Source organism: Carcharodon carcharias, chromosome 19 (genome assembly GCF_017639515.1).
Source record: "Carcharodon carcharias isolate sCarCar2 chromosome 19, sCarCar2.pri, whole genome shotgun sequence".
NCBI classification, from domain to species: domain Eukaryota; kingdom Metazoa; phylum Chordata; class Chondrichthyes; order Lamniformes; family Lamnidae; genus Carcharodon; species Carcharodon carcharias.
In genome coordinates this window covers 23,472,680-23,544,768 of record NC_054485.1, presented here as the reverse complement: position 1 = coordinate 23,544,768, position 72,089 = coordinate 23,472,680, and the positions used below count along the sequence as shown (strand labels likewise).

The following is a 72,089-nucleotide window of genomic DNA, read 5'->3' as shown; positions in this document are numbered from 1 at the left end:
AGGGTGCTGGTTCCTCCAGGGAGTGCAGACAGAGCCAAGCTTCTGGCACCACAAGCAGCCTGTCTGTACAGGAGGGGAGGAAGAGAGGAAGACCAACAGTAATAAGGGATTCTATAGTCAGGGGAACAGATAGGCACTACTGGAGCTGTCAACGTGACTCCAGGATGGTGTGTTGCCTCCCTGGTGCCAGGGTCTGGGATGTCACTAAACGGCTGCAGGGCATTCTGAAGGGGGAGGGTGATAAAGCAGAGGTCATGGTACATGTTGGTACCAATGACATAGGTAGAAAGAGGGATGAGGTCTTGCATCAAGAATTCAGGGAATTAGGCAGTAGACTAAAAAGCAAGACCTCTTGTGTTGTAATATCTGGATTACTCCCAGTGCCACATGCTAGCGAGCTCATAAATACGAGAATAGCGCAGATGAATACATGGCTTAAGAGTTGGTGCAGGAGGGAGGGTTTTAGATTCCTGGATCACTGGGACCGTTTCTGGGGAAGGTGGGACCTGTACAAGCGGGAAGGTCTACATCTGAACCAGAGCGGGACTAACATCCTTGTGGGCGGGTTTGCTAGTGCTGTTGGGAGGAGTTTAAACTAATTCAGCAGGGGGAGGGGACACAGACTGTTAGCAGAATAGGGACACATCATAACACAGTAAAATGATCAAGTCAGAGGGAGTACAGCTGCATTAAGTTTCAAGGAAGTAAGGCAAGGCTGGATGGCCTCAACTTTAATGCCAGGAGTATTACAGATAAAACAGGTGAGTTAAGGGTGAGGATTGACACGTGGAATTGTGATATAGTAGCCATCACTGAGAAGTGGTTGAGGGAGGGGCAGGATTGGCAGCTCAACATTCTGGGATATAGAATCATCAGGCCAGACAGGGGAGGCAGTAAAAGAGAAGGAGGCGTTGCATTATTAGTTAAGGAGTCACTTACTGCAGTAAGGAGAGATGATGTCTTGGAGGGGGCATCGAATGAAGCTTTGTGGGTAGAGCTTAGGAATAAAAAAGGGGCAGCCACATTGTTAGGTGTTTATTATAGACCTCCAGATAGCCTGCGGGAAATTGAGGAGCAATACGTGCACAATTTGTGGAGGTGTGTAAAAACAATAACAATAGGGTAATTATATTAGGTGATTTCAACTTTTCCAACGTTAATTGGGATAGACATAGTGTTAAGGGCTTGGATGGAGTGGATTTCTTGAAATTTGTATAGGATTACTTTTTAGGTCAATATGTAGAGGGTCCAACAAGGGACGGCACAGTGCTGGACTTTTCTGGGGAGTGAAGCCAGCCAAGTGGCTGAGGTGGTGGTGATAGAGCATTTTAGTGATAGTGACCACAACTTGGTACAGTTTAAGCTTATTGTGGACAAAGAAATAGACAAGTTGCAAAAAAATGTTTTGGATTGGGGGAGAGTGGATTTTAGTAAAATAAGACAGGATCTGGCCAACGTAGACTGGGAACAGCTACTTGTGGGGAAATCTACAGAGGAACAGTGGAGGGCATTCAAAAAGGAAATAGGGAGGGTACAGGCTCAACATGTTCCCTCTAGGGTAATATGAAGGAGTAACAATCCCAGAGAACCATGGATGAGCAGAGATATTCAGGTTACGATGAGAAGGAAAAGAGAGGCTTTTAGCAGGTACAAGGGGAGCAAATCAGCGGAAGCATTAGTGGTGTACAGAAAGTGCAGGGTGGAGCTTAAGAAAGCAATTAGGAGAGCAAAAAGGGGATATGAGAAAGCTCTGGCTGGTAAAAGTAGGGAAAATCCTGAGATGTTCTATAAGTATATCATTGGGAAGAGGATAAACAGGGAAAGAGTAGGGTCCATTAGGGACCAAGGGTGCAATTTATGGGTGGAGCCAGAGGACATCGGTAGAGTGTTGAGTGAGTACTTCACATCCATCTTCATCCAAGAGAATGAGAATGAAGGTATGGAACCCGGGGAGACTGAGAGGTTCTTGAGCAAATTGATATAGGGAGTGACGAGGTATGGAGGTGCTGGCAGGCTTAAAAGTGGACAAATCTCCAGGTCTGGATGATTTATGTCCCAGACTGCTAAGGGAGGCAAGGGAGGGGATCGCAGGGGCTCTGCCCCAAAGTTTTAATTCCTCTCTGGCCATGGAGGAGGTGCCAGAGGACTGGAGAACAGCTAATGTGGTTCCGCTATTTAAGAAGGGTTGTAGAGGGAAGCCAGGGAACTACAGGCCAGTGAGTCTCATATCAGTGGTAGGGAAACTTGGAGAAAATTCTGAAGGAGAGAATCTATCTCCACTTGGAGAGGCAAGGTTTGATCAGGGATAGTCAGCATGGCTTTGTCAGAGGGAGGTCATGCCTAACAAATTTGATTGAATTTTTTGAGGAGGTGACCAGGTGTGTAGATGAGGGTAGTGCAGTTGATGCAGTTGATATGGATTTCAGCAAAGCCTTTGACAAGGTCCCACATGGGAGACTTATAAAGAAGGCAAATGCACATGGGACGCAGGGTAATTTGATAAGGTGGATTCAAAAATGGCTTAGTTGTAGGAGACAGAGGGTGATGACAGAAAGCTGCTTTAGTGACTGGAAGCCCGTGTCCAGTGGCGTACCACAGGGATCTGTGTTGGGTCCCCTATTATTCGTCAATCATATAAACATCATAGATGACTATGTAGGGGGTAGGATTAGTAAGTTTGCGGATGACACAAAGATTGGCCGGGTGGTTAACAATGAGGTTGAGTGTCATTGGCTATAGGAAGATATAGACGGGATGGTCAAATGGGCAGATAAGTGACAGATGGAATTTAACCCTGAAAAGTGTGAGGTGATACGCTTTGGAAGCAGTAATTTGACAAGGAAGTATTCAATGAGGAACCAAGGGACCTTGGCGTGTGTGTCCATAGATCTCTGAAGGTGGAGGGGCATGTTATGGGGTGTTGAAAATGGCATATGGGACACTTGCCTTTATCAATCGAGGCATGGATTACAAAAGTAGGGATGTCATGTTGGGTTGTATAGAACCTTGGTGAGGCCACAGCTGGTATACTGTATGTAGTTCTGGTCGCCACATTATAGGAAGGATGTGATTGCAGTGGAGGGGGTGCAGAGGAGATTCACCAGGATGTTGCCTGGGATGAAACATTTAAGTTATGAAGAAAGCTTGGATGGACTTGGGTTGTTTTCGTTGGAGCAGAGAAGACTGAAGGGTGACCTGATTGAGGTGTACAAGATTATGAGGGGCATGGATAGGGTGGATAGGGAGCAGCTGTTCCCTTTAGTTGAAGGGTCAGTCACAAGTTCAAGGTGAGGGGCAGGAGGTTTAGGGAGGATGTAATGAAAAACTTTTTTACTCAGAGGGCACTGACAGTCTGGAATGCACTGCCTGGGAGGGTGGTGGAGGCAGGTTGCCTCACATCCTTTAAAAAGTATCTGGATGGGCACTTGGCACATCATAACATTCATTACTGTATTCCTCTCCGCAGATGCTGTCAGACCTGCTGAGTTTTTCCAGATATTTTTATTTTTATTTTTGTTTTGGATTTCCAGCACCCACAGCTTTTTGCTTTTATAGCATTCAAGGCTATGGGCCAAGTGCTGGTAAATGGGATTATGTAGGTAGGTCAGGTGTTTCGCACGTGTCGGTGCAGACTCGATGGGCCGAACGGTCTCTTCTGCACTCTGTGATTGTAACTGACCTGTTAAATTATGTTACAGTGCATGATGATTCCAATTGTTCTTAAGTTCTAAGGTTTCTGATACACAAGTGGAAAACAGGGTCAACTTCTGCTCAGTCTGGTCAGGCCTGATCGTGGGAGTTAAACAGTGAGAGCATTGTTACAACTGTGTTCTGCAATTTGTGTTGCTTTAACTTGTCTTGTTTCATAGCTCTCTGGTCTTTCTTATTCGCTACGTTGTTTTTTTAATGGTTGAATTTTTAATAGTTCAAAGTACATCCCAAAAGTTAGGCTTACTTGTCGAAAAATCTGCTTTTTGAATCATATCCTGTATGGAATCGCCTATCTTCTCCTTGTCCTGTTGATTTCCAATGGCTCCGCCAAGCCTCAAAGCATTGAATTCAAAATATTGGCTCTTATTTAATACTCCACCCTTCCTACATTATAACCTCCTTAAGTGCCTTGCATACCGATGCTGCTCCTGCTTATTATTTTACACTGAGTTTCTTCCTTGCAAATGTTGATTTAGGTACACTTAAATGCTCTCAAATATACAAATAAATCACGTGCCTGATCCATGAGAAGCTGGATAAGAATAACATGAGTTACAAAGACTTGAAGATTTGTGCTATTCACCTTGAAAAGGAGGTGTTTGAGAAGTGATCTTATTGAGACATATAAAGTGGAGAAAATTAATCTGAAATACTGCTTTATATTAAACTGTGAGATTAGGACATAGGCACAAAGGTTTAAACGAGAATAAGGTAACTTTAGCATTGATATTTGGCAGTTCTTTAAACAGAGGGTGTTCTGAGTTGTATAGATAAGCCTGTATTCCCTTGAGTACAGAAGACCCATTGGCTATACCTCAATTCAAGGCTGCTGTCTACTTTGGGGTTACAGGTTTCTGGCATGGGTCTTCATGTGACTGAACAGGGCGGATTCTCGACCCACAGATCTTTGGGCACATGGGACAGGATATCCCACGAGTTAGTAGGATCCAGGGTGCAGGGTTTGCTTTCTTTTCTTTCCTTCTCTGCCACTGCTCTGCCTCATTGTTAAGATGTTGTGACTCAAAGTGTGATGCAGCTTGATGGACAGCTTCTGAACAATTGGTAGCGAGCTCTTCCCAGTCATTAATATCAATGCTGCTGTGCTTCAAGGAGAGCTTCAAAGTGTCCTTGAAGCATTTTCTTTTTCCTCCCCGGAATGTTGGCCATTTGAGAGCTCATAAAACAGAACCTGGCGAGGCAGATGGTTTACAGTCATACTGACACACAGCGTTCATTCAATTGAAGTTAATTTTGCAGAAGCTTTGCCTGAATGCTTGTGGAACTGGCTTCAAGGACAACAAAACTTGTTTGACGGACTGCCCATTGAATCCGAAGGATGCAGCGGAGGCGCTGCTGACGGAATTTCTTTAGCACTCTTATGTGTCACTGATATACAGTCCAGGTCACACTGCAGTACAGGACAACTGCTCTGTGCAACAGGACTTTTGTTGACTTACGGATGTCAAGAAGCACTTCTTCACATAAAGGGTAGTGGAAACCTGAATGCTCTACCCAAAAAGCTGTTGAGGCTGGAGGTAAATTGAAAATTTCAGATCTGGAATTGGTAGATTTTTTCAGGTAGGATGTTAAAGGATACAGAACTAAGGTGGGAAATAGAGTCAAGAGACAGATGAGCCATCATCCAACTGAATGGCAGAACAGGCCGGAGGGGATGAATGGCCTCCTCCCGTTTCTATGTTTATCACTTAAAATGAAGTTCAAGGCAGTGGTGGAGGCTGAAACCCTGCAACAATTGAAGAAGCAATTAGCTGCTGCAACGTGGGGAGGGAAATGTAGGATTTCTGAATGAATGAAATAAGAATTAAGTAGCTTCTGGTGTGTCCTGTACTATGGGCCTTACTTCACCAAGGTTATTCAATGACTAAATATGAACCAGACTTATTACTTGAATATTGCACCAGCACCAGATGGCAGTGTAATGCTAATAAAGACATGCAATATGCAAACAGAAATGTGGAGTCAAATCACTGTTTTCCATTCCAACTGCTTAATCAGAAATTTCACGGTCTAATCTGCAACATAGCTGCATTTTATTCCTCAGAGAAATATTTCAGAGTGATTTGGTTTGCTGTATAGTATTCACTCTCAATGCATGTCAGAGCAACACCATGGAAGAGAGGCATGAGCAAAATAGACACTGACCCAAAGAAGAGAATAATAAGGATGATCTAAAGCATCGTCAAAGAAATTGGCTTTAAGTAGATGTTTTAAAGGATGAGACGGAGGGAGCGGGTTTATGGAGGGGATGCCAATGATGCAGCTTAGTACTGATCCACAGATCAGAAAGCTGTTTTGATCCCCAGACTGTGCTGAGTTTTTTAATATTAGCTACATGAGAGATAGAGGGTGAGGGTAAAGTTTTTCACAGAATCCCAGGCTAGAGAGATGAATGATAAAAACAAAAAACTGCCAATGCTGGAAATCCAAAACAAAAACAGAATTACCTGGACAAACTCAGCAGGTCTGGCAGCATCGGCGGAGAAGAAAAGAGTTGACGTTTCCAGTCCTCAAGACCCTTCTGTTGAAGGGTCATGAGGACTCGAAATGTCAACTCTTTTCTTCTCCGCCGATGCTGCCAGACCTGCTGAGTTTGTCCAGGTAATTCTGTTTTTGTTTTAGAGAGATGAATGTCTGGTCCTATTGCTATCCAGTGATTTCAGCTGAGAAGTGTACGTGTTTGTATATAAAAGCGGGGAGAGGTGGGTCTCAGTTTATACTCTCACACCAGCAGAATGGCCGCTTGGGTGAGCTACTGTTACAACGAGAACTGGAAAGGAGGAAAGATGAAGGGGGAATATTGGAAAACTAGTAAGAGAAGATAAAAATATCACATGAAAGAAAACATATTTATATCGTGCATTTCAGATCTTCGGGATGCCCCAGAAAGATGGGCAATTAATTATTTTGAAGTAAAAGCAAAATACTGTGAATGCTGAAAATCTGAAATAAAAACAGAAAATGATGGGAAAACTCAGCAGGTCTGGCAGCATCTGTGGAGAGAGAAACAGAGTTAACGTTTCGAGCCCGTATGACTCTTCTTCAGAGCTAAAAAGACTTCTCTTTACTTTTTCTTCTATTTCTCTTTACTTATACTTCTCTTAAGCTCAAATGGACTCAAAACGTTAATTGTTTCTCTCTCCACGGTTGTTGTCAGCACTGCTGAGTTTTTCCAGCATTTTCTATAATTATTTTGAAGCGTGGTCACTGTTGTTCTCTAGAAAACACAGCGATCAATTTGCATGCAGCAAGCCACAAACAGCAACAGGTATGATTTGGTTCCTCTGCTGAGCAGTGAGATCCTGAATAATACATGAAAGACGAATTTATATTTATAGAGTGCCTTTCACAACTGCAAGACACCATAAAAGAGCTTTGCAGTCCAGAAAGTGCTTTTGGATTAAAAATCAGCTTCACCAATGATCTTGAAATACATCACTCAGTTTGTTATAGCTACTTGAGTATTTAATGTGATTTAAGACCAACAAATCCTCCAAGCCACATCTCTTATAGTTTTGGAGGAGCTTGGGAGGGGGAATTTATAGGCACTGGCCATTATCCAGGAAACATCATTGCGTAATGGTGAGATTTAGGACAATTACAAGCCTATCAGCCTATCGATAATGGGTGAGATAATGGAACCTGTTCTAAGGATTGGAATGGGAAGCCTCTATAATAACTTACAAAACATTCAGCACAATTTCAGTGGTAAAGATCCTGTCTGAAATACTTTCTTGATTTGAAAGGATTAAAGCTGAAATCCTTGTGGTAATTTGTTTGGATTTGCAGAAAACATGACAAAATTCTATATGAAAGTCTTCAATTAAATTAAAAGCAACAGCAATCTAGAAGAGGGGGTGTATTGTTAAGAAATTTGGTTCAAAAACAAAACAGTTATTGGAAAAACGCGATGTCAGACTAAAGTTGAATATCTTGAATGGGGTCCCACACAGGTCAGTGTTTGAACTCATTCGCAATTGATATGAATAATCTGGACATTAAAACCAAATGTAAGCTTGTCAAAGTTGCTGAAAATTAAAATTGAGAAAATAGAAAATAGATAGATAATATAGCAGAAGATTTACAAAAGGAATTACTTTGATTAAGCAAACCGAGAAGGCAAACGGTAACCAAAACTTAATGAATAAATGTAAAATACTGTGCTTGGTTAAATAAATGTCCATTATAAGTACATAATGAATGGGACTGGATTGGCAGAGGCAGAGCTAATAGGCTGGGTAGAATACACATCTTCAATATCTAGATAATATGAGAAGCAATTTAAAAGACTGAAAGAATACTGTGATGCAGAGCCAGAGTAAAGTACAAATGTCAAAATAACCAGGTATGCAAAGTAAAATTGTGCATATATTGAAAAGGCTAATCCCAAGTTGATAGGATGAGATATGAGAAATAATTAAAGAAGGTCCAATCCTACAGGAAAGGTGGCAGCATAAATAAACTATTGACAGGTATAAACCCAGAATATTGCTTCAAGTTAAGGAAACAGGAAAAGCAGGGGTTTGAATTTATGAAAATTTTAGAATTTTAAAGTAGGAAAAACGTCTTTACTGAAAAAGTAAGAATATCTCAAATTCGACAAAATTCTATATGAAAGACTTCAATTAAATCATTGAGGTAAAAACATTTGGGGCATTTAAAATGCAGCTGGATGCTATGATGGAAGAATTTAGGCACTAGAGGAAAAAAAGTTTGATGGGCCCAACAAACTTTGCTTGGCTTTCCCGCCTCTTATATTGGTACAGCTAAGCCCAACTCTACTGCCCAAGCAGACATATTGTGGATAAAAACAAAAAAACTGCGGATGCTGGAAATCCAAAACAAAAACAGAATTACCTGGAAAAACTCAGCAGGTCTGGCAGCATCGGCGGAGAAGAAAAGAGTTGACGTTTCGAGTCCTCATGACCAAATAAAAAAAAATAAAAAAAAAAAACCCACTAGAGCTATACCTTGAGTGCCCTACCATCCATTCTTAATTAGCACATTCGTTTAGATAATATCACCAACTTTATCTTTAACACCTATGTGTTCTATTGTACTATTGTTGTTGACATCTTTTGATATTCTGCTTCTATCACTGCTTGTTTGTTGCTACAACCACACCAACCCCCTCCACCTCTCTGTCTCTCTATCTCTCCGCCCCCCACACACACACCTTAAACCAGCTTATATTTCAGCTCTTTCCTGGACTCGAACTCAAGTTCTGTCGAAGGGTCATGAGGACTCGAAACGTCAACTCTTTTCTTCTCCGCCGATGCTGCCAGACCTGCTGAGTTTTTCCAGACATATTGTGGAGTCTGACAGGCAACCAATCATTTGGCTGGCAGGTACGAAACATAAAATGTTACTTTTAGATAGAAAAGCGAAAAGATAAAGCATAAAGCTACCATATGCTTGTCAAATTATGGATATACAGGTTGTTCACACGCATCATTTTTGTCATGTTTTGGTGAAAGTCAAACACAATGGCAATAAATCAATTTTCTTAAACGTGAATTAATAAGCTAAAGAGGAAAAATACAGTTTTGTTGTTGACAACATATTCTTGAAAGGCATGGAAATTCTCACCCACGCCGTTATAATGTCGCTTAATAAATTTTAGAATCGATCTTTGAAACATCAAAGAAATATTTAGTTTCAAAAATAAGAGATCCAAATGGCTTTAAAATTACTTTTCTTAGTGAAGTGGCTCCACCGTCTGTTCAAGCAGAAAATTACACCTCAAAAGGAATCTTAAAACAGGTAAAAACAAAAAACTGCGGACGTTGGAAATCCAAAACAAAAACAGAATTACCTGGAAAAACTCAGCAGGTCTGGCAGCATCGGCGGAGAAGAAAAGAGTTGACATTTCGAGTCCTCATGATCCTTCAGCAGTACCTTGTTGTTCCTATCCCCTCATTTTCTCCCTCTCCAAAAAAAAGGTGCCAACTTTTACATGGTTGCGTAACCTCCTGTACCTCATCCAAATTGTCATTCATCACATTGGAATTTCAATGGAAACAGTCTATTTAAATAGGGAGAACTTCACACCAGCAAGATGCTGTCCTTGTGTGATTTTCTGATACAAGTTCAAGCCAACCAAGCCTTTGTCGCAGTTTCAGAAAAATTGTCTTTTTCCCATCAGTCATTGTGAATAAACCTTGAGAAAAGATATCAATTCTGAGTAAATCATAGAATACACCTTTATGGGCCCTCTCCTGCACATAGTTGATGATAATAGACCCATTATAAATTTTGCCACTAAAAAATGGGCCTGGAAGTCAAGTCACTTGGTAAATTCACTATTGACTTGATTGCCAGTTTGCATGGAGGTAGCTGGAACAGCAGTAGGGATGCTGCAGTTGGCCATAGTGCCATCTGGGGCACAGGAATGTGGCATTCATAAAATCAAGAGACATTTCAGTCCATTGTGCCTGCTTTGTGAAAGAACTGTTCACTTCATTCATTTTGTTCACTTCGAAATCCTTTAACAATTTTTCTTTACCCAGTTGCCTTTTTTAAACTATAATGGATTCTGCTGTCATAATGGGTTCTGGGAGAGTATTCTACTTCCAAACGACTCTGCATAAAAAAAACTCCCGGTCTTAAACTTATGCCCTCTCATTATCAACCTGCGGAAATAACTTTCCTCCCTCTCAGATCCTCCAATTTGACAACTATCTCATCATCTCTTAAGCTTTGTTCTAATAAAAAGGGGCGTAGGCAGGGGTTTTCCACCCCTGTTCGTGGTGGGTGGTGGGTGTGTTCGGTGGCAAGATCGGATAATCTCGTGAGAAGGCCCTAGTTGCGTTACCCAACAACATAAATCCAGGGTGTGATTGTCTGCTCTCCCCAATGGCGAGCCACATTTCCCACCATCAAACGTTGGGAACTTACTGATAATAAATTTACATATAATTATTCTGGCCACACGCCGGAATCATTCCCCCCACGTCAAATTTAAGTCCCATCACACCGACGTGATTTACAACTGCCTTTAAAAGGTGTGAACCTGGCGACCTCAACTTAGAGGGGAACTTGGAGGTGAGTGCACACAACTTTGCGCATCGCTTGCGATGATCCCAGCGGCCCCATGGATTCAGGGGCAGCACAGGCAAGTCTCTGCCATGACTTCTTGTGGCTGGCTTGTGTGGCAAGAGCAACAGTATTGGGAAGAAGGGTGTAAAGGCAACCTCTGGGCAAGGGCGACAGTGCAAAGGGGGAAGGGGGAGAAAGCAACCTTGGAGCAAGGGCGACAGTTGTTATGATCCCAGCTGTGGTTACCCCTGGACAAACCCAGCTTGATAGATCCTGGCTTTTATTTGCTTGTTTAGATATGTGGAGAGTGGCTACTGAAGTCACCGAAGTCAGATGATGAACTTTTAACAAAAGAATAAAACACTTATGTAACAAGAAAATATGAACTATATTACAATACTCCTTTACCCACAAGTATACCTTTACAGATATATACAGATTTGTAAGGATAACACAAGTTACAAAAGCTATCTTTTCCAGGTTCCTGTCCTTCCTTTTGACTAGAAGGTCTGCTTTGTTCTTTCTCTTGTTCCACTCCCCTGGATTTTGGGGTCTTTTCTTCAGCTTGGGACTTGCTATCTATCCATTCTGGCTGCTTCTTCTTCACAGCTGTCTTCAAACCTGCTGAACCCCAATAGCTTCCAAATCAAACTGCAGTTTCTTTAGTTTTCTGTGTCTGTGGGAGGGACCTGCCTCTCTGGCCCCCTGTTGCTAGGCAACAGCCCAATTCTTCCAACTTTGTTTCTTTACCTTTTCTTTAGGAGTCATAAAACTCATTAGAATTGCAGGCACCTTTTTAAAGTGAAACTAAAACTCAACTTGACTTTTCTTAACACACAGATACAGAAGTACAAATCAAACTTAAATTTTAAAGTTAAAACTCATTCCTAACACCAACAAATACAAATATAACTTGCATAAACTGTCTCTAATTCCTAACATAGTGCAAAGGGGGTGAGGGGAGAAAACAAACTCAGGACAAAGACGACAGTACAAAGGGGGAAGGGCCTAAGGGCAAGGGCGACAGTGTCGGGATCAGAGGTGAGGTTCATGGTGGCACCGATTGATGTTTGAGCACAAACACATTTGGGGGGTGGGTGGGTGGAATGGGACGGCTGGGCTAATGGCAAAAAGTCAAAGATGAACACTCCGCCACATCTGAGTGTTTAGCTTGAGCTCATTTGACATGCTTGGAGTCAGCCTAGTCAAGCAGTAGTGCCCACTCAAACAGCGCCAATGGTTGCTCCTCTATTGTTAACCCCTCATGTGGACACTTCAAACTTGAATGAGTGCTATGGTACTAAGAACCATTGTGCGATTGGGTAAGCCTGAGGGTCCTGTTGGAAAATCGAACACTGATGCACTGCTAGTCCCTTGCATTATGTTTTAGTTCACATTGAAAAGTCATCCTCATGGTAGAAGCAAACTGTGAAGCCTTGGAGTGCAGGTTGAGACAATGTCTGTGCCTGAGATGAGAGTTCAGGATGCAGTTGAGGCCAAAGCTGCCGCCACTTGGTCATGTGGTGTGGACCGGTGCTGGATGTGGGAATGGTGAGCCATCATGGCAACTAAACACTGGGCATCCATATGGTGGCCTGGACTCTCCAACATGCATTAAGGGACCTTGAGAGGCAGCCACAGGCGATGACTTGACCAAGAGTGGTCCTTAGAAGACAATTGTTGACCCTTCGTCTCTCTGATACTGCAGTGAGGACACCATCAGGAAGATGAAGTCTGGTAATCTTGCTGTCTGCCTCATTGTTTATAGGCAGGAGAGAAGAATGCGACGGAGGTGCCTTGCTCGCCAAAGGGAGGAGCAGAACCCTGAAGACCAAGTGGCGGAACGGCCTCCTCTGCATGCAGGGGATGAGCTGTCGTTCATAGGTGCATCGCTAGACCCAGGGTCTACAGATGGTGCATGGCTACCTGCAGATGAGCAAGAACCAGTGTCGTTGATGCCTGCATATGTCACCTTCTGGAGGATTTGGCACCATGGGGGCTCGGAGGGCATCCACTGCCATTGGCAGTCAAAGTTACCACCGCGCTCAATTTCTATGGCAGTATCTCCTTCCAGAGTTCCACTGGAGAACTTTGCGGGATCTCACAAGCCTCCACCCACAAATGTATCCATTTGCTAAGGCCCACACCTTTGTCAATTTCAACAGCGATCAGGCAAGCCAAGAAGCAAGAGTGCTGGAATTTGTGCAGATTTCTGGATTCCTTCGGGTGCAGGGTGCCATGACTGCACCCATGTGGCTTTTAAATCTTCCTGGCAACAAGCAATGCAGAACGTGAACCGCAAAGGCTTCCACTCTCTCAAATGTTCAGCTGGTCTGCGATCATAACAAACAGATCATGGAGATGTGTGCAAGATACCTCAGAAGCATCTATGACTCGTACATCCTCAGCATGTCTCAGATCCCTGACATCTTCCAAGGACCATACAGGATGCAGGGTTGGCTCCTTGGGGACAAGGGCTACCCACAAAGGACGTGGCTGATGACACTGGTGCAGCAGCCTCAGACTCCTGGTGAGAGAAGGTACAAGGCTCATGCCACAACCCAAAGTTTGGTTGAGCACACCATTGGCATCCTGAAAATGAGGTTCCGGTGCTGGGACAGAGCTGGTGGAGCACTGCAGTACACTCCCCAGAGGGTGTCGCACATCATAGTGGTTTGCTGCACAGTACACAACCTGATGATGCAAAGGGGGAGGATCTGGATGATGAGGAGATGGAAGAGCTGCACATCTCCTCTGATGAGAAAGATGGTGAAGAGGATGAAGGTGATGAGGTCTAGGAAGGTGAGGGTGCAGACGATGAGGCCATTGCACTGGCCAGACGTGGGATGCATAGTCGTGAGGCCCTCATTGCCACGAGATTCCAGAAGGATGATGACGAGATGCAGTGAGGACACTCCTGAGATCTTCACATTGTATCTGGGAGCGTCTGGCACCTTCTTGCTGAAGGAAGTGCACAAACGCTCTGTGAAGAGGCTCATATCATCGAGACGCTGCTGAGAAATAGCGGCCACATGGACTTTAAGACAACTTGATCCTTTGACAGGTTTCATCACCTGTTCCCTTCAGCACCAAACCTTTACCTGTCAGGAATGGTATCGAGATTGGGGGTGGGGGCAGCCCCGCCTCAAAAGCTGCTGAGAGCACACAGAGAACATCATGAAACCCAGTGACATTTGGGTACGATATTCTTGCAGCAAACACAAGACACATGGAGGTGCATGCATTACTAATCTTGATAGTGACTTTGAAGCCAGCGAATCACTGTGCTCAAAAGGTTACTCTACAAAGGGGAGAGGCCCTGGACTTCGACAGTAGCCTTCATTTTGTGCAGGAAACAAGGTTTCACATCTGATTGATACGAACACTGCTTAACGTAACAAGGAGCCATAGAAAAGGAGACATTTTTGGGAGTGCATTTACAATGGTCAACATTAAGTATAAGTGATTAACATCCGTGCCCACGTTGTGCAATAAAATCTCAACCTTTCTAACCCTGCCGCTACATCTTGGTGCTCCCCCAACATCCACAGCGAAGGTGGAGGTAACCTACTGACAGCTACGCCCTATTGTTTGCGATGACATTGGCGGGCGCCCTCTGGCGGCTCGAGACCTGGAGGGCCCCGGCCTGCTTTCAGGGTCCTGCTGGATGGTAGTGGCACCCTCCTTAGCCTGTGCAGCTGGAGCTGCTGGGGTCACAGAAGAGGGGATTCGGATGGGCAGGACATTCCCAGAGTCACCTGGTGGATGGCCCTGGAGTGTGCACCTCCAGATCCTCCTCCCTATGTGTGCCTGAGGGCTCCTGGCTGACTCCTTAAGAGGAAGTGGCAGCTGGAGTGAGCTCGAGATGTCCTGCCTCGTTCTTGTGTTCACACTGATGGATGCCTGCAAGTGCTTCAGCGATGGAGTGCAGCTCCTGCAGCATTGCAGGACCAATGTCGTGGACCAAGGTCTCCATGGCGGCCACCATCCTACCAGTGTTGAACACAGCGCGTTGTCATGCCGGTGCTATCATTTCAGACTGAAGGTGACGGCCTCCTCCATTGTGCCTTCCAATCTGAGGAGCACAGTGGACATCCCTTCCTGATGTTCTCGTACTTGCCCTTCCAACAACTGAAGTATGACAAAGTCCAGAGGCCCCTCATCTGACTTGGACTCAGCAAATTTCTGGCTTCCAGCAGTCCTCCAAGTGCCGGGGACCTGGGAAGTCCCTGCCACCGCCTGCTGTGACTCAGATATTGTGATGTGTTCACCAGATTGTGATCCCAAGATGACTTTAGAGCTAGGTCCCGCCAAGGTGTGTCTCTCTGCACTGGTGGAGGGTGTGGGTGAGTGCTGTGATGGGTCATCAATTTCGGTGCCCGTGGATTCTTCTTCTGTGGTGTCCTCAGGGCTTGAGTTGACGACCTGGCTCATGGACCCCTACGGCTGCACCCCGGTTGTGCCTGCGAAAGCAAGGAGAGATAGTGCATGACAGAGGACTGCAGAACAGGACACATCACTCACAGCATGGTTGTTTGATGGACGTTGCACTGCTGGATCCTAACTTGGTTGAGTGCCACTGACCTCACCAGCAGCACAGGAACAGTCCAGATTGTTGTCAGCCAGCTGGATGGCTCTATTCTCAAAGAATCTGAGGTGTTTGATGTCAGGCATTCCTCCACCAGTCTGTGACCTCTCCCTTTTGTTGTGTGCCAGCTTGTCCTGCATGAACACAGATGGAGAGAGTGTAAGTCAGGCCAAATGTGAAGGTTGCCTGGCATGTATGGGTGCAGAGTGGTGCCATCAAAGGGATGAGGACACAATCTGCAGGGCAGATGAAGGTGTGTGCGAAAGAGTGAATGGTGATGTCCCCTGAACTGGCATTGAGTGAGATTGCTGTGGATGTGTGATGGATTTAAGTCTGTGTGAATTGAGAACAATGAGAAGGGTGACTTCCCCTTGCGGAATGGAGGAGTTCATTCATTCTCTTTTGGCACTGGGTGGCTGTCCTCTTTTGCAGGGCATTGGCACTGACCACCGCTGCCACTGCCTCCCATGTTGGATAAGTAACCTTGTTTGCTGGTCTTGGCCCACAGTGGGGGTAGCGGACTTCACAGCGTCCAGTAGGCTCTTGAGGGAGGCATCGCTAAATTTTGGCACAGCATGTTTCCTCACTTTGGCAGCAATGACCTTCCAGCAGCTTTTGACCCCTTAGAGAGTGCTAGCTCTGCGAAGGGGCATCCTTTAAATATGGCACCTGGATTACTGAAGGCTTGAGGTGATGGCCGGGTGGGCAAATCAGAGGCCATCCCGCCAGCAATCCGACATGAAATCTGTGCCTCTACATTTCTTAAACAAAACACCACACCGATACGGCTGAATAAGCCGTTGGCGGGTCAAACGCTGCTTTCCAAGCCCAATATTGGACTTTGCCAATTTCTGGGACGATTCCACCCATAGTTTTCTTCTAGCCTAGCCTCATAACTGAAGCCATTTAATTATCATAACATTGGCAAAGTATAAAAGTAGAGCCATTTATAAAAAGGTAGACTTTTTAAAAAATTGAACATTTTTAAATCTGTTCATCCTCCCACTTTTAAAAGTTTTTGTAAACTAATTCTTAATTTTTTTACTTTGTTACTCCTCTTAAAATTTTATCATTTAGTCTTGGGACAGAGTTTTCTGCCTGTTGGGCGGGCAGGCCCGACCCTATCACCGGCGGGTGGGGAGCCAATCCCCACCGGAGAAGCGGGCCGCACCACCATTTTACATGGGCGGGCCAATTAAGTCCCGCCCAGCGTGAAGTCTGGTGGGAAGCATTATGCGCTTCCTGTGTGGGCGGGGGAATTCCCCAAAAGTGAAAGTGCGCTCTTTTGCGCATATGCACGAAAGAGCCCACATCTCCCTCAGGCTAAGTGCTGCCTCAGGGAGATCGCTTGCATTTTGAAAAAGATTAAAAATAGAAAAAAAAAATTCCCTAACATGTCCCCCTCATGTGAGAATGTCACATGAGATGGGACATGTTCATAATTTACACTATAACTTTATTAAATCCTGCATGAAACCTCATCCCGCCGGTGGGGTTCCTGGCCTGCCTGCCAACCTTAAGGTTGGACGGGCAGGTCCTTTAATTGTTTAAATGATCCTGTCAATGGCCTCAATTGGCCATTGACAGGTCGGTGGGCCCGCAACTGATTTTGCTGCGCCCCTGCCTTCCTGAAAATTTAAATGAGGCGGGATGACGTCAAGGGTTCCGCCCGTCGTCCTGCATCACTTTACGCATCGGCGAGCGGGCCATGCCCCCTGCTCACCGACTGCAAAATTCTGCCCTTGATTTTGGTCCCCCCATCTTCCACCCAAAGATGCTGTAAATTGTGTGTATGTGGGAAGATGTTGGACAAGCTCAATTATGATATCTCCTCACAGCAAAATAACCCAATACATCATTAGAACTCTAAATTAGGAATGGCCATTTTGTTAGGACATTGGAGGGTTCTGCAAACCCATGGAGCAGCACCTGACAATCCAGTGGAAAGGCACAGGATAGTGGGTCAAGAAGGGAGAAAATTTTAAAAGACATCTAGGTTTGCCCATTTGGTTCCAATGACTAGGTTTACGTGATCTAATCCATAAAAGATCTGTTTGGAAAAGGAGACTATCTTCCAAAACAAAGCAAAGAAAGGGCATTTTTCTAATACACAACACTGGACCAGATTTAGCAGCGGTAACGATGATGAAACCTTTGGCATTGGCTGTCATTACTTTACCAAAACCAGCAGGAACTTCAGGAGTGTGCGCAGGTGCAGAATAACTTGGAAATCCAGAAGTTGCTGTTAGTGTTTCTACACTTCTCCAGAGGGGTGCCCTGTTGGGGACTCCCAGGGTGCAATCTCAACGCGAGCAGTGAAATGACAAAATCTTCCACATTTTGCTTAGTCTCCCTGTAAAAACCCTTGTTGAATAAGGCTTATAAGCATTGTACTAACTTCATAATTACTGCCAAACCCCAAACTCGTCTTGAAAAGGTAATTCTATATTTGTGGAATGTCAAATGTTTCCATGATTTAAAAAAAATCAGATTTTTGAAGTATCTGGAAAATTGAAATCAAAAGGGTTCAGGGATTTTAACTGCTGAGAATATTTCAATGTGATTGGCAGCTTACCTGCTTTTGACCGTATTGTTGTTGATGTTGGCAATCCCTCTGACTTGGCACCAAATTTAAACTGCTGCCAGGAAAGGGGAAAACCTGCACCACTGGATCACTAGGTCTTAATGGGTAGCTTTCTTAGAGATCAGCAGCAAGCATCATGTGCTCAGATTTTATGGTTAGCAGTGAGGCATTGAGTATATAGTATTACTGAGTGATATTACACAAATTGGAGAATAATACACAATGGGTGAAAAAAAACCAAAAAGAGTCCAATATTGGATTTGTAAATTTGCCGAGTGCTGGGGCCAGCTGGTTAGAAGGTCCATTTCAGTTCTCTGGGACTCTATCCCAGTTTTATAGTAAGAGTTTAGGCCAGTGCTTCCCAAACTGCTCCTGGTGTGACCCCATTTTAATGCCTCAGTCTTCATGTGACCCCAAAGTGAGAATCTGTGGTGGGGAGATGGAAAAACAGAAGTTGAGTATGATAAAAACGCAGGGATTTCTAAAGTAAAACAAAAACCTACAAATCCATAGGTTTTTTTGCAGCAGCAGCAATTGAGCCTCTTGAGAAACACAAACGTTTAAAGGAGCCTTGCAGCCATCAGAAATCAGTCCAAGTTCCATGACTGACATTGCTACCATGGAACTTGCTACCCCAAAATCTCATGAGCTCACAGGGGGTCACAACCCAGTTTGGGAAGCCTTGTTCTAGACCCTCTAGACCTCATAATCCCAAGGGCCCTTATACCCTAAATGCAACCACACACCTCCATTGCCTCTTACAGCCCCTGCACTAACTTATGCCCCCAATGGCCCCTTATACTCTCCATGCCGAATCACCCAGTATCCACCACGGACAGGCCATAAGGAGCCATGTCAAGATGAAATAAAATAAAAAGCTATAAAATTTAATACATATTTAACGATACAGACTTGATATTTTAAAAATCCCATTCATGACAGCCCAAAACTTTTACATTTCAAGAATTTAATTTTTTAATAAAAGAACTTCCTTTCATACCCATAGACAGCTAATCGTTTAATAGGTTCTTTAAGCTGTCAATCAAACTGTGAACATAGAACCCTGAGATAATAGTAGCATTTAGAAATCAGCCAAGCATTCATAAAAATGTCAGATCGTGACAGTTAAACAGACAATGCCCACCCTGCAAGAGCATTTACTTCTACTCCTTAAATTCATGACTCCCACAGTATGGTTCAGTCTCTGGTTAAGTGTATGGGTTGCTGTTGCCTTAATGGAGATTAGTTTGGGAATTTGTTAAAAGTTATGATAGTAGTAATGTGAAGCCATGTGTATATATATTTTAACCTGTGTAAATTAATGACATGTTTAATTTAGTTTAATGTAAAGCCTCGAACTGGTGATCTGATTCCTGAATTTAGAGTCGCATCTCAAGTATAACACTTAAAATTATAGGTTATGACAGTTGTTTAAAGTTTCTTTCTGGGATTTTTAAATAACTCAGCTTTACCAACTGTATTTGTCATAACATTGAATTAGGCAGTTTTTTGACTGACAAGGGAGTCAAAGGTTATAGGGGGTAGGCAGGAAAGTAGAGGCCACAATCAGATCAGTCATGATCTTATCAAATGACTCAGTAGGCTGGAGAGGCCGGATGGCCTACTCCTGCTGCAAATTCGCATTTGAATGATGCCAGACAACAGAGGGCAGGGAAATTTTTTTAAAAATCTGTTAAAATTCCCGATATGGAGATTGGCTTTTGGGCTGGAGGCAGAACCATCTGATATACACACACTTGGAACCAGCAACCCATCCTGAAGTTCAGATGTTAAAACTAATAAAGATGTTGAATAATATTAAACCTTAATCTGTTCCTGCCTCAGAGCATTTCTACTTTTATACAAATTTCTCCGTTCTTTTATGTTTACATAACCCAGTCTTTCTATTTAAACTCAACTCTTCAGGACAAAACACTGATAGTACAAAAAGACATCAATTGCTTCATAACAAGCTTACTTTCTCAGAAAAGGACATTCATGGATGGCTAACTGTAAAGAAAGTCTGAGCCTTTTAAATTGGTCATATTTGCACACAAACCCAGTGAAATGTTCTGGAATAATATTTCACCACCTCCATATTATAATTACACAGCAGCATCGGAATGGATTCAAGAAAACAAGTGCTCAGACTTTGACAGCAATTAATGCAGTTTTATTTAAAGATACAGTTGAGGCATGCTTGGACAACTACACGTTAGGACTAAAAATGTAACATATAGCATAAACAGCTGTCACTGAAGAAACAAGGTGAAAACTACATATTTAAAAAAAATTTTAGACTCCATATAGTACCAGCAATGCAAAAAAATGATACAAACAGCTGTAATATTTGAAATGACTAGCAAAGGTAGAACTATATTGTAGTTTTTCTTTTCTCCCCACCCCCACTCCCGCAATCACCCCAATTCAGTGTGTGTTCTTATTCCTGGTTACATGTTTTTAATGCACTGTAAGAGGGTTTTGTTCAATACATTGACTTTAATTTTTCTTTTAAAAACTGTATTTTTGAAAACCCTCATTTCAAAAATGCACAAGGTTAAACAAGTTCTTCGGTTTCTTTGCTTTCTCTGTTCTTTCTCACTTCCTCCAGGTGCTTGTCCTAAATTTTCCGAAAAAATAGTTTTTTTTACATATACTAATACAGCAGAGAATAGTTTCTATACAATTGTGTGTAAATCTGTTAAAATTAGCTTTGGACTGAAAGTGGCATAAAACTTTCTGGATTATGCAGTCACATTAAAGCCAATTAAACTACCCAACATTTGCCTGCAGTTGAAAAGTAATTCATTTTGAAGTGTTTTGTTTGGTTAATGCACTGTATAAATTTTAGCATTATATTTCTCATTCATAAACTAGTTACTACATCATAATTGAGGGGAGAGATTTCAGTGCAGATGCACTCTTCAACCTAGGAAACACTAAAAACTACAGCCAGCAAGATTCAGCACACAATATGCTGAGCTGGCAATTACTTCAGACTTAAAAGCATCTTCAAATGGCTTCAATTATTAATTTATAGGAATGTCATCATTCACACACTGATCAGTGGTGCTGTTGAGAGGATCAACCAAATAAGACAGAAAAGGTACAGAAAAGGGCCAATGTCTGCAGGAAGGGAAACGGAAAAAGAAAAGCACTAAGAACCTTCAAGGTAAGGAAATTCACCTAGAGTTGGGAGGTGGTGGTAATGAGAAATACCTTCTAGGGTTACAGTGGTGAAGTCCAATATACTATGCCACTACATTGCTCAATGATTTCTTACTTTAGAAGCAGCAATTTCTGATCGGCAAGCGGGGATGAGGCCCGCTCGCCAATGCGTAAAATGACACGGGGTGACGTCAGGCGTGCGTCCTGACATCACCCCGCGTCATTTAGATTCTCAGTTTGGCGGGTGCACAGTCGGGTCAGCTGCGCGCCTGACAAACTGTCAGTGGTCACTTTGGGCCTTTAAAAAAGTAATTTACCTAATTAATGGGCCTGCCCATCCAACCCTATGGTTAGCGGGCAGGCGAAGAGCCCAGGCGCCCTTCCGAAAAAGCATGAAAACTCATCCAGGGGCAGGATGCGGTTTCATAACGGATTTAAAATGTTCAGAAAATTTTTAAATAAAAGTAATGGACATGTCCCAGCTCATGTGACAGTGTTACATGAGAGGACATGTCAGGAACATTCTTTTCTGCCTTTAATAATGGCTTCACACTTGAGCCAATCTCCCTCAGGCAGCACTTTGCCTCAGGGAGATGTGCGCGCTCTTTCGCGCGCATCACACTCCCGGCTCAGGGAATCCTCCCCCGCATCTCCTCCTCCCACCCCACCCCTCCCCAGCCCGCACAGGGTGTGCACAGTGCTTCTGGGTGGATGACACGCTGGGCAGGCCTGGCCTGCCCACATAAAATGGCGCCGCGTCCCAAACTGGCGGCGCCGATCGAGAACGCACCCACTCCCGCACAACCTCCCCGATGGGGGGAAAACGCTGCCCTAGGTATAGAGCACTCATTCCTATGCTTGGGAGGAGTGCTTGCTCAGTACAGCTTTATGTTCATAACCCTTAATGCCCCAGTTTCCTATCTCAGCCATGAAGAAACGAGGAGCTTGCCTATTTGTGCTCAGGAGCTAATGGAAATGGAACCCATATACAAAAGGTGCAAAGGGGGTCAATTTGGGTCCCTCCTATGAAAAGCATCTCGTTTCAAAGCAACATGAGCAAATTACTGTAAGCAATTCCCCAAACCTGGGAATAAATAAGAAAGTATCCATCCTCCCTTTTAGAAAATTACAGTATATCAAAAAGAAAGTTGGTTTGTATTTGCATTGTCAACAAGTTAAGTAAGCTAGCGACCAAACTACTTTGGTAAATTGTAGCAATAAGTTTGGCTATATGTGTGCACTCAAACTTGGATTTATTCTTTGTCAGTTTATCAACACATTGAGAATTCAGTAAAATGCAGAGGGGAAAACTAACAAAGCAGAAATTGGGAAACCCTAGAACAAACAATGTTCGATAGGAGATATAGACAAAGATTGAGCTGGGTTTATGTGCTTATGACGAGATTCAGATGTTGGACATTATCAAGTTTGAATACAACCATTATACTTGCTCATATTTCCAGAGCACACTTACTGAGTAACTGAAATTCCCTCCAGTAACTTGCAACTTTAAAAACATACCAGCTGACATTTTCAATCCAACTACATACCAATAAAAATCTTTCTACTGAAATGAATATTTGCAGTCAGCATGAATTAGGGCACTGCTGCCATTTATTCTTGCAATAACAAACTTCCAGTTCAACCATCAAAAAGTTTAAATAATCATCATGTTGCTAGGCATGAGCAAACGTAACACAGCAACACCCAGCTCGTTTATGTTTTGCAGATAAGAGTTCAAATAATTCAAATGCATTTCTTGTCATCTGGGTTTCTTGTCAGAAGTAGGGCAAAATCTGACACTTAGATATTGATATATGACCAAACACATTTCCCACTGATTGATTTTGAGTATACCAAGCAGTACAGCTGTCCTACTCTTTCTGAAAGAAGTCATTGACATGTTTTGCTTCAATGGCTTCAACATATCCCAAATATCTTTTACTTTTGTGAGAAATAGTTCAGTCTGCATTCTACATTTACTTAACATAACAAAAAAATTTCTTAGCATCCAAAACCTGCAATGTAAGTAATTTTTGATCCATTTTCCCAAGCTGAAAGCCAACTTTTTTCACATTTTACAAAATCTGCATCACTTTAGTTGCCTAATGTTGCACCCACTCAAACACTACATTGTTCCTTTGGTATGCTGAGCAATGCTGCATCCAGAATACCTGCATACAGAATTTTACTGCAACAACATTTTATTTTACTTCTTAGAAAGGTGGCATCATATTCCAGATAATAGTTCCAGGATTTCCAGTCATCATCTGCTCTGGTTGATAACCAACTGCAAAACTCTTAAGTAAGGGCACTCAGGTATGACTTACCTTGTCGTTGAAAGACATTAATAGGTTGGAATTTTCCAACAGGCCCCCTCAATGGCTCAGTGGGTAAATGCGCCACATACTGTTGGTCTTTTATGGCTTTGACCACACGGTCCAAGTTGTGATCCATGCTTCTGTTGCCACTCAGAGCCATGGTCTCATATGCTGAAAATGGCAATCATGAACAGAAACAGACTCAGCTTCAATAACCCACCACGGTTCAAAAAGTTGGCAGCACTCATTGTTTAGACTCACATGAAAACTGGCTAGTTGGACATGGTACTGAAGGGCTGCCAGCACCCATAGAACTATGCCCCTGCATCAGTCACAGCCCTAAGGAGAAGTGTAAAAAAATTGGAAATTAAAAGTTCCAGTGGTGACCCTGGGAAATAAGCCATTCTGGATTTCACCTCTATTGAATAAAGGGTGTTAAGGTTAACTTGCCTTTTCACGAAGACGCTCAAGCTTGGCAGCTAACTGAGCTTCACGGTTCTCCTTAATAAGTTCCATCTTGGAGATCAGTCTTTCCTCTGCCATTTTGCTGAATTTGGTATTTTCTTCAATAGCTCTCTGAAGCACTTCCTTTACATGCTCCTGTTTTTCAGCCAACTGCTTCAGAACTTCTGCTTCATGTGACTAGGGAAAGAACAGAGATTAATTGTTCAGCTGAACATTTGAGACCACAAGGCCAGTTCTACATATTCAGAGATGCAAGTCACATCCAGGCACCAAGTATTTTGCAAAGAAAGAAAATGTTTGAATCTCAACAAAAGCCATTATAAACAGGTTGTTCTACACCTCCAGAATTCTTATAGTAGATGAACATTTCGCCACTATATCACAATTAAAAGCAAATCACGTTTAAAGCGATATTAAGCACATGGAAGATTAATAAAGGATAGAAAATACAGGGAATACACAAGTCAGGAAGCAGATAGGTTTACGCTTTGCCCTTCAAACTTCAAAAAGAGTCTCAAAAATATTTGCCTGGTTTCCTCTTTTGGATGCTGTGCCCTTCCAATACTTGTTACAGATTTTAAGCTTTCATTTTCTTCTTACTCCTACTGAATAAATTACATGAAAAAAGGATCTCAGCACATCTACCTACTGTGCTAATTGTTTCTAAATGTTAAAAAAAAAACAGCCTCACAGCCCTTCCACAGACTGCACAGTACTACAAATTAGAAATTTTAAAAAATGCATAAAATTTGTTTAGAACCAGTCCAAAGCAGAGACGAAATGTCTTCTGTACTACCTGCAAAATTCCTACATAATAATTTTAGGAAATCTCGGTTCGATTCCAAACTCAATCTACTATTGTACAAAACACAACAAATACTAGGTTGCTCTGGAAGGTTGGGGTAACATAGCTTTATTCTTCATCTGGCCTTTGGCATTGTTTTTGTTCTCAAGATGAGTTGTTAGTGATATGTAGTGCTTTTCCTGTTTTGATTCTGAGCACTCAAAATCAGAAGTGTAAAGTGTAGGAGTGCTTAATGTGCAATAAAGAAATCATTGCATAGTACTGAGAACGCAGAAAAACAACACCTGCCATTTAGGCATCACTTGTTATTTGATCAAAAGGGCCTTTCAGCCAACACATTTTAAAGTACCATTTAGTTCATATTGTGCTCATATTCTAATTTGAATACCTTTCGTCTGTTCTCTGCAGCTTCCATTTTTTTTTGAAGATCTTCAAGTGACCGATCTTTCTTGGGAGAAAGAGGAAATTCTGGAATTGTTTCAGCTGTGGGGCTCAGAATGATCTCAAAAGCCTGGCCTGAAGAACGCTTGTCTAGTTCTTTTACCCTAATATCTGAAATGAGGTACATTTAAAAAAAATAGCAGCATTAGACCAAGTCCATCCCAATCAACATAGTTGCTAATGCATTCATTGTGCAGGTCAAATAACAAGATTGCTGTCAGGGTTTTCTAATATAAATTACTAAAGTTAATAAAATGTAAGATGATAATACTATATGAATTAAGTGTTAAATTTATAACAAAGTACACTCAATCTCAGGAAAGGTATATTGGCCTTGGAAAGGTTACAGTGCAGATTGACCAGAATGATGCCAATCTTAAAGGGTGGTAGCATAAACTTTGCTTGTATTCCCTTGAGTTTAGAGGGCTGATCTATTTGATAATTAGATCATAAATTAGAGTTAGACCAATCAGGAATGAAATGTCTTTCTTACATGGGGTAATAGAAATTTAGAACCCCTTGCCAAAATGCTAAGTCAATTTACATCCTTCCTCATTATGTGCTAACTGCTTCTCTTACTCTTGTTTTTGCACTCAAATAGACTGTCATTCATTGTTATGCACAAACTGAAAGTGGCAACAGCAAAAAAAACCCAGAACTATTTAGGATAACAATTAGCATTTATATAGCACCTTATGTCTCAAGCATTTCAGGCAAATATAACTATGAATCCATATTTAAGATGAAGTACATCACATTTATTGCAAGTCTAGCATATAGATTAGATATCAGATGGAGAAAACCTCCACAGGTAGTTTATGCTTTTGTTGAATATAGAAGGAATGAATATGATGAATAAAAATATTAACAAAAATTTACAATAGTAGCTGCACTTCCAAGTAATCCACTGTATGTGAAGCACTGTGGGATATCTTGAGAATAAGTTCATAATGTAAACTTGGTGTCAGCATTGTATAAATGAATCACAAATAACAACAGTAGGGAGTGTGAAGGTAATGCTACAAAGCAGTTCTGATGAAAGGTCTATTAACTGTTTCTCTCTCCACCCATGCTGCTTGACCCACTTTGACTTCAAATATTTTCTTCTTTTATTTCAATATTAATTTTCTTCCTGCCTCAAGGACTAATGGATACTTACTAGATATAAGAAAGAATCATAGAATGGTTTCAGATCATTCAGCCCTGCATGGCCATGCCATCTCTCTGCAGCAGTAACTCAGCTGGTCAAATAAACCCAAATTCCAAACATGGACAAAAGAGCTGAACTCAAGAGGTGAGGTGAGAGTGACTGACCGCCCTTTACGTCAAAGTCACATTTGACCGAGTGTGGCATCAATAAGCCTGAGCAAAACTAAAGTCAATGGGAATCAGGGGGAAAACTCTCCACTGGTTGGAGTTATACGTAGCACAAAGGAAGATTGTTGAGCTTGTTGGAGGTCAATCATCTTAATCCCATGACATCGTTGCAGGAGTTCCTTAGGATAATGCCCCAAGCCCAACCATCTTCAACTGCTTCATCAATGACCTTCCCTCCATCTAAGCTCAGAAGGGGGGATGTTCAGATGATTGCCCAATGTTCAGCACCATTTGTGACTCCTCAGATACTGAAGCAGTCTACACCCATATGCAGCAAGACCCAGACAACTTTCAAGCTTGCGCTGGTAAGTGGCAAATAACATTCGCACCAGATAAGTGGCAGGCAATGACATTCAATGGCATTACCATCACTGAATCCCCCAGTACCAACATCTTCAGAGTTACCATTGACCAGAAACAGAACTGGATCAGCTATATAAATACTGAGTACAAGATCAGGTCAGAGGCTGAAAATTCTGCAGCAAGTAACATCTCATGACTCCCCAAACCTGTCCACCATCTACAAGGCACATGTCAGGAAAGTGATGCAATACTTCCACTTGCCTGGATGAGTGCATCTCAAACACATTCAACAAGCTCGGCACCATCCAGGACAAAGCAGCCCACTTGATTGGCACCTCATCCACCATCGATGCACAGTGGCAGCACTGTGTACCATCTACAAGATGCACTGCAGCAACTCACCAAGACTCCTTCAACAGCACCTTTTAAACCCGTGACCTCTACCATCTAGAAGGACAAGGCCAGCAGATGCATGAGAACACCACCACCTGCAAGTTCCTCTCCAAGCCACACGCCATTGTGACTTGGAACTATATCTCTGTTCTTTCACTGTTGTTGGGTCAAAATCCTGGAACTCCCTTTCTAAATGCACTGTGGGTGTACCTACACCACATGGACTGCAGTTCAAGATGGCAGCTCACCACCACCTTCTCATGGCAATTACAAATGGGCAAAAATGCTGGCCTAGTCAGCGATGCCTTGGTTCCGTGAAAGAATTTTAAAAAAAGTTCCACTCACCCCTCCTCCTTTTCCCCACAGCCCTGCAAATGTTTCTCTTCAGCTAATTACCCAATTCGCTACTGAAAGCCTCAATTGAATCTGCCTCCACAGACTCTCAGATAGTACATTCTAGATCCTAACACACTGTATAAAAAAGTTTTTCCTCGTATCACCTCTGGTTCTTTTGCCATTCACTTTAAATTGGTGTCCTCTGGTTCTCTGCCCTTTTGCCAAATGGAAGTTTCTCCCTATCTGCCTTGTCCAGATACCTAAATGATTTTGATTAAATCTCCTCTCTTCGCTTTTCTAAGGTCTACAGCCCCAGCTTCTCCAATCTAGCTACATAACTGAAGTCCCTCATCCCTGGAACTGTCTCATAAATCTCTAATGCCTTCTTATCCTTCCTAAAATCTGGTGCCCAGAATTGGGCACAATACTTCAATTAAGGCTGAACTATAACTTCCTCGCTTTTCTACTCTGTATCTCTGTTTATGAAGCCCTGGATCCTGTGCGCCTTATTAACTGCTTTCTGAACCTGCCCTGCCACCTCCAGAATTTTGTGCATGTAAAATCCCAAGTCTCTCTGTTCTTGCACCCTCTTTAGAATTGTATTCCTTATTTTATATTTCCTCTCATTTTCCTTCCCAAAATGTACCAACTCACTTAACTGCATTAAATTTAATTTGCCATAAGTCCATTCATTCTACCAGCCTATCTATGTCTTTTTGAAATCTATTGCAACCCACCTCACAGTCCAAAATATTTCCAAGTTTCGTGACATCGCAAATTTTTAAACTTGTGACCAGGTCTAGGTAGTTGATACAGCTAGAGAAAAGTAATGGTCCTAATACCAACCCTTAGGGGACCTCACTCTACCTCTCAGCCAACTTTGTATCAATGCCACCAATGCCCCTTTCATCCCAAGAGCTTCAACTTTGCTGACAAGCACATTATCAAACGGCTTTTAGAAATCCATGTACACCACATCAACTACATTACCCTTATTGACCCTTGCTGTTATTTTATCAAAAAACTCAAATCAAATTATTTAATCATGATTTGCCCTTAACAAATTAATACTGGCTTTCCTTAATTAGTCTACATTTGTCCAAGTGAACCAGATCCAGCAATGCCTCCCTCCTCTGGGACCAGAAACATACTGATCTACAAAGTTATCACAAGTACACTTTAGAAACTCATTCCCCCTCTCTGCCCTTTACATTATTGCTATCCCAGTCTGTATTAGGATAATTAAAGTCCCTTGTTATAACTATTTAATCATTTTGTACCTCTAATTTCCTTGCAAATTTGTCCTTCTATATCTTTTCCATGGGTTGTTTATGTTTATTGTTTCTGAGCTCTAACCAAATAGATTCTGTCCTAGACCCCTCTATGATATCCTCTCTCCAGCACTGTAATATTATCCTTAATTAAAACTGCCACCCATCCTCCTCTCTTTCCTGAACACTTCATATATAGGAATATGTAGTATAGGCAGGTATATGGAATTAGCTCACAGATCAGCCATGACCTCACTGAATAGCGCCTCTAGTGGCTTAATGGTCCACTCCTGTTCCTAAAATCCAAACCATTCAAGTAGATATTAACATCAGATTCTCTTTAGCTGGTTTTGTCCAAGATTTAATTATTTTCCCAACTTGTGAAAACATCCTCAAAAGAACTGCACTATAAACTAAGGGAGAATAAAAATAAATCAATGTATGTCTGTCTATATGAAGACAAAGCAAGTAGCTTTCAAACTTGTGATGAAAACATAAAAGCATCAAATGTTCAGAGCAAAAGCTGTTAGAAAGGTATGCAAACATATGTTACCACACCTTGTGTGTAAATGGGAAATTAATTTAGTTTATTTCATTTCTTTCTGCTCTTGTCCTTTTACTCTGAATCCCCCATTAAAGAAAATACAAATAGTCATAGTTAGGCATTCTAATGTCCAGAATTCTGTGCATCCAATCAAGGTTACACTTACCAGTACAAGCCATGTTCAGCGAAAGGGAACAGAAACAAAACTGGACACCTCAGGAAAAGTGTTCAATGTGAAGAACAGACCTGTAAGATGGGTGTGTAATGGCAAAATTTTTAAAAATAGCTAAGTCCAAAACACTTACATTTTAGAAATCTAACAGTTCAAACCAGCATGTTATACTGCTTAAAAAATTCTTCCAAAGCTGAGAAACTGTAGCTTGGTCTAGTTGTAGTACTATGCTAAATTCATTCAACAACATGCATTTTTATAGCAGCTCTAACTTAGTAAACCACCCCAAGGTGCTGAACAAGATAATAAACATCATTTTTTTTTTGACACAGGAGATAGCAGGACAGATGATCAATAGCTTGGTCATTGAAAGGACCATCTTAAAAGGAGGGGTAGAGAGCTCAAAGGAAGGAATTCTAGAACTTAGGGGCAAGACAGCAGAAAGCACAGCTGCTATGGTAGAGTGATTAAATTGGGAAAGTGCAAGTGCCTAGAACTGTACAGCGCAGAGATCTGAAAGGCTCGTAGGACTGGAAAGGTTACAAAGACAAAGAAGGGTGATGCCATGTAGGGATTTGAAAATAAGGGCAAGAATTTTAAAATTGAGGTGTTGTCAGACCAGAAGCCAGTGTAAATCAACAAACACGAGGGTGACAGGTGAATGAGATTTGAAGCAAGTTAAGATAGGGGTGCAGGATTTTGCAAGAGCACATATGTAGACTGGAAGATGGCCAAGAAGGCATTGGAATAATCAAGTCTCAGAGGTAACAAAGGCTTGGATGAGGGTTTTAGCAGATGAGCTGAAGCTAAGTTGATGTTATGGAGTTGGAAGGAGGCAGTTTTGGTGATGGTGTGGATGTGGATGGAATCTCACCTGCAGGTCAAACATAATACTAGGGTTGCAAATAGTCTGGTTCAGCTTCAGATAGTTGCCAAGGAATAGAGTTTGAACCAGGGACCACAGACAATGGCTTCAGTCTTCCCAACATTTAGATGGAGATAATTTACGCTCATCCAATATTGATGTTGGAAAAACTGTATTCTTTTAAATTTATTCTTTCACAGGATGTGGGCATCGCTGGCTAGACCAGTATTTATTGCCCATCCCTAACTGCCTTCAAGAAAGTGATGCTGAGTCATCTACTTGAACCATTGCTGTACACCTGGTGTAGGTTCACCCACAGTACTATTAGGGAGTTCCAGGATTTTGACCCAGTGTGATAAATTAAAGGCATTGGAGGGGTCAAGAGAGGATACAATGAGATAAAGCTGAGTGCCATAAGTATGCACATGGAACCTCATGTGTTTTCAAATGTATCAAGGGGTAAAATGTAGATGAGAAATTAAAACCGGGCCAAAGAGCTAAATAGGGTTATAGACAGGTGAAGTGAATGAAGGAGGACATAGCAGATGAAATACAATGCCAGGAAGTGTGAAGTTACCCACTTTGGTAGAAGGAAAATAAAAAGCAGATTTTTTTTTTCTTTAAATGCAGAGACCGGAAAATGCTGACATTCAGCGGGACCTGATTATCCTTGAACATGTATCAATAAAATTAACATACAGGTACAATTTGGAAAGCAAAATGTATGTTAGCCTTGATTATGAAAGGTTTGAAATATAATAGCAAAGCCTTATTGAATTGTTTAGGGCCTTGGTAAGACAACACCTGGAATACTGTGTACATTTTTAGTCTCCATACCTAAGTAAGGATATACTTGTCTTAGAGGGAGCACAATGAAGGTTCACTAGATTGATGGGAATGTCCTATGAAGAGATACTGAGTAGAGTCCACCTCTATTCTATGGAATTTAGAAAAATGAAAGGTAATCTCATTTAACATAAATGACTGGCTTTATAGGGTAGATGCAGCCCCTGGTTGGGGTGTCTAGAATTAGAGGTCAGTCATTTTAGAACTGAGATTTCTCCACTTGAAAGGTTATGAATCTTTGAAATTCTCTCTGTCAGAGGACAATGGATGCTATATCATTGAATATATTGAAAATTTATAAATAGATTTTTGGATACCAAAGGATTTAAGGGATATGGGATAGTGCAACAAGGTGGATTTGAGGTAGATCTGTCATGATCTTACTGAATGTCGAGCAGGCTTCTATTTCTTAAGTTCTTAGATCTTCAAGGTAGTCCAGAGGTTAACAGTGCAGGAGTGAGAAAAGAAATCATTGGAGGTGATTCCCTGGCTATGACTCAAATGATAAGAAATCAGCAAGTAATAGAAAAATATCCCTAAGATTATATCACAAACAATGGATGGCAACCTTTAATTTCAACCATTCTCCTTTCTAGCTTCTGTATTACGGAAGAAAATTTGAATAAAATTAAAAGCAAAATTTGCATGGTTTGTATAGTTAGTTTTTAAACACAATCTTTGTGATAGTGAACAGAAACTGATATAATTCAAAAATTATAATTTTGTCAACTACAGTAATGCTGTAATCTGGGGCTCCTGTGTTTTTGCTTCTCCTGCACCTACCATAATGAATCTTGTTTTTTCCTCTATATCTTAATGGCCACTGATCATTCCCAAACAGAAAGTGGGTTTCTCTCCTCCCACCACCACCAAACCGCCACCCCCGCCACCCACCCCACAGCCCCCACGCCCCAGTGATTACTAGAATGGGTTCACAACCCATTCAACATTTATAGTTTTAAAAATAGTCAATTTAAAACGTTGAGTGGTCACACGTAGTAACGAGATGATAACTATTCATGTTTGTGAAGCAGACCTCAACCCATTGGTACTTTATCACTCTCATATTAGTCAACTAGCTAAGATACATAATGCTGCCATAACATTTCTTTCAAGCTGCTTTCCAAATTTACCTTCTACCACTAACATATACAACCAGTACAGATATATTTATAAAATTAGTACCACATATTTTAAGACAGCCAGGCTTCTTTGAGAAGAAAAAAAAGTGAATGAATAGAATCTCTAGTAACCAATAATTATTTCTGAAGAACTCACAAGATACCAAGCCAAATCTTGTGTATGAACGAGACAGCCATCACTAAGTGCAGAATAGCAAACAACTTGCAGGCTTTACCAAGCTTCACAACCAGGCAGTTGCACAACTGACTGAGGCATCCTATTAATTTGGTCACAAATGAAAGCAAATTTTCAATTGGAAAAAGACAACAAAAGCATGAAACTGCTTTGTAACAGCACCTCTTACGGAAATGTTTATTCATATTGCTTTATCGTGTTGAAGTGTCTCAAGGTGCTTGTGATACCATAAGGATAAAAACAGATAGAAAAATAGAGAAAAAGGGTCTTGGCTTGAAACAACAACCTACCCCTGCTCAACAAAACAGAAAATGTAAACACGTAGCAAAGCTGAAATGTAAATTTGTCCTTTTCTGTCTCTACAAATGCTGCCCGAGCTGGAAAAAGAATTTGTCTTTTCCCCTCTGCAAACGTTATCTGATTTGCAACATGCCTCCAGCTTTTACTGGTTTTTTTCCAGATGGAATCAGAATGTAGAGCACAAGAGGACCGACCCCATTTGGTTCATCGAATCTAAATCTGCTTTTTTAAAGAGCTTTTTCCCATATCCCTGCAATGTTTTCACTCTTAAAGGCTACAATTGAATGTTTCCACCACCCTATCAGGCAGTGAATTCCAAATCCTAACCACTTATTGTGTAAAAAAGAAGTTTTTCTTCATATTGCCTCTGCTTCTTGTCAATCATCTTAAATCTGTGTTCTCTGGTCGTTGACCCTTCAGCCAATGGAAACAGTTTATTTATTCCATCTAAACCTTTTATAATTTTATTATATTAGATCTCTGTTTAGCCTTCTCCTCTCTAAGGAAAACACCTCCAAGCTTCACCAGTCTACCAAAATAACTTAAATCCCTCATCTCTGGATCCATTCTAATAAATAACTTATGAGCCCTCTCCAAAGCCTTCACCTAAAGTGTGGTGCTCAAAATTGGACTCAATACTCCAACTGGGGTCCAAATTAGTGTTTTATAATGGATATACTTCCTGGCTTTTGTATGGTTCTGTTTATAAAGCCCAGGATTCCATATGCTTTATTAACTGTATTTTTTAAACCTGCCCTAACAGCTTCAAAGAGTTGAGCGTGAGCATACCCACATCTCTCCCTTCTTGCACCCCTTTTAAAACAGTATGTACCAAAATAGTATTTATTTTCTTATATCATTTTTCGATTAAAGCATATCACTTCACACTTTTTTGCATAGAAATTTCATGTTATGAGTCCACCCTTTCTACTAGTCTAAGCCCTCTTGACATCGATTACTATCTTCATGCCATGGGCTTTAATTTTTGCTAACAAGCCTAACATGTGGTATTTTATCAACATGCTTATGGAAGTGCATATGCACAAATATATCATCCACTCTCAGAGTTACAGTATTTGCAGTTTTTGTTTAAATCATCTTTTCTCTTTTAGGTGTGAATATTTTTGCTGAAAGTGTTAAGAGGGAGGGAGCATAACCAAATATTTCAGTTTATAGTCATCCAAGTTTAAAAAAAATTGACCCACAAGAAGAAGTGGAGATGGGTTAAATGAACATTGAAAAAAACATGTAGCCAACAGTAAGTAGAGGAGGATTGACGCTGTTCTCTGTAGCAAAGAGCAAGAGTCCAGAAGGCCATGTTGTCTACCCGGTGCCAGAGTTCGGGTCATTTGCTCAGAGCTGTAGAGCAACTTGCAATGGGAGGGTGAGGATCCAGTTGTCTTGGTCTACGTAGGTACCAACAACATGGGTAGTACTAGGAAAGAGGTTCTGCATAGAGAGTATGAGGAGCTAGGCACTAAATTGAAAAGCAGAACCTCAAAGGTAATAATCTCGTGGTTTTTAACTGAGACACAATGAAAATTGTCATAGGGCAAATAAAATTACATATATTAAGGCTGGTATGGGAGAAATGGGTTCCACTTCATGGGACACTGGTACCAGTATTGGGGAAAGCGGGATCTGTACTGTTGGGATGGTTTACACCTGAGCCGTGCTGGGGCTGGTATTCCAACAAGCAGCATAACTAGGGAAATACAGAGGGCTTTAAACTAATTAGTGAGGGCAAGGGATCAATTTTGGGGAAATGTGGTAAACCAAAGAGTAGAGACAAGGCAAGAGAGAAAGGTATTAATATGGGAAATGATAAACAGAATGTGACAGCAAGGGATAGAGAATACAAATCTAAGAGTAAAACAGCAAAGCAAGAGGTTACAAAAATAATAAAAGGACAAAACTAAAGGCTCTGTATATAAATGCGCTTGGTATTCAAAACAAAAGAGATGAACTGATAGCACAAATAGAAATAAATAAGTAGAATTTGATAAGTATTACAGAGACATGGCTGCAGGTTCACATAGATTGGGACCTGAATATTGAAGGGTACATGACATTTAGAAAGGATAGGAAGCTATGAAAAAGTGGAGGGGTGGCTCTGCTAATTAATGATGGTATTAGCACATTAGAGACCCAAGTTCAGGAAATCAGTATGTAGAAGCAGTGGGTTGAGATGAGAAATGATAATGGCAAGAAGTCAGGCACTAATTGTAACTACATGGTAAAACAGAGTATAAAGGAAGAGATAGTGGGAAGTCGTCAGAAAGGTACAGCAATAATCATGGGGGATTTTAATTTAAATATAGCCTGGAAAAAACAGAAGGGCAAAGGTAGCCTAAATGAGGAGTTTATATAATGTTTTCGGGATAGTTTCCTAGAACAGCACATTCTGGAGCCAACCAGACAGCAGGCTATACTAGACCTGGTTTTGTACAACACAATAGGATTAATTGATATCCTCATAGTGAAGGTGCCCTAAGTAGCAGCGATCATATGATTGAATTTTACATTCAGTTTGAGGGAGAGAAAAATGTGTCCAAGACTAGTATTTTAAACTGAAATAAGGGCAATTATGTGGGAACAAAAACAGAGCTAGCTAAAATGAATTGGCAAATGAAGTTAAGAGATAGGTCTATAGAGATGCAGTGGATGACATTTAAAGGGATATTTCAGAATAGACGCATTCCAATGAGAAAGAAAAATTCCAAGGGGAGGACCCACCATCCCTGGTTAATTAAAAAAATTAAAGACAGTATCGAACTTGAAGAAAAAGCATACATAGCGCAAAGATGGGTGGCAGGTCAGAGGATTGGACAGAACATAAAGAACAACAAAGAAGGACAAAAAGATTAATAAGGAGGGAAGAATTAGAGTACAAGAGAAAGCTAGCTAGAAATATAAAGACGGATAGTAGGTGCTTCTATAGATACTTAAATAAAAGAAGAGTTAACAAAGTGAGCATTGGTCCTACAGAAAGTGAATCTGGGGAATTAATAATGGAAAATATGGAGATGGCAGATGAATTGAACAGGTAATTTGCATCCATCATCACTATAGAGGATACAAGTAACATTCCGGAACTAGCTGTAAATCAGGAATTGGAAGGGAGGGAGGAACTTAGGAAAATTACAACCACCAGGGAATTGATGCTTACCAAATTTTTGGAGCTGCGGGGTGACAAAGCCCCAGGTCCTGATGGACTTCATCCTGGGGTCCTAAAAGTGGCTAGTGAAACAGTTGATGCATTGTTTTTCATTTTCCAAAATTCCCTAGATTCAGGGAAGGCTCCATTAGATTGGAAAATAGCTAAAGTATTCAAAAAGGGAGGGGGACAGAAAGCAGGAAATTGCAATTCAGTTAGCTTACATATGTCATAGGGAAAATGTTGGAAGCCATTACTAAAGATGTTATGGCAGGGCATTTGGAAAAATTCAAGGCAATCAGGCAGAGTCAACATGGCTTTGTGAAAGGGAAAGCATGTCTAACCAACTTTGAAGGAGTCACACGTGCTGTGGATAAAAGGGAACCAGTGGTTGTACTGTACTTAGATTTCTAGAAGGCATTTGATAAGGTGCCACATCAAAGGTTATTGCGAAAAAATAAAAGCTCATGGTGTAGGGGATAACATATTGGCATGGATAGAAGATTGTTTATCTAACAGGAAACAGAGGGTAGCCATAAATGGGTCTTTTTCTGGTTGGCAGGATGTAACAAGTAGTATGCCACAGAGATCAGTGCTGGGGCCTCAACTTTTCACAATTTATATAAAATTACTATGACGAAGGGACAGAAGGTATGATTGCTAAACTTGCTTATGATACAAAGATAGGTAGAAAAGTAAATTGTGAAGAGGACATACGGAGGCTACGAAGTGACATAGATAAGTTAAGCGAGTGGGCAAAGATCTGGCAAATCGACCATAATGTAGGAAAATGTGAAATTGTCCATTTTGGCAGGAAGAATAAAAAGAAAGCATATTATTTAGATGGTGAGAGATTGCAGAGCTCCAAGATGCAGAGCGATTCGGGGTCATGAATCACAAAAGGCCAATAAGTAGGTACATTACAGCAAGTAATTAGGAAAGCTAATACAATGTTGTTTATTATGAGGGGAATTGAACATAAAAGTAGGGAGGCTATGCTTCAGTTATATAGGGCATTGGTGAGACCATATCTGGAGTACTGTGTACAGTATTGGTCTCCTTATTTAAGGAAGGATATAAATGCATTAGAAGCAGTTCAGAGAAGGTTTACTAAACTAATACCTGGAATGGATGGGTTGTCTCATGGGGATAGATTGGACAAGCTTATATCCGCTTGAGTTTAGAAGAGTAAGGGGTGACCTGATTGAAACATTCAAGATCCTGAAGGGTCTTGACAGGGTGGATGTGGAGAGGATGTTTCCTCTTGTGGGAGAATCTAGAACTAGGGGGTCACTGTTTAAAAATAAGGGGTCGCCCATTTAATACAGAGATGAGAAGAAATTTTTTCTCAGAGGGTAGTGAGTCTTTGGAACACTCTCAAAAGGCAGTGGAAGCAGAGTCTTTTGCATATTTTTAAGGAAAAGGTAGACAGATTCTTGATAAATAAGGGGGTGACGGGTTATTGGGGGGGATTGGTGGGAGGTTAGTCAGATCGGCCATGATCTTATTGAATGGCAGAGCAGGCTCGAAGGCTGAGTGGCCTACTCCTAATTCATATGTCCACCCACTTCAAGCCTAGCCTCATTTTTCAAACAAGCCACAGCGTATTGTATAGACCGTTATCTGTCATTCCAGTATTTGGAGAGATAGGCAACAAGGCCACGTTCTAGAGGAGCACTATTTTAAAAGTGCATATTCTTGATCACTGGGAAAAGAGAACAATTAAAAGGTTACATTCAATTATGATTAATTAAGACAAACACATCACATTACAGCATTTGGCAAATGTGCGTTTGAGTAACATTTCAAACAGCAGAAAAATAGTAGTCTATTGGAAAACAAACTTTCCACTTTTAGAAATATGTTTTAAATAAAAGGAAAAAGCAAAGTTACAGTACAATATTTCCATAATGTAGCCTTTGATATTGTACAGTGAGGGTCTAGCAGCAAATACTATATTAAATTCAAGTTCATAGTAGTTAACCCTTTCACAAAAGATACATTTCAATATAACTTAAAAACTTTAGCAAGGCTCCTCGCAAAGGGAAGTTGCTTCAACACAAGCTCATTCAAGTTTGATCCACATTTACCAAAGTAGAACAGCCAGTCAAATTATTGCAATGAAAAAGGCCAACTTCTAAAAAGAAACAGGTTACTAGTTATTCCCAGGCAGTACAATATCCCTTAAAAATACCACAAACTTGGCAATTGTACCAACCCATTCCAAAAAGTTTTGGATTTGTCCTTACAACTTATTTGCCAATACTCTCCAGTCCTGGAAGTACTGACAGGTACCAGCTGCCCTCACCTAAGCAGCCATCATGTGACGCACCCCAGATGGAACTGCCAACTATTCAACTGTAGGAAGCATCACAACTGCCCCCCCCCCCCCACCCCAATTCCAACTCTTTCTCGAGAGAGGGTGGGGTTAACTGAACAACAACCAAGAATGGGAAGCCAATGCTAGCCCAGGCCACTTAAAATGAATCCAACTGAGGTAAGATTTCAGACGATTGGGGACGGACCTTGGAACGGGCACACCAGTTTTCCACCATGTTTTCTCACACCAGTTGTTGTTGTTGGCCTTTTAAAACACGAGGCAGTTGCCAAACAAAGAAAACTGCGGGGGAGGGGATGGTGGTGTGGTCGGTCCCCTCCCCAACAAACATCGAGCATGAATAACTCTCGCGTCTGTCTGTAGAGTAAGGACTATCAGAGCCGCATCAAAACATATGCTTCCTTTACCTCAGCCCAACAGCTACTGCCTCCTCCCCCCGAGATCGCGCGCCACGCCAGCCGGCCCCGCCCCTTTACATTCAAATATGCCTCGGGGCCAACGGCTAACGGTCAACACCCAACGGCCAGAAGGTTATTTTTTTTTTAAAAACTTTAAAATGTTTTTGAAGTTAAGTCAACGTTCTATTTTAACGTGTTTATTCAATGTCCCAATTGTTTTAAGATAACATTATTTAAAGTCAAACCACTATGCTTGGCACTTTTGGGTTCCCATTGGGGCGGGTCAGGCGCTTTTGAGGCAACCTGACCTTTTTCTTTATTTCCGCACCCCCCCCCCCCCCCCCCCCTTACAAAAAGCACAGCATCAATGAAGTGTAAACAACGCTCCCCGCCCACAAATTTGGCATAAAAACAGAGCAACATTGAATCACATAGGCAGCAAACAAGAGGGGTTGAAGGTGTGTCTCAGTTCCTGGATCACCCGTGGTGTTGCTGACGGTAAGTGGGATGTAATGGCGAACTTCACACCACGTATATGATGCATATTGTTCAGCCGACAGGAACCCTCACCCGCTCCATTTTAAGGCCACGTTATAAATAGGCACATCGAAAGGACGGCTAGCAGGCATTTGTTTTGGTACAGATTGACAATTCATAACCTAGTCAACCAGCAACATTGATGATGCCACAATGGGAGGTATCTATAATTTTGGACCTGTTGTTCTTCACTAGGAATTTTCCTAGTTATGCCTGTGTTTGCTGTAATTGGTCATCACTATGATCAGTTAACAACTGCATTGTTGTATTATGCAACTACTGGAATGATGCATGGCAAACTCATTGCGATCCAATTTCCCCCCCTCCCCCCCCATATAGCAGGTAAATTGAGGGCTCTTAAATGAAAGCAAATTTATATGAAATGGTTGTCTTCCTTTGTCTATAAACTTTTTTGGTCTGGTCAAATGGCAGACATTTTAAACTTATCAGTAGAACATCTGTGGCATTGCTAAGTGAGCCTGAGGATGTATTCTTAATCAAGGACACTAACCAGAAAGTGATTGTTACATTAAATGACATTAGATATGTGCTATATACAAAACTTAGTTACATTAATAACACTAAGGAAGAAAACTTAATTATTAAATTGGTGATGCAGGAAGGACCACCACAATAGAAGGATGCATGAATTTTGGACAGAGCGGTGTGATGACCATTTTTCTTCTATATTTTCCTGCAGGAAGCAAATCATTTTGACCTCAGATGTCCCAAAGAATTAATTTTCAAACAGAGCCACAGCTGTCAAGGGAAAAAAAGTCTTACAAGCCCATGATCTGTTTGTGATCTTGTCCAAGACACCAACCAGCTGTTCAAAAGCACAAGATCCCACACACACCCGAGATTGCAGATCAGGCCTCATCTTGACCCCCTCATCTGAAAGAATGGCAACTCTTTGATAATGCAGCAGGGAAGAAGTTCTGCACTATCAGTTTTGATAAAACATGCACCCCAATGATACACAAGTAAAATTTATAGCTACAGCAACAGAGGGAATTGCAATAGTAAAGCTCAAATTAGTTTTATTACAGCTTTTCCTTCTAGGGTCTACTCTTCACTGACTGGTACCACACAGCATTTGAGCACAATACCATAAATGACTGCTATGCCAGCTGTTCCTCAAGGACTTGCTAAAGTTATGTTCCTTTTCTATAGGTGTGCCCCAGCAACCTGCATCACTTCCCAGTGAGCCATAATGTACCAGGCACCATCAAGTACCATTCACACCTACCCATTTGCACCCACACAGGTACACCTGTTGAGTTTAGGCAAGATATTACAGGATGCAGTCTTTGGTGGTAAGGGAGATGCTGGACTTTACTGTCCAATGAGCCATCTCAATCACCTTGCTTCCTGCATTCACTGTTCTCCACCTCATGGGTAATGCTTTTAAAGGACAACTTTTACCAATTCTACTGCAGCATCACATGAGCACATACCCAGAGCTTGATGTTAACCTGAAACAGATGGAAACTCATTTGTGGCAAAGCCCTACTTCCAATTATTGCATCTACTCATGATTAGACTGATGGGCACTCCAGGACAGAGTGGAGTTCTTTTCTGGGCTCCAGTCTCAAGGTTCTCGTTAGCATGAATGAGGTCATTACCCACTATCAAATTGCAGTGGCTTTATGTACAAGAAAACTTGCTCTGCTCCTCCCTTAAATGAAAAACAAAAATCAACAGCAATTGTGCAGTTTTATTGAAGTCAAGGCAGATGCAACAGGTTAAGCAGGTTTACACAGTTACACACTTGTAGACTAGACGTGTAACACATCAGTAAAGCATGCTGGAAATTACACATTTCACAAAAGGAATAACCTGAACCAGCAATCCCATTCAATTCACTACTTGTAGAAAAAAATGCAGGAGCTCCATATATCTACATGGGATGGGGAACCCACAGGAATGCTTACAAAAGATGGAAAGCATACAAAATACAAGCTTCCTCTGCTGAGCGTTTGGCTTGCAGTTGTATACTTAGTAGCATTATTACAAATAGGAGTTCCCATTAACACACTGGCCATTTAAAAAAAAAACACTGCCATTGAAAAAAAGAACACATCTTTGGATGTTTGAAGAGTCAAATTCCAAACAAAAAAAAAGGACAAGGAGTTAGTCTTCACTTTCTTTGATCTCTTTACTCTTTCGGACTTCTTCCATCCGCTTTTCCTAAAGAAGGAAAAAGAAAACAAATGTCTGATTTCAAACAACCCAAGGATCAAAAAAGCCTCAATTCTTCCAGAAATGAAGACTCATGCTCAGATAAGTATGATTAAGCATAACACATTTTCCCAGTAACATTGGTGACTAATTACAGGTTTTGCAGACATTTAAAAAGAAAAAGTAGTCAACTGGTTTACATTGGCTAGAATTAGTCAGTCAATGGTTCATTCCTTGGTCTATGCCAACTGTAAGAGTTTCAGACACAGGGCTTTCACTATAGACAACCTCTACAGCTTAAAATTAATAAAGACAGGGTTTTCACTCCCAATTGGTATCAAACCAAAACTAGAGCTACTATTTGCAAGGACAGGACAGTGCCCAATTGAAGACAGAGGAACATCTTGATTCTTCACTCAAGCATGACTCAGTGGACAAAACAGCATCACTAAAAGCAAAGCTATACATTTATCAGAAAGGGGACAGGAGTACAAAATAATAGACTTAGTGACAGTTCCATCCCAAATAATGTTAAATTTCAATGTACAAGAGAAACAGCAACAACTAGTACCACAAGATAACCATTGGTTTAACTGTTACCTTCTCTCGTAGGCGCTCCAGTTTGGCTGCTAGTTGGGCTTCACGGTTCTCTTTGTTAGCTTCCATCTTGGTGGTCAGTTTCTCTTCTGCCATTTTCCTGAAATTATTGTTTTCTTCAATAGCTTTCTGAAGCACTTCCTTTTCATGCTCTCGTTTTTCAGCCAATTGCTTTAGCACTTCTGCTTCATGTGACTAAGGAACAAAAATAAATATTTCAAATCACAAAACTTCACTGCAAGTCAAACCTAGGTGCCTGGATTTAAGTTTTCCATAACACCAAGTGTACACAGTTGTATGTTATGCACCATATCTGAACTGCTCCCAGTTTTACACAACCGGCTTAAAGTAGTCTCTGCAGGCCACTGGATAGTTTTCCATATTCAAGTAGCCCCAGTATAGATAGCAAATGGATTATTAGCTGAAATCCCACTGCGAAGGATGAAGAAAAAAATCTGGTCAACACAAGTCTGGCCAGATCTTGCAGATGAAAGGAATCTCCAACAAGCCCCTGTAATTGTGTAAAATTGAACTATGTGAGGTGGGTGGGGAGGGGGTAAGAAACCGCACAAGTGCATAGAGTTGCACTTATTTTAAAATGAACTGTCCAGAGATCCAGTTAAGCTACTACTTGGTCACTGATGGAAATAGATGAAACAGCCCCTTTGAGCTGATTGCCTTTTTGCTTCCCCCCCCCTCAAAAAAAAACCAGATAAAACTAGGTAAAAATCTAGTTACATGCCTAGAAATTTGAATTCGGAAAGATGCAGCACACTGGTTAATAAAATCAGGTGAAAGGTCAAAAAAGTGCAAGAACAGCTTTAGTAGGAGCGAACCCAATGATATCCGTTGCACATCTTCCAATTTTTCCAGTTTTGAGTTAAATTATTTAGCAAGTTAACTGCATTGGTGACCTTAAGTCTTACTACCTTCATATTGTTCAATCCAAAAAAGTCTGCTTCCCTTCCAAGAGTCTGCACCACAGATATCAACTTGTCTTTTTAGATGCTGACTGACCAGCTGCATTTTCAGTGTTGTGTTTTTGAAATTCTATACCTGGTATTTAGTAAATGTGGGGTAGCAAACTGCTAAGTTAATATTAAGACAGAATCTCAACTGGTAAATAAAGTTAGGTAGATGAAGCTAGTAAAGAAAATCTAGAATGGAATACTATAAGCAAAGCGACATCTCAAAACTGCAACAAGCATAGAAAAGTAATGTCTTCCTGGAGTCCCCCAAATAGTTAAGTGGGTAAGTTCAGCATGTGACAAAGCAAAGGGTGATGCCTAAATCTAATTCAGCAGCACTTGTAGCTCAGAACAGTATCTAATCGTGCAGTTTTAGCTCAAGTATAGAACAGCTTCACAGTGGTGTACCTTTCGCCTAATTTCTGCAGCTTCATGTTTGCGCTGGATTTCTTCCAACGAAAGGTCCTTTTTCTTCGGAGGAGAGAGGGGAAACTCCGGAATAGCTTCAGCTGCAGGTGGGCTCAGGATCAACTCAAAAGCCTGGCCAGAAGACCTCTTGTCCAATTCTTTCACCTTGATATCTGAGAAACACATCTATTCAATGCAGTGCTGCAACTTTCCAACTTACTAGTAGAATAAATTGGACCTCAATTTGGTGCATAATTTCAAATAACAACTGCAGTCAGGAAAAACTATGACAATCCACCAATTATTACAGGTGACAAGAAAATTTAATCAAATTTACATACAATTTTGATGACATAACCAGGCAATAAGAATTTGCTAAACTGAATAATGTATAAAACCAGTTAAACATTGAATCTGCCCACTGATCATTGGATCCAGTATGTCGCAAGACATTGTTTATTGTGGTTGACAAAGCAACATTGTGCTACAGTGACAGTTAAGTATTGTTTTGCAATTGTGAATAGTAGCATGTGAAAAGTGCTGGATTCAGCAAGATTAACCATCAGTCAGATCATCTAGTCCTGCATTCCTCTCAGTTGGGATTTAAAGATACAGCACATTATAACCAAGAGTATAAACCAAACAGTGCTGTAACTGGTGGAATTAAGTTCAATTTATTCTTACAGCAAGACACTAGTATCTCTAACTAAAGTGTGCTCCATTCCTGGAATAGTTTTAAGTGAAATGGTCAATGTAAAGTGTATATCAACAACATCTGATTAATTTCCATGGACTACATTAATCTCAAAAGGCTAGTGTTCAAGACATTTCACCCTTTAACATCTAAGCTACAAGTTCAGTTTATTCTACGTCTCTACTTACCATCTGATGCCGATGCCATAATGTAACAGGTCAAGACTGTTTGGCAACAAGTGTTGATTGAATGCTGTCCAAACGTGTGCAACAGATCCTGTGGTCAGAACATTTAGGGCAAAAGATTAGCATAATTTCAAAATACCATTTATATTCCAAGAGCAAAACATTGAGAAACCTGTGAAGGATTGAGGCTGACAGAGGAGGATATTGTGAAACCAGAAGCAAAATAAATGCTACATGCAGGTCAAGACTATATCAAAAGACAGGTTAACTTTTAGATGTCTGAATCTGCACTAAAGGTCCAGATGTTAAGCACATGTACAAAAAAAATACACCAAATGGTTTTGTTGTGCATATCAGATTTCTAGTACCTGCAGTTTTTTTTTTTTAAACTGATCATTAGGAAAGAGGTTATGATACTTGAGCTTAAGGGAGTAATGAGGCTAAGAACGTATCACAGTTTTCATTTAAGGCTTCAGTGTTTTCCAGAAGTCTATTACCATATTTTCAACATCCAATATTTGTAGTTGAATATGGCAAATTTAAGTTGCCTATAGCTTGGTCAGATAACATATCATCATACATATTAAGGGATAACACAAGTCACTACTATAGCTGATCCTACGGACTAGTCCAGATTGATTTTCCCCCACCCCCCCAATCTAAATGCAAATTAAAAGCAGCCCTGAGTGGTTATTTCTAGATTATCCACAACTAAAGCCTGCTTCAACAGATCCACACTTGCCAATATTGGGGACTGTTTTTGTAACCAGACAAACATGCTTCCTGTCCCCTCTAATCCATTAGAAACCAGAAGAACTTGAAATACTGGGACCAATTTTCTTCTGCCCAATATCGAAGGAGCATCAGACATGATAAATTGGAACCACTGTTCTCCTTACACTAATATGCAAGTCATCCAAGAGTTTACATTGGTTGACAAAATGCTCACTCAAAATGGACAGCTCCGCCTCTTCAAAATATAGGTTCCTTACAAGGGCTGTCCAATTTAGATTTTATCAACAAGACAAGGTTTTATGATTTAGGCTAGCAAGATGGAATAATGGGGCAGGTGGTCACATGACTTCAGAAGACAGCAGGATTTGGCAACACCATGGAATGGAGGGAGAACCTCAAATTGAGTCAAGGTTTTTACTACATAGGAACACCAACAGGCCAGAGGTACCATAAAGTATTACAGTTCATCAAGTAACCTCAGGTTTACTTTGTAGTCACAAAATTAGGACATTGGAACCAGAAATCAGTAAGACATTGGCCAAAACATGACAGCTTCTGTCCAGAAAAGAAAATTAACATTTCAGATTTATGACCTTTTATTCTGTTCTGGTGAACGATCAGAGACCCGAAACATTAATTCTGTTTCTCTCTCCACAGATGCTTGCTGCCTGACCTGCTGAGTGTTGCCAATTTTTATTTCAATTACCAGCATGTGACATTTTGCTTCTCTACTTGGAAATGGTCTCATTCACCCAAGAAGAAATTTCAGGTTGGTACTCTGCTGGTAAGCAGTGCGTACATATCTCAACCAGAAAGACAGCTGTATATAGAAGAGAAACTAAGTAGTAATGTTATATTCAATTTACCATTTTAAATGCCCATGCTTAGAATGGATTTAGTCAGGACCAAGGGCCCAAAAGTATTTAAACCAACATTAGGGAAATTTGCTTACAACACAAAAGGGAAAATACACTTGGATTTGCATGGTGAGAACATTAAAAAAAAAAGGCTTTTCCTTAAAAGCAAAAAAATGTACCAAGCAAAAATTATGTACTATTGGGAAGTCACATTAAGTGTTCATCCCCAGCTCACAGTCCAGAGACAGGTGAAATAACAGATTCTACATTTGTCATTGCATTACATAGAACTAACCTGAATCCAGAGCAGTGAGCAGGAACCTCAGTCACAATGCAAGTAAGGAGCAGAATGCTAAACATTTCCTTTTATTTTAATTGTAAGGAAAGGCTACTGGAAGTACTTTCTGTACTCCACAGGGATTCCTTTAGTTTTATGCTCTCAACCTTTCATTCTAAATTCTCAAATAAATGCATTGCTTGAAAGGTCTCAAAAGCAATAAAGCATTTCCTTTTTAGGCTACATAAGTTGCATTAGTGCAGTTTAGGTCTGCTTGTCTCATACCAATGTGTCTAGGAATGATCGAGTCAGAAGCAACAAATGCATGTTAAGCATTAGGCAAAAAATTGGATCGACAGCCTAATGGCCTTCTCTGATTCTAAAAGGTTAGAAAAATAAAGACAGCACGTAGCTCAATAAGGTCATGGCAGGAAAGTAGTGTGCAATTAATTTATATCCATAAGGGCTGCTGTACAGCATCTAAAAAGTTATATATAATGGCTTCATCCCAAGATTAGTAAACATTAAAAAATTAGAAACAGTATTTTCAATTATGAACCTGAGCAAACAGAAGTTAAGCATGGACAAATTTTCTTTGCCAAAATTAAACTTCCTAATCAGAGGAAGTAATTGTTTGTAATAATAACACTATTGTTATTAAGAACCAGCCAGTCAATAGACAAGGGAGGATTTACAAAGGACCAGATGCAGCCTGGAGGAAGCTAAACAAGATAGTCACAGAAAGATTAGATGTTACTTTGAAAGCTGTTTTGTTTTTCCAGTTTGACAAAAAAAAAGACTCCCTCGGCAATTTAATGTTTCAGCAACTGTAGCATCTGGCAGTGAAGTGAGAGATTGCAGACAGAATGATTGGCATCATGGCAGCATTGATTACAACAGACTGCACTATTTACCACCGCTACTGAAATATAATGAAATCCAAGTCTGATTATTTCTCACTGAATATTCACCTTCAGATTTTTGCACTAATAGCAGTTAAATTCAATAGCAAGTTGCATCAAAACATAATTACCAAATTCCTTTCAACAAAATCTAATGTGTTGCATTTAGAAGTGGAGCCTTACACTGCCATTAGTCAGTGCACTATTTTTTGCAATGCGCTACTTATATTCTGAAAAGGAATTGATGAAGTGCATTAATACATTGCACCACATTAAAATTATATTATGTTCTTAATTCAGATTCCAGTAGCCACCTCCTGAACATATTCTTTCAAGAGCTATTATTGAAAGGATGATTTGTAATCTGGACTTTGACCCAGTAAAGGCAATTTGATGGTCTACAAAAAAAAGGACAATTCCAAATTAGCAAACCATTTTACAGCTCAAGAAACATGAAAGTTTGAAAATGTTGACTTAAACACTGATCCTCAAGGTTGTGTATCTAAGTATCCCAAGAGACTGAAAACTTGGACAATGCATGTGTATGTGAGTCTTTGAAAGACGGTTCAGTGGTTCATCTAGGCTATCAAGTTGGCTCAGGACAGTCACTGCATACAATGGCCATTACATAGTACCTATACACAACAAACAATTTCATAAACAGACTGGTAGCACATGGAATACCAGTAACTAGAGGTGACACTCCGCATCAGGCTCGTGATGCAAGTGCAATTTCTACAACTGTGACCCAATGTGCATCTACGTTTGAATGGAAGTATTGAGAGGGGGAGAGAAGAGGTCTGTCAAAGTAAAAGCAGGGTAGGATTGGGATCTAAAGAGGCCAACCAACCAGTGAGCTCGAATGGATTCCTATAGTGGGAGAGGCTTAATGATATAAAGAAGTGCTGGATGGACTCTTCGCTACTGGAGGACATGAAGTTGAGGATTGGCGCGGGGGCGCGGTAACATGGATATGGAACTGACATCACTAGGAGTGACCTTCATCAACAACCGTCTGGAGGGACTCCTTTCTTCGTCTCCCAAGCAGAGGGGTTGGACAAGCTGGGGGTTGTTCTTTGAGTGTAGGAGATTTTATAGTTTTGAAAGGTACAACAATGGAGAAGAGCAAGAAATTGGACTAATTCATTAGCTCTTTTCACAGAACTGATACAAACGCGATGTGTCAAATGTTCTCCAGTGTTTATCATTCCAGGGACTTAAACTCCCGCCTCACGCGTTCACGTGGTGCCCGCCCTCGCTATTTATTTTTAAACCAACCACATGTCTATTATTGTCAGAATGCGAAATGTGAATTATCCACTTTCGATACTTGGGTAAGATACAGCTGTTCTAAATGCATCGGAATAACTCGGCTTTCCAGATTAATCACTAAAGGCACCGAAACGGACCCGCTAGTAGAACAAAAAAACTGCCAAGATTTCAATTTGTTGCTGCAGAAATAGTTTCAAGCTTCGTTTACAATCAAATTCGATGGAGTTTCTCTACAGTCCCCTATTGATGGATCAACCTCAATCTGGGGAAAAAGGATGGTTTAACTCACTGAAAAAAAATCACTACTCTCCAGAGACGGGATACGTTAAATCTCAATAGTGAAGTCTATTGAGACAGATATTGGAGACAGCAATAAGACTCGAGCGCCACCTGAAGCCAAAGATATGAAATTGGTGGCAGTACATAAGTCTGGCAGATGTGAAAATATGTTCTTCTATTCAGCCGAATTAGAAATACAGTAATTGTTCTGGTGCCAGGTCAAGTGTCAGCGTTTTGATACCCCATTTACAAGATTATCCAAATGAAAAAGTCTACGTTCAAAAAATATAAATATTGCACGGTTTAAATGGGAGATGCTTTTGGTGTAATTAGACAACCCTAATGCTTTAAAACGCGTAAATTGAACAGCAGACAACACCCAGCATAAAAAAACATCCCAATTAACTGGATTTGAAAACAGATTTAAAGAAAAACAGATTTTTAAAGAATGACCCACGAATTTGTAAATAAATGCGGCTAGGTTGATTGAATTCACCCCAAAACAGCGCACAAAAGCAGTACTCCACTCAAAACTGCTGGCCCTCCAACGCCCATTAAAATTACAGGTACACAAAGCGATTCATTGTCCTTGGATGTAGGAAACCCTCATTTTAGATACTGCCTTGGAAAAATTGTACAAAAATTCTGTTTTCATATAAACTCTACAAAGCACTTGTTTTTACATTTGTGTGGAGCATCTCATAGAAGCCCTCTTTGTGCTAAGACAGGAAAAGCAATCCGGGAACATTATTTTGGAACAAAGAGTCACTGTATTTCTTGATGGCCGAAAGCAGTGGAATTGAAGATCACACGGAAAACAAATAATACAAGCACGCGTGTGCCCAAAAAAAAAAATCGCCAAAGCTGTGTAATAATTCAAACAGGTGCAAATGATGTTGCTTCAAAAATTCTAAATTTAATGCTGCAACTGACAACTAGAAATACTCACTTTAAATTCCCCTCCCCAAATGTCAGGTGCCCCTCCCTTGTTCCTTTGATGATTATACCCAGACAATAACCTGTTATCAAAAACAAAAACCCAGTTTAACCCCCAGTTGATTTAATTGAAAATTAAATAGCTCTGCATGAATTTCTAGTTTGAAAGACGACCGTTCTTTTAAAAAAACCTAGTTCCCCACAGCTCATGACAAAACTGAATATTTATTCAAATCGTTTTTATTGTACTTCGAGCCGACATCTTGCTCAAAACAGCGCCCTCGCCCCCCACTCCTTTTGTGTCTGTTGCAATAAGCACCGGATAATTAGCATTTCTAAGATACATGCATCTATTATACCAGTTCAGTTAAAATAATTGCTACTTTTTTGTGTATCTTAACCTTACAGCAAATTAATGTCTTCTCAAATAGTGCATATTCCCTTGTACGCTGCAGATATACATTAACCCCAATTAGCCTGCTCGCTCCCAGACTGATCTGTTGCATTGGCGCGAAATTATAACATTTAAAAACGAAACACAATCTTTATTCAAAAAAACTAAACTCTCCTGAAGATGATTAATTCAATCCCATCTATACGGTGCATGCATACAGCTAGCACGCTTGCTCGCTCCCCTTACCCTTGCTGCTTCTCTCGTTCCCTTTGTCTCCCGCGCTCTGCACAAACCCGCTTTCAATCACTAGCGCCCCCCCAAATCTACCGAATAAAAACCGCCAAAAATACACCACGTGACAGTATCGGCTTTCTTCCATTGGCGACAACCTACTACTTGTTGGTAATCACGAGGTACATCGCGTCGATTCTATTGGTCTTTTTCACAGCCTCCGATCAATCAGAGTAAACAAAGATAGCCTCGTACATTTACTGGTTTGCAGCTGGAGAACTTCGGTCCCGGTTGGCTGAAACTATCTTCTAGCTTTCAATGATTGGCTCCCTTACGCTCTAGTCCGTGCTGTGTTCCTATTGGCCATGGCTCCCTGTGCCGCCTGAAGATACAATTGCAATGTCGTCACAGTATTTTCATTATGGCTATTTCAAGCGCATGCGTAGATGGTCTTTTGGTCACCGGACCAAGGGTGGGCTGAGTCCTTGAGATAACGGTGCAGTAGCACCAGGTGGAAGAGGTTGCCCAACTAACCATTTTTGTTGGGCATTTATTTGGCAGTGATGTCCAGCGACAATCACTGTATAGGTTCATGCATAAACAATAGCCACTTCGGCAAGGATATGGGAGGGCACACGGCTACTGTACAACTCCCCAGAGTAGGAGGCACACAATATGCAATGTAAATTGTGTTGCAAATCATGCGACTATCTTTTTCAACAAAATGCATAGCAAGTAAATAAACTCCAAATGCTGGAAATCTAAACAGTAAATATTCAAAATACTGCACAGCATTTACGAAAAGAGGTTAGCTTCTGTTAGGTTAGTGATGTACCAAGCCCTTTTATAGTTCTGAACGCTGCATTTATATATCACTTTTCACAACCACAGGACAACCCAAAGCACATTACCATCTATTAACAAAAACAAAAATACATGGAAAGTCTGCAGGTCTGACAGCATCTGAGGAGAGGAATACAGTTGACGTTTTGAGTCCACCAATAGTTACCATCTATTAAGTACTTTTGAAGTGAATCACTATAATAGAAAATGCAGCAGCTAATTTTCCCACAGCAAAGTCCTACGAATAGCATTGTGAAAGTTTATTTTGATGTTGGTTTAAGGATAAATAGTGGCCAGTGTAGAGTAAAGGGTTAGCATCAGAAACACACATGATGCTGATGTAATAATGACCTCAGATCACATAACTGAGAAGCAAGAGATCTGGAAGGAGGGGAAGATCCAAATGTGTAAATATTTGCAGTAAATAACGAGTAATGGTTTTGAGAAACTACAGACTCGAGCAGCATACTTAGGGAGAATGGACAATACCCAAGGCCACCCTCTAGACACCAACCATTGAACGAAACATGGTGGTATTGAGAAAAAGACCCGTGAACCTTAAAAAGAAGTTATAGGGCTGTAAAGAAAGAGATCCTTGAAGGGAAAAAAATATTAAGACTCACCAAGACATCATTGGATCAGCAGATGTAAGCTCAGACAGACCCAGAGACCGAACACCAGTGAGCACAGACCCAAAGCAGCAAACAGCATTACAGAAGCAGGAACAATTCTGGGTCTCAGAGGAAGCATGGAATCCACAATACCACAATACTATTTCAGAGTGCAGAAGACTTGCAACAGGCGCATAACTGGGAAAATTGGAGAAAAAGATTCACAAGGTACAGAGCTGCTTCAAGGATGCACAAAAAGACCAGGTCAGTACACTACTTTGTGCAGTCCAATCTATCGCTGATTACGCGATAGCAAGGCAGGGGGTTGATGAGACTTCAACTTCTAATGAAGAAGTCCTGCAAACTTTTGACTCCTTATTTCAAGGTCCATCGGAATTTAATAACAGAGGGGGGCTAAATTTCATAAAAGAAAGCAAAGATCAGGCGAAAGCATGGATTTGTCCAGCGACAATCTCTATAGGCTGTCAGGTAACTGCAATTATGAAATCTTGAAGGATGAGCTGATTCGCAACAGGATTGTAGTACCTTACAGACAGGGAGGAATTAACACTAGTGAGAGCAGTGCAGATTGTGAGGCAAATGGAACTCAAGAAATAGAATCGGGGGTTTGTTCACGGGGAACGAGAGGTGCCATGAAGAAGATCGGATAAGACCATTCAGTTTGTGGGCCATAAAAGAGAGAGTGCGCCAAAACCTAAGCCTGCCAACACGGGGAAAAGCACACCAATCGCCATTTTGAAATGTCTTTGGTGTGGCAGGAGTGAGAAGAATGTCCAGCAGTGGGGGCACAAAGTGCACAACTGTGGAAAAATTGGCTATTTTGAAAGTTTGTCACTCAAAAACACTGACAACCAGTGAAAAGAGGGAGAAAATTTTAAAATAAAATCACACACAAGAGGTGGAAGAACCATAAGCAAAAGGATTAACCTTCTTGGGAGAGGTAAATGATACTGAAAACAAGTATTGGAGTATTAAACTCGAAGTGGATGGATAGCCCACAGGGATAGCAGTTTCTGTTTTGTCAGATGAAGTCAAATTGCTCAAACAGATTACATTGCAATGCTTATCTATCAAATTACAAGGTACTGGTGGGATAACTTTAAAACTGAAAGGCTAACTCATGCAAGACAGTAATATAAGACTGAGAAATCCTTGAACCTCTCTATGTCATTCAAAATCAAGAGTGCTCTCTACTAAGCAGAAAAGTATGCTTAAAATTGAAATTAATCTACAAAGTGGATGATGTTGTTGATGAGAACTACATTACATTTTGAACTGAATTTCCAAAATTGTTTACAGGGCTAGGGAAGCTAAAGGCCGAGTACCATATCACCTTAAGCGCTGATGCTAAACCAATTTGCCTCTTTACACAGAGAAAAGTCCATCACCCACACATTGACAAAGTCAAGGATGAAATTGAAAAGATGCAGCAGCAAGGGGTTGTCTCTCTAGTCACTGCACCAATAAAATGGTGTTCAAGAATGGTTACGGTGCCAAAGCAAAATGGCTCTATAAGAATCTGCGTGGATTTAACTCAGCTAAACAAATCAGTGGAATGTGAGATCTACCCGATAGCCTCAGTGGATGAAAGCCTTGCAAAACTAGCCAAGAGTATTTTATTTACCAAATTGGAAGCAAACAGTGGATTTTGTCAACAGCTTCTGGACAAAGAATCCAGATTGCTGACCACATGTATAACACCATTCAGTCGTTATTGTTTCAATATTAGTACAGTGCCCACTCCAGAAATGTTCCAGAGAACAACATCTCACAATCTTGAAGGCATGGAAGGAGTAATATGCCATTTGGGCAACACTCTTATACATGTTCCATGAGAGAAGAGCATGATTGCAGAGTCAGAGCAGTCCTGAGAGTCTTACAGGAAGCAGGTCTAACATTGAATGAAAAATATGAGTTCGCCAAACCTATAATCAAGTTTCAAGGTCACATAATACAAACCACTAGAATCAAAGTTGATCCAAAAAAAAAGTAATGAGGAAGTTTCCACAACCCAAGAACATAACTGACCTTCAAAGATCCCTTGGGATGGTCAACCAGGTAGGTAAATACCTTCCCAATTTAGCAGAGTTCACAGACCCCTGAGACAGTTGTTGAGACAGGGTTAACAGTGCTGCTGGAAAACAGACCAGCAAAATGCTTTTGCAATGATTAAATAACAGTTAATCTCGTCTGAAATCTTGGCACCTTATGACCCCGAATTAACAACCATAGTAGCAGCAGATGCATCATTTACAGGTCTGCGGGCAGTTTTATTTCAAGTTCAGAGAGACAGAAAGTGTAGACCAGTCTACTATGCCTCTAGGCCACTATCAGAAATAGAACAGTGATAAGTCACAATAGAAGAAGCATTGGCAGCAATATGGGCTTGTGAAACAAAAAGACTATATTATGGAATTGTGATTCAAAAGCAAAACAGACCATAAGCCACTAGTCACCCTTCTATACATGAAATAAATTGCAAACGTGCCTTCCAGAATCCAGTGGTTCATATTAAGATTGATGAGATATGACTCCATCACAGAGTATGTGCAAGGAAAGTATATAATTTCAGACACACTGTCATGAATACCATCAGAAGGAATAAGAGGATTTACACTTTGTCAAGGAGGTTGAAACATATACAACTTTAATCACTCAGCACTTCCTAGCTACTGCAAAAAGGTTGCAGGAACTAAAACAAGCCCATCAATGAGATGAAGAACATCTCCAAAGTTTGAGAATATTGTCTGGAAGGATGGTCGGACTATATCCCCACTAATCTGATATGACAGCAGTACCTCGAACAGCGGTGGCACCTCACAGTCATTGATGACTTACTAGCCTTCAATGAGAGAATAGCCATATTGAGAACACTACAGCTTGATATTCTTTAAGGACTTCACCAAGGTCATCCAGCAATAGCAAATATCATACTTGAGCACAACAATCAGTCTGGTGGCCACCCATTACTCACTCTACAGAAGAAATTATTTCTGACTATCTTACTTGTGCTGTAACCAGCCAGGAACAAAATCTCAAACCTAATATCACCATGAAAGACCATAAGAGGGTAAAACAGCTTATGGAAGAAAAAGAAGCAACCAGGCCTGGAAATCTAATCACAGGCATAGAGCACATGAGTTACCAGTGTTGAAGCCCGGGGAGAGTGTATGGGTCCATGGGTCCAAGACCAACAGAAGGAAGGCATAATCATTAAAAAAACTCCACAACCAGGATCATACAGGATTGAGACAGACCAGGGTATCATAAAGAGAAACCACAGCGCCTAATATCCTCAGAGAGAAAGCCAATAGAAACTTTAGCTTACTACTCAGATCCTGATGATGATTAAAAAAGACTTAAGGTTTACAGACACCCGGAGAAGTCACACCAACAGAAGAAAGAGTAGGGAATATCCTCAATGTCGAAAGGAGATCAGAATGAGATCAGGGAGATTGATCAAGGCATCTCAGAGACTAATCCTGTAAAGTCTGAGACTTGGTGGGGGGGGGTATAGGCGGATGTAAGTATGTTAGCGATAAAGACTTGGGGGAGATGTAAAGTGTTAATATCAGAAGTATACAGGATGCTAATGTAATAATGATGTCAGATTACATGACTGAGAAGTGAACAAGATCTGGAAAGAGGAGAAGCTCCAACCACAGGTAGAGGTCCAAATGTGTGTAGATACTTGTAAATAAAGAGTAATGTTTTTGAGAAACAGGTTTGAGCAGCATTCTTTAGGTGAATAGACAATCCCCAAAATCCACGTTTAGACCCAATCAACACAAGAAACAGCCAGGATAGCAGGGAGTACTCGCCTGTTCTTCAAATTAATGCCATGGCATCTTTTACCTCCATCATAAGGGCAGATGGGGCTTCAGATTAACATCTCACATGAAAACAGTATATTCAACAAGGAAGAACGCCTCAGTGCTGTGCTGAAGTGTTAGATTTTATACTCAGGTCTCTTGAGTGAGATTTGAATCTACAACCTCTGACTCAGAGGCAAATTTGCTACCACTAAGTCATGGCTGACATCATGTGTAATACATCATTGCAAAAATGCCCAGCAAATCGAGAAGAGGTTTGTGAATAACTCAGTGGAACATTTGTCAAAATAATCCTAATTAAGGAAACAAATTGGATCAGACTACTAAACAGTTTAGAGTACATGATGTGACACAATCACCACATGACTGAGGAGACAATCTTACAGGGCCTTTTGCTTGGAAAGTGTATGGAAAGGCAAGGAAAATTACAAAATCCAAATCACATCATTTACATATTCACACATGGTGAGCCAATCACCAAATGACTATATAGAATCACAGAATTGTTGCGGTATAGAAGGGGGCCATTTGGCCCATCGTGTCTGCACCAGCTCTCTGAGCATTTTAACTTCGTGCCAATCTCCTGCCTTTTCCCCATAACCCTGCACATTATTTTTATTTAAATAATCATCCAATGTTCTCTTGAATGCCTCATTGAACCTGCCTCCACCATACTTCCAGGCAGTGCATTCCAAATCCTAACTACTTGCTGTGTGAAAAAGTTATTTCTCACCTTGCATTTGCTTCTTTTGCATAACACTTTAAAACTGTGCCCTCTGGTTCTTGATCCATTTACAAGTGGGAACAGTTTCTCCCTATCTACTCTGTCCAGACCCCTCATGATTTTGAAATCTTCTATCAAGTCTCCACTTAGTCTTCTCCTCTCCAAGGAAAACAGTCCCAACTTGTCCAATCTTTCCTCATAATTGAAATGTGTCATCACTGGAACCATTCTTGTAAACCCCTTCTGCACACTCAACAATGTGTTCACATCTTTCCTATAGTGTGGTGCCCAGAACTGTACACTGGCGCCCAGAAATGTACACACCTGTAACAGCATTCCCTTTTCACCTTTCTGCTGGCTGATCTATATCAGATCTTGCTCCTGCAATACTTGAATTTTAAAATCCTTCTGCTCAAATCCTTTCAAATGGACTCATCCCTCCCTATAAAAGTAACCTCCTCCAGCCTACAACCCTCTAAGAATCTGTGCTCGTCCACTTCTGGCCTCTTGCAATTCCCTGATTTTCATCACTCCACCATTGGCAGTTATCATTACTTCAACTGCCTAGGTCCTAAACTCAGTCAACTTTTCCCTCCACCAAAACCTCCGCTGCATCTATACTTCTCCTTTAAGAACCTCCTTACCTAGCTTTTTGACCAAGCTTGGTCACCCACCCAAATATCTCCTTATGTGTCTTTGTGTCATATTTTGTTTGATAATTCTCCTGTGAGGTCCCTTACAGCCATTAATGTATTGGAATAGGCAAGTCTAAAGTGGGGTTATGGGGTTAGATGATGAAAGATGGGAGGAAGCTTGTGAATTTTCCCAGGTATTGATTCAGGCAAATTTTGACTGCCTGTTGCCCAGTTTCTGGGCATTATCTCTGTTTCTCTCTGCAATAAAGCTGCCAGACCTACTAAGTTTTCCAGAAATTTTTGTTTTTATTTGTATCTCCCTGGATTGTTAAACAGCCATAATGATGTAAAGAATAGCCAGTTCCTAACATTAAAAAAGTGCATGTTATTATCTTTTTCTTTCAAAATTCAGTCATAGTAAATTTTCCAGCTGAACATTTGAACAAAAGGCTGCCGTGGTGACTTCACATGCAAACACAGGGATTAGTTTAACATGGATCAGCAAGTGCATTAGCATGTGAATGGTCTTGACATTTAAATGATTATGTTAATCCACTCACCCTTTCTTGTCATGAAGTGTCAGAAATGTAGCTGTCAGACTGACTTGATAACAATGATACCCTCCCATCTCGTACTGCAGTGTAACACCACAGGCAGGCTCTGCTGAGCATATTGATGTGTTCTTGTCTCTTGTGTCTTATCTTTCCTCTCTTTCTGAAGAGGTTGATTGCTGGGGATTAGAGTTCCACAGGGCCCAGTCATGCGTATAGTGAGAGTGGGTGGGGCTGTTCAAATTGAACCCAAGCACCCAATGTTTATTTCCTAGAATGGGACCACTGGATATTAATCAGAAATTGGAATCCTGGTCAAATTCTACTTCCTAGTCCAGAGGTCCTGTAGTACCATGATTCTCTTGTTTTAAGACAATGATCTTTACTGTCCTTATTTGCAGAGTGGAAGGATGGCTCCAGAGATCAAGGCTATAACGTTCCCTCGTGACACAACCATGAACTGAATCAGAATGCAGATAAAAAAATGATGCTCATGCCAAAACCAGAACCATTATTCCAGACCCAGAACAATGTAGAATTTAAATACGGCATGTTTTTATTCTAATCATAGTAGATTTTGACTGTTGGGCAATCGACTAGAATGATGCAGGAGCACACTGACTAACTCTGGTGGCAGAGACTCCAGAGTTTTATGGCTCATTGCCTGGAAGGGTGGCAGCATAGGATTTAAAAAGTACTTGTATGTGCAATTGAAGTGCTGTAATGTACAAGACTACGGACCAAGAACTGGAAAGTGAGATTAAACTAGATGACTACTTGTCGGCAGATGTGAACACGACGGGCGAAATGGCCTTCTTTATGATGTACATTTCTATGATTCATGTGATTTAAGTTCATTAGGCAATCTGTAGTATGCTAAACAGGAGTTCTGTTGCAGCTCGCTGGATTGAGGCCTCAGCGGAATCTTGTGGAGATGACAGGGATCTCGCTGCCATGCCTCTTTTCGGGAAGGCCTGCTACATCTTGTGCCACTCAGGCACTTAACAGGCCATTGGCTGGCATACTCTGGGATGAAGGACCCTGGGTGCAGAAACCTTGCCCACCAAGAGTTGCTGACCAATGAGAAGCATGCAACTCTTCTGTGTACAGCAACACCTCAGGGGAGGCAGTGCTGCTTCCAACATTACACTCACCCTGAGAACTTGGATCGCGGAGGGACCCAGACACATCAGTAATGACTGTTATGGAATTGAGGGTGGAGGTTGCGGGGGAGGACAGAGCAGCAAGGACAAAGGATTGACTTTCAATGGACCCTCCCCTTCCCAATGCCAGGTACCCCAATCAGGCACTGTGTCTTTGAATGAGGGATCCCCTCCCCACAACCCTGGAAGCTGACAATCAAACACACCAGGGAATTCCTGTCATGCTCTGCTCATGGCAAACCCCTGCACGCTGCAAGGTTAATGCCGGGGCGGGGTGGGTGGTGGGAGGAGCTTGACGCTCTTAAGTAGACATTAATTGCCCATTTAAGGGCCGTAATTTGTGGCGGAATGGGAAGGCTGTCCACGGGTCTTCCTGCCCTGGACTTAATCGAGGTGGAGGCATGGTCCCCACCCACCACACTCCCACCCAATTGAATGACCCCCCATCACCACCAAACCTGCAACAGGGGAGGGTACAAAATTTTGCCCCTCAAGATTGTGCTGGAGCTATCACTAGTGGGGTTCATTGTGAGTGAAGGGGAACAGGGGTGGTTAGGGAGGAGGTGGGGAATGTTTTTGGGGATCCTGGGGCAGCAGCTTCCCTGTTTATTTTCATTGGTCTTGAAGGTTGCACGCATGCTCCTCCAGATTCCACAAATTCATTCAAGACTTACCTCTAGCTGGGCCTCCTTTCTTTCATCATCTGTGAAACTGATTGAAACCTGAATTAAAATGGCACTCAGGGTCCTATTTGTGTAATTGCACCCCAATTTCCATATTAAAAGAAGGCCTGTCACCTGAAATAGGCTGGTGGCCAGGACACCTGGCAATAGGTCCCTTTCAAAATGGTGCTGGCTACGTCATCAGTGTTAAAGAGTTTGTGAGATGACTGACCACATTTTCAGGCTGTTATCACCCCATTATTGCCATGCAAGGGTACTCTAAATTGACCATGTGTGTTCTTTGAATGTAGTCAGCGTGATCTCCCATGGTACTTCTTTCTGCTGTGTGGCATCTCCTCGACTACTGCTCCTCAGCAATATTCAATCGGAATGGGTAAACCTGCTGGACAGTTGCAGGGTTTTATTACCAATCATCTGCAATTGTGAAACTACTGGATGTTGATTTGGTGCACTCTCCAATAACTCTTCATCTGGATCAGCCATGTCTACTTCTCTGCATGTAATTACACATCTAATATCAATTATGTATCAAAGATTGAATGACTCCTAAATGTGATGTCTCTTGCAAGCCACCTGTCTGCTTTAAGGCTGCTACATTCAGGATTCTGCTGCTGTGTATTCCCTCAAAATGACCACTGATTTGTCAATGAGCAGAACTTTGGCCAGCTGTGAGAGCTCTAAGTTCTTGGCTCCAGTTTTCTGTATCCTTTCTCTAAACATCTTGAAGCATCAAAAAGGGCATTTGCAAGCCTGTTTGGCAGCAACTTTAGCATTTATGAGAAAGGTTTCCCCTGTCAGATTGGCTCAGAACTGCCAGAAAGAGTGGTGGAAGCAGATTCAATAGTAACATTCAAAAGAGAATTGAAAAAATACTTAAAAGGAAATAAAATGACAGGGCAATGGGGAAAGCATAGTAGTATAACATTTTATTTGAAAGCTCTACCAAAGAGCTGGCACAGGCACGATGGACCAAAAAGTCCTGTGCTGCATCATTCTATGATTCTATTGCCCAAATTGCTGGCTGGTAGTAATGATGATCCAACTTAGAGCAGAATGTACATATTAGTAGGAAGGGAATGTTCAAGAGCACACTTCACGTTGAGGGCCACAGGACAGTACAGCTGTCTTCCACTAATACTAGTTCCGAGTGGAACTACAATTCTGTCCACAAGTTGAGGTACTTTATTATTATCAATTATTATTATTGATAAGAAACTTGGACTTGGGTGTGAGGCTGAAAAGAATGTTCTTGGAAACTCAGGAAGTTGTGATTAAGGGATGCCGAATTTGGATTTTAAAAACTTGCAGATTGTAGGAGGAAGGGAAGATTGATGAACGCCAGAGGCACTCCAGCACTGAAAAGGCCTAGTCTGAGGACAGGGTAATTAACACCAATCTTGAAATTTAAAAGCCTGTAGCTGTGGGAGAGGGAAGAGAAGATGGTGGGGAGGTGAAGCATTTCACTATTTTGCTTGAAAAAGGAGAGTAGACACGATGTATCTTGACTTCAACACAGTAAGCATATGAGGAGGAAGAGTGTGCAAGGTAATAAATTTGGAGCTCAAAAGGAAGGAAGGAAACAATAATATTGAGAAAAGAAATAAAAACTACTATCGCTATTGGAATGTCTCAAGGTGTTGCACAGAGAAATGCATCATCTTGATCTTACACAAAGCATTATAAGCCATGTTGGGCTCACAAATGAGGTTGGTCGTAAGCTCAGACTGATTTTCCAGAAGAGTATGAAAGCAGATTAAAATGAGGAGACATTAACTCCAGGATAAAGAGCAACGCCTAAACAAAACCACAGTGACAAATGGTTGATGAGGGAGTATTTGTCTCCATTAAATAGACAAGCTGTTGTCACAGTGCATCCTCTGAAACAAATAGCTAGATATTTGCCTATCCAGCTATGACAGTCTGTATAGTCCAACACTCGTATCAATCAATTTTAACAGTTCAGAGGCAGATGTGATCAGGCTGGAGTCTATGTGTGTCCATCATGATTTATCAAATTGAGTGTGAGGACATTTAATTACAGATCCTTGTTAAAACAAGACTACATGAGCAAAGGAGCCTGAGCTCAATTAATCAAGCAGAAATTAAAACCTGTATTTCATAAATAGACATCTGAAATTAAGATTCAGCATTAAAAAAGGCTAATTTGAAAGATCTTTTTGTTGTTTAAATAATGTTTGTTTGTTACATTACAGCAAAGAGTTTCTGATATTTTGGACATTGGATTCTAAGTTTCTTTTGCAGCTCATTTAGAGTCCTTGCCTCAAAACCATTACTGCAATATAAATGAGGCAGAGATCATCCTGTCAAAGGCAGGGAACAACATCCTGGGGGTGAAGGTTCAATGCTGGCAAAGGTAAGTAGATATTGTCAGCAGCACTTGTTTCTCAAGACTGTAAAATACTCTAGATGTGCAGATATCTATTTTTGCAGGATTTGGTTTAATCTCATGTGATTAAGGTTTTGCTTTTGTTTTACTTATAAATAGCTTGTGGATTTTTACTAGTAGAAATAATGAAATGGTTCTTGTTACTGATTCCCAGAATACTTTAGGGTTTAAAGTGTCAGTTTAGCTGACTATGTTGGTTAGTTTTTGTTAATCATAGGATGTATGATTCATGCCTGGTGATTTATTTTTGCAACCATATCATGAAACAAGGTAGCCAAGAAAGTCTGGGAGATAAGAAATAGGATAAAAGGCCAAGGTGATTAATAAGTTGCTATGTGGTGTTTTGAGAAACGTATCTCATTCCTGAAGGCCTTGTTCACAGTATAAATCCATAATAAATCAGCAGTGGCAATACTCATGAGAAGTGGCCTGTAAAGATCTTGAGCTTTCCTTAAAAATTGTTGAGAAGATGGGATAGAAGGGTTAATTCTCTACCCCGAGGGAAAAAGTAGGGTAATTGCATTTATTTCTCTGCATATCTGCTACTTAAGTACATTGCATGTGTCTGGACTTGATTAAACACAATAAAAGGATTTGTTGTTGCAATTTGTTGAATTCAAACTGGCTTGTAATGCCTCTTGTTTTGCTTTGCCTAACATTGGGTAGGCTCATGGCCGCTTGCACATGTACAGCTCACAAGGTGATTATAGCTGAAGAAGGTCATTCAGTCCACTTTAGTTCATCATCCAACTGCTTTCTACAGGTGTTGATTGTGGCTCATTTGGTAGCACCTTGCCTATTTAACTCCAAGTTTTTACCTCCACTCTATTCTATCCATTGATCACTGTACAGAAAAATTTCAAAACTTTACAACAGTTTAAAGTAATAGTCCAGATTTACCTTTTCCAATACCTTTTTTATTTTGTCCCCTTTTATACGATACTCTATAAGAGGTCAAACCTGACAGCCCTGAAATACATTAGCCTGTTGAAACACCTGAGCTGCAGAGAAAATTTTGCTCGATTGACAGCTCTGGCTGTCCGGTTGATGCTGTCAATTCCACAATGTTTATTTACACAAGATAAAGAGGTTTCAAGTCTTGCAGTTTCTGTCCAATGCTACTTTAAAGGATCTGGATGATTGACACTTTTATTGGGCTGTAGTAAAAAGGAGCTTTTTTTTGAGAAAGTGAAAAGTTATCTTGAATGAACTTTTTTAAAAGTAATTTTTACACATCCTACTGCCACTATAGGGATCATTGGTTCTACCTGGTATATAGTGGGTAATTGGACATGGAAGTGTTGTAGCTTGGCATGAAGGGCCATGGTGGGCGAGGGGAGTCAGTGGGGATCAGCCCTTGGCATGGGAGGCATGAGGAGCCATAGGAATGTTTGCAGGACATAAGTTGGCATGGAGGCATGTGGGGCAATAGGGGGGGTGTTTGGGGCATAGATAGGCATGAGAGGCCATAAGGGTAGTTTAGGGGCATAGTTTGGCATGGGGAGGGATAAGGAAGACCTTTTGGACTTAACTTTCAAAAGGTACCCTGATGCAAACTATGGTTCACGACACCTGTGAGGTGCCATGAGCCGCGGTTCTTTGAAAATCTGGTTTGACTCCATGAAAATTGCAGAGGATGAAGACATGCCTATACCCACAATACAGCTGACAAGGTTGAGAGTGCAGAAAGCAGGCTTTTGACTGGAACCAACCCACACCCTTAAAAGGCACACTTGAAAATGAGAAACAGTGGGAAAGGGGTCAGGAATTCCAGAATTGGGTCCCAACCTCATTATTAAAGGGCTCTTGAGTCACCCTGACTCAGTAAAAACCCAGGCCAATGTTATATATTGAGTGTTTAAAAAAAGTTATTCCCAGGATGTGGTAACTGCTGGCAAGGCTGGCATTTATTGTCCATTCCCTAGGTACCTTTGAAATGGAGATGGTGAACCTTCTTCTTGAACCACTGAAATTGGTGTGGTACAGGTGCTGCCATAATTCCATTAGCTAGGGAGTTCTAGCATTTTGATCCAGTGACAATGAAGGAACCGTGAATATGTCAAAGTCTGGAACATGAACTGCACCAAAATATCAAAATATTGTCAAATGACAGCATTTATTGTGTATGATAGTTGAAGGACCCTGATTCATATGCTTCATGTGACAATCAGTTGGATAGTATAAAATTTCATGGAATTTTACAGAATAGAAACAGGTCATTCAGCCCAACAGGCCTATGCCAGTATTTATGCTCCGCACAAGCCTCCGATTACTCTATTTACTTTATCTGATCCTATCTGCATATCTTTCTATTCCTTTCTCCCTCATGTACGTGCCTAGATTCCCATAGATGCACCTATACTGTTTGCTGGGGCTTTGTCTTCATACTAGTGGTGTCCATTTACTGGTATCCACTTACTAACCAAACCTAACAAGGAAAAGAAAACACTGATTAACATCTGGAAAGACAATCTGCTGCTCAGGGCTTATCACAATGACAAGAAAAATGCGAGACAGAGGCATTCAGGACCTGCCACTGAGAAACAATATACAACACAAATGGTGCAAAATGTTCCTTAGTTCTAGACTCTCCTGGATGAGTTGGGTCTTCATTTTAGTTAAGGTATTAAACAATGTCCCTTCTAAATTTTTTTCATTGTCTGCGACCTGTTCATTTGACTGTACCTTTAAACTTTTTTGTGCAGTTGCGCATGTGCAACATCTTAAAGGGGACAATTTATAAGCAGCCTGCATGGTACCTGTGCTTGTTGCACAGCTTATGGAGAACATGAAGTTTCTGTTTATTGAAACTCACCATGGACCACATCCAATTGGAAAATTAATAGAATATTAACACCAGGTGCCATTTTTCTTGTGCAAATTGACCAGGAAGTTCAGGGGATTAAGAGATATGAGTTGCAAGTTTCCAGAACTTGTTGGTTGATTTATGTCGCTCAGCCATCTGCTTCACACAACCACATCTCATCCTTAGCCCCTCCATTATTTTTAAGAGCTTGTTGAATTTGTACATTCATTTCCCATTAAATTCACCAGAGAAAGTTAATTCTGATAATTAAGAGTGTAAGCACTTTTCAACATCATGACAATTGTGAATGAAATTGTAAGCAAGCTCTCTATCCAAGAAAGGGAATGATATATGGTGTTAAGCCTCATTCCTGCATGCAATAAACTGTTGTTGCCAATTTAAAAAAAACTTAACTTTAAATTTATTTTCGTTCTTGCTCAATCTTCTGTCTCTTTTCTCTCCCTCTCTTCATCCAACCTTTCTTTCCCTCCCGTTACTTCTCTTTTCTTACCTGTTTTGATTCTAATTCCCTTTCTATTATTCTGCTTTTTCTTTCTCAATCCTTAAATCCCATTGGCTAAGGAAATAGACTATTGATCCGGTCATTCACCAAGACCCCAGGTGCTGGATTTTCCTTTTGCGGTCGAACCAGACTTTGGAGATCTTCCGGGCCCCAACTCTGTATCATGTTGGAATTAGACACCCAATGCAATTTTTCATTGCTGGGCTAATTAGTGACTAGGTGGGTGCACTCGCCGTTCAAATAAGGACAGCGGGTGAGCTCCTGAGGCTGGAGGGCCAATAGGAGGCACTCCAGCAATGACACATCAGAGGCTGCCAGTGTATATAGGAGAGAGAGTGAGCACATCCATCTTGAGGTGTCCCCAGAACGTTTTTAAAAATATAAAAATAGGAAGAAGTCACAGCTGCCAGACTTACCATGTGCAGGGGAAGGCCCCTCCTCAGGGCGCCATGCAGTCACAGCCAAGGCCATCGCGGCATGGCAGCTGCAGGTGGGAAAGTTTTTAAAAAGCCCATTGGAGCATTGGGCCCCCTCAGTCTGCTGCCAAGAGGCTGCCTCCTCTCAGTTTCTGTGTTTTGGCCATCCCAAGGGGCCCATCTGCCAACTGGAAAATTCCAATTGATGCAGGAGTGGAGCTGATTACCTTTATTGGCTACCTGCCACCTGTGGTTGGGTAATCGTTCTGTATCCATCCTGGCTTTTTCAAAAATGGCCCTGGGGCTGAACAGTGCTGGCAAGCCAGCAGTCGAGCTGGCAGTGGGAAATTCTGGGCCTGTCTGCCTGTGGACTGTCTCCGTTGCACTTTGAAAACCCAGCTGCAGGTGCCCCGTTGCCCTTGTTGCACCATTATCAGCTCGCATTCCCGCAAGTTATGGTACAAAGGAGTTTTGAGCTGAAAGGTGCAGGAGAAAATCTAAGAAGTGGCATATGCCGTGTGATGCCCAACTCCAGCACCTTTTCTCTCTATCTTTTCACCAAAGAACTTCTGACAATGCATTTTCCATTTGGAATTAATTCTTACTAATATCCTGAGATGATGGCTGAACAAATTTCTTCCCTCTATGCTGGATAAGTTCCCCTGAGATTTCCACTGTTATCTGGATGAAACCAGCAACAATGGAACAAAATGAACTCTATTCATTTTCAAACAACTGACGTGTACAGCAGCAACCCCTCCCCTAGCTCTGGCCAATTATAAATAACAGGAAGGAGGGGTTTGAACAAGTCAATCTCTCTCAGCTGACCTCAGTCCCTTTGTGAGATCTGGTAAACCAGAGAACACGTTGCACAGACAGACATAAATTTATGACTCTAAGCAGTCAGTGTAGATTACTCCCTCCAATTTGAAATTTTCTATTTCTTTGTCACATAAACTGCAGCCAAGAAAAGACTCTAAATTTAATGAGGAAAATCATTTCAACCAACCATCCAGACTCACTTTCAACCCCTTCATAAAGCAATCTTTAATTCTATACATAAAGCATTTAATCCCCTTGATTAAATTCCAACCTGCACCTCATCACTGTTATTCTGTATATAAACAGCTCCAAACCCCCTCTCTGCCTGTATCTCCTCTAGGGTATCCAATTTTCTATATACAAATGAACTGAATCCTATCCCTTATTAGATTCTAGCCTGTTAGTCCTCCCGGGTATCTGTTTTTCTATATAAGCTTGATACATCTAGAAAAACACAGCAAGAAAATTAAGTGCAAAAATTAAGAATAGAATCACTTCACATATGGATAAAATGTCTTTTTCTAGAACATATTCTTCACCCATCCTGATAATCTGAGTATAGTCAATTCAAGGAATCTGTCATCATTTCCTGACAAGGCTTCACCTAATTTATTTCTGACTACGGCCAGAAGCACAAACATAGAAGGCTAACTGACTCTCATGCATAGGCAGGTTGTGTTGGTTGCTTCATATCACCTTGTAAGCCATTCCTTTATAGATACAGCTAGCTGAAGCCATGTTTAAATCAGATCAATCCGAACAAAGATATCCAAAGAATACAGAAATCCAGTCTTGTCACTACTAAATTCAAAGCTGTAAATCACTTCCAGTTATTCATTTTTCTGTAAACCATCCAAACCCCTTGATTATATTTCAGCTTGTAACTCACCACTGAGTACCCGTTATCCTAAAAATAAGCCACCCAAACCCCCATTTAGATCCAGCATGTAAATCACCGCCAAAGATATGTTATTCTATATGTAAATCACCTGAACCCCTCAATTAGATTCCAGCCTGTAACTCACTCCTGGCTATTCACCGATACTATAAAATTTATATCTCTACAACAGAATTGTGCCTGGATTTTATAGTTACGAGCTGTTTCCAGAATTTTGGACATTGCTATATTTTTGCAATAAAGTAACTTGACAAAAGGGTAAAAACAGAAAGGAAGAACCTTTGTTTATACACGACTTTTCAACACTTCAGTATGTCCCCAAGTGCTTTACAGACAATTAATTACATTTGGAATGTATCACTTTGCAACATAGAAAACATGGGGCTGTATTTTACGACCCCCTCCTCACCCCCAGGTGTGTTTTCATAAAATATGACAGGTGGCTAGCCCACCTTCTTCCCACCGAGCCCCAATGCAGTCCCCATAAAATGGTAGGCAGGTGGAGGCTAAAATCGGAATCCCGCCTGCCATTTAAAAAAAAAATCATTAATGGGTAATTGAGCCTGTTAACAAGGCAACTGATCCTGAAATTACGCAGTCCACTCTATAATGCAGTTGATGTGGGCAAGCAGGCAAAAGTGGAGTCTTTTGCACCGCCATCTGGGGTGAAAAGGTGGGAAGGAAAGTGGGGTGCATCTTTTGGGGGGTGCCCTTTGCGCATTGGGACACCTCCCAAGTTGATACCTAACTTTGTGCCTTCCTGCCTGACCCCTCCAAAACCCGTGCCCCACACCCCTCGTGCTCGCCACCCGCCCCCAGGGTGCCTGGTTCCTTCGTACCCTAAAAGCCCCGGACTTACCTTAGTTCATTGATCTTCTTCCTCGGGGCTCTGCTGTCCAATCAGTGCCCACTGCTGAGTTCTGGCACTGCTGGGACTGCTAGAGCTGCCAAACAATCAGATTGGCCAGCAGCTCTCAAGGTCAGAACTTCCTCTACCGGAGGGTTGGAAGTTCCATCTGCCTGTTTAGGCCGCTAGCAGCATGTTACCACTGTGGTAACCTCCTTTTAAGGCGTGAGCTTGGAACTGACTGTTTTAATGGAGGGGATGGGTGAAATGTGTCCCCCACTCCCACCACCACCCCCACCCCCACCCCCAGGCCCCTGTAAAATTCAGCCATGGAGGCCAATTTGCACACAGCAAAGTGCCACAAACAGCAATGGGATAATGACCAGATAATCTATTTTAATTATGTTGATTGAGGATTAAATATTGGCCAGGACACTGGGTGCAACTACCCTGCTCTTTTTAAAATAGTACCATGTAGTTCTTTTACATGCAGTTGAGGCAGAAAGGACCTTGGTTTAAATTCTTGTCTGAAAGACAGCACTAAATTCCACATTAGTGCACTGGGACCCTTAGCATAGAATTTTATGCTCAACTATCCAGAAATTGAACCCTTGATCTTCTGAGTCAATGTTGAGAAAGCCACCTACTGACCAGCTGTTGGAATCTCAACTGGCTGTTGAAGCCAGATATTTTGAGTGTAACCTGCCTGAACCCATTCAGAAAGCAAAGGTTACCCACTTATTACAGGGTGCAAAGATTATTGATCCAGGAGCCCTCACCATTGCAAATGATTTATATGATCATATTTGGATGGAATCAGACACATGCCCCTTCCCAAATTAATGCTCCCTCATTTGAAGCTGTTTCATTACTATAATCTTAGAAGATACTAGCATAAGGCAGAAGTCATAGTTAGGACAGCTGACCTTCAGGCAATTACTCCCTATGGTTAAATTATATAGAGCAGAATCTTGTGGAGGTGACAGGGATCTTGGCCCCAGCAAGAGAGTCAGCAAGAACCATGCTTTTCCTCTTTTAGGGAAGGCCCGCCACATCTTGTGCTATTCAGGCTCTTAACAGATCAGCAGCAGGCCTTCTCCTAGGATCTAAGACCCCAGAGACTGAAGTCCCACTCACTGAGAGTTGCTGGCCAGTGAGAGGCTGGTAACTCTTCTGTACTCAGCAGGGCCACTGGGGAGGAGTTGGCTGCTGCTGGTACCACACCCACCCGAGATCTCGGACTGATGAGGGACCCAGGCACACGCGAGTGATGGCAGGAACAGAGTTGCAGGGTGAAAGTCATGGGATGAGGGGTCGGCAGCAAGGGCATGGAGTGGCTCTCAGTAGTCCACCCCTTTCCCGAGGCTGGGCCCTTCGACCAGGCAAGAAATACATTTGAACAAGGGAGCACCCAGGGCTTCAACAGCCCTCTGTGACAATACGTTCCATATTGTAACAATCTTTAGCTTGAAAAATTCCTGATCAAAAATTATGTGCAACTTTCCTGGTCTGCGCATAATCAATGGTCTCCCAGCTATTTTCACATCCACACATGGCGGTCCCAACTTCTGCCTGCATTGTTAGCAATGAATAGGCTACAATTGAATGACCTTGACCTGACTCTTTAAATTATACTCCACTAGCTAATGTAATGACTCATTGGTTGCCTGGTATTGTACTGAGCATTTGGACTAGGAATATCCTTGTCTCTGTTCAGTTAGTTGGTCTTGACCAGGACACTGATAGGGTATAGTAGTTGGCTTCAGCTCTCCTGGGCTAGGAAAGTGTAAAGTTGTCCAAAAGTCCCACTCCTGATCTCCATCCACTCATCTCTTCTGTGAAGTGTACATGTTTGACTGTTGGATGTAACTTTTTGGGGAATGTGGGCATTGCTGCTAAGGCTGACATTTATGGCCCATGCTTAGTTACCCTGAAAAGGTGGCAGTGAGCCTTTTTCTAGACTCATTGCAGTCCATTTGGTGCAGGCACTACCACAGTGTTGCTTGGTAGGGAGTTCCAGGATCTCCACCAGTTGACAGTGAATGAACTGGGATGTCTTGGTTGAGATGGTGTGTGCCATGGAACTGCAGGTGTTCCTATGCATCTGCAACCTTTGTCCTTCTAGGTGATGGAAGTTGTGGGTGTGGGAGGTGCTTTCAATCAGACTGCATGGTGATGTCCTCAGTTAGAAGAACTTGTTGACTGACTAAGTTAGACATGTGAGGAATAGCCAATTGGGCAAACCAGCTTAGTATGGTTGATAAACATGGAACCACATCTCAATATAAATGAGTGTCTGCAGAAGGATACAACATTGGACACTATATTACTCACTCCAAGGATTCTGCAACCTTGTGTAATATTAATGTTAACATGCCATGCTTCTTTTCTAGGGACATAAGGACAGCAGGATGCCAGTGAACTCCTTAACCTTGGTCTGACATTCAATTAGATCATGATTCCATTTATGTGTCATGGCTCCATAATCCTTAAACCCCTTGCCTAACACAAATCTATCAATCTTACTTGTGACATTTTCAACTGAGTCCTAGCCTAAACGTCTTTTCTGGAGAAAGTAAGTTCCATGTTTCCATTATAATAAGAGCAAAATACTGCGGACGCTGGAAATCTAATTATTGTTTGTGTGAAGAAGTGCTTCCTGACATCAGCCTTGAATGGCCTAGATCTAATTTTAAAGTTATGCCCTAATGCTGGGACAGAACTATTGGGAACTCAGCTCTGAGCAGGGTGATGAGGAGATTGATTCCAATGAAAGCAATGTACTCTCCCCAGCAAAGGGAATTGTTTCTCTTTATTTACCCTGTCAACTTCTTTACTTGTTTTAAACACTGATATTAGATGACCCCTTAATCTTGTATGTTCCACGGAACACAAACCTCGCCTGTGCAACCTGTCCTCTTAATTTAACCCTTTGAGCTCTGGTTTCATTCTGCTGACTCTGTGCTATCCCTTCCAATATATCTTTCCTGAGGTGTGGAGCCCAGAACTGAACATATTACTCTAAATTGGGTCAAACTAGAGCTTTATATAACTATAACATAAATTCCATTGTTTTGTATTTTCTGTTACTTTCTGAGAACTGCTAAAACCTTTTACTTCAGATGGGCTAAAACCTGAATTAAAATAGGAGACCAAGAAATTACATGTTGAGATTTTAATATATTCATATGCTAACATTGCAAACAATAATTTATATTAGATTGATAAAAAACAAAAACAGAATTACCTGGAAAAACTCAGCAGGTCTGGCAGCATCGGCGGAGAAGAAAAGAGTTGACGTTTCGAGTCCTCATGACCCTTCGACAGAACTTGAGTTCGAGTCCAGGAAAGAGCTGACCTCAGGACCGATCATCTGACAAATGGAGGTCACTGTCTACCTTGAGAAACGGAACCTCCTTCGGCATTGCATCTCAGACATATTGAGGTAGCTGCATCGTTGCCAGTAAACCCTGGCAGCAGGATAGTGGCATCTTCTGCGGCCCCTTCCACCTTGGACTTCCTGGTCCTCCCACAGGTGGCTCCCCCAGAGGCTGCATATGGGCTCCTGGCCTCTTCCTCCTTCTGGCCCTCTCTTCCTCATCAGATGAGGTGCCTCCAGCGGAGACCACAATCCCCAACCCAGGGTAAGGGAAGGCTGTCTGATGCCTGGAAGGCCCCAAGTGTTATGACTCCTCTGGAGTCCTGAACTGAAGCCTGTTATTTCTGTCAAAGCAGCTCTGAAGTGAAATGCAGTTGTCCTGTTCACACAAGCAAGTAGCAGTAAGTAATAAACTAAAGTTCAAACAACTCGCCCCTCTAATCCTGCCCGTAGATGAGGTTTTTAAAAATGTGGCCTACGTAATGCCTATGTAACACCCTGAAAATCGCACGGGCTGTGCAAAATTGATGTCAATTGCTGCCTCAAAAGCCTTAACTGGCCTGTTAATCTGAACTCATAGCGCGCCCACCTTCCGAAATATCACGATGGCGCGCGGTGATGCTGGGGTGCACGCCTGACGTCATCGTGCGTCATTTTATGCACATGCATGTCGGGCCCGCCTCCGCACACCAACTGTGAAATTCTACCCATAAAGATT

The 72,089-nt window shown here is 41.4% G+C and overlaps 2 protein-coding genes across 7 annotated transcripts; both read right to left on the bottom strand.

The window, feature by feature from the left end:
• Nucleotides 1-20,098: 20,098 nt before the first annotated feature.
• Nucleotides 20,099-38,777, bottom strand: LOC121291563 (stathmin-like). Of its 5 annotated transcripts, XR_005946029.1 has the most exons (7): nt 38,546-38,777; nt 29,530-29,609; nt 25,087-25,250; nt 23,879-24,070; nt 23,690-23,767; nt 23,438-23,599; nt 20,099-20,559 (listed from the first exon to the last, which is right to left on the bottom strand). XR_005946029.1 is itself a non-coding variant. In XM_041212928.1 (5 exons), exons 2-5 carry the CDS (start codon nt 29,540-29,542, stop codon nt 20,497-20,499), a joined length of 432 nt encoding a protein of 143 aa, XP_041068862.1. In that variant the 5' UTR covers nt 29,543-29,609; nt 38,546-38,777; the 3' UTR covers nt 20,099-20,496. The 5 variants fall into 5 exon arrangements, 3 of the variants coding, with proteins under 3 accessions (XP_041068862.1, XP_041068863.1, XP_041068860.1); XR_005946028.1 differs by having other exon boundaries at nt 23,438-23,767; XM_041212928.1 differs by lacking the exons at nt 23,438-23,599; nt 23,690-23,767.
• Nucleotides 38,778-40,992: 2,215 nt separating this feature from the next.
• Nucleotides 40,993-50,301, bottom strand: LOC121292015 (stathmin-like). Of its 2 annotated transcripts, none has more exons than XM_041213759.1 (5): nt 50,225-50,301; nt 44,330-44,417; nt 43,448-43,620; nt 42,075-42,266; nt 40,993-41,483 (listed from the first exon to the last, which is right to left on the bottom strand). In XM_041213759.1, the coding sequence occupies exons 2-5, from the start codon at nt 44,346-44,348 to the stop codon at nt 41,427-41,429; spliced, it is 441 nt and encodes a 146-aa protein (XP_041069693.1). In that variant the 5' UTR covers nt 44,349-44,417; nt 50,225-50,301; the 3' UTR covers nt 40,993-41,426. The 2 variants fall into 2 exon arrangements, with proteins under 2 accessions (XP_041069693.1, XP_041069694.1); XM_041213760.1 differs by lacking the exon at nt 50,225-50,301 and adding an exon at nt 49,598-49,644.
• Between the last annotated feature and the right edge of the window lie 21,788 nt (nt 50,302-72,089).

Coding starts and splice junctions, on each gene's coding strand:
- LOC121291563 (XM_041212926.1), bottom strand. CDS start 25,266: ATGTACCTCATTTCAGATATTAGGGTAAAAGAACTAGACAAGCGTTCT. Junction 24,071..25,086: donor CTGCAGAGAACAGACGAAAG/GTATTCAAATTA, acceptor TTCTTTCCCTAG/TCACATGAAGCAGAAGTTCT. Junction 20,560..23,878: donor TTGAGCGTCTTCGTGAAAAG/GCAAGTTAACCT, acceptor CGGAAAATTTAG/GACAAGCACCTGGAGGAAGT.
- LOC121292015 (XM_041213759.1), bottom strand. Junction 42,267..43,447: donor CTGCAGAAATTAGGCGAAAG/GTACACCACTGT, acceptor TTTGTTCCTTAG/TCACATGAAGCAGAAGTGCT. Junction 41,484..42,074: donor TGGAGCGCCTACGAGAGAAG/GTAACAGTTAAA, acceptor TTCCTTCTTTAG/GAAAAGCGGATGGAAGAAGT.